This window comes from Podarcis raffonei, chromosome 17 (genome assembly GCF_027172205.1).
Source record: "Podarcis raffonei isolate rPodRaf1 chromosome 17, rPodRaf1.pri, whole genome shotgun sequence".
NCBI classification, from domain to species: domain Eukaryota; kingdom Metazoa; phylum Chordata; class Lepidosauria; order Squamata; family Lacertidae; genus Podarcis; species Podarcis raffonei.
Window position 1 is genome coordinate 8,532,314 of NC_070618.1, and position 51,656 is coordinate 8,583,969.

The following is a 51,656-nucleotide window of genomic DNA, read 5'->3' on the forward strand; positions in this document are numbered from 1 at the left end:
TCGTGGCCGACTCTGGGGTTGCGGCGCTCATCTCGCTCTATTGGCCGAGGGAGCCGGCGTACAGCTTCCGGGTCATGTGGCCAGCATGACTAAGCCGCTTCTGGCGAACCAGAGCAGCGCATGGAAACACCGTTTACCTTCCCGCCGGAGTGGTACCTATTTATCTACTTGCACTTTGTGCTTTCGAACTGCTAGGTTGGCAGGAGCTGGGACCGAGCAATGGGAGCTCACCCCGTCGTGGGGATTTGAACCGCCGACCTTCTGATCAGCAAGTCTTAGGCTCTTCTGTGGTTTAACTCACAGGGCCACCCGCGTAGAGTAAAAGTTGCTGTGATTTTCCAAATCAACACACAAAATGTTGTAGGGGGTAGGTAATAATAATAATAATAATAATAATAATAATAATAATAATTTTATTATAAAATGTATAATAAATTTATACATAAATTTATAAATGTATAAATTTATACATTTATAAAATGTATAAATTTTATTTATACCCAAGAGTGGGCTCAGGGCAGCTAACAACCAATATAAAAACAAATTGATTGAAATACAACTTAAAAAAACAAGATTAAAATACAACATTAAAACACACAAAATGTTGTAGGGGGTAGGTAATAATAATAATAATAATAATAATAATAATAATTATTATTATTATTATTATTATTATTATTATTATTATTACTATTATTATTATTATTATTATTATTATTATTAAATGTATAATAAATTTATACATAAATTTATAAATGTATAAATTTATACATTTATAAAATGTATAAATTTTATTTATACCCAAGAGTGGTCAAGTCTTCACCAAGGCTAACTATCCAGACTGGTCCTACATTGGCCAGAAAAAAACCAGGGAAGTCCCCAAATAGAAGTTCCATCACAGGAGAAAGGAAAAAAGAAAGAGGGGAAGGGAATCAAGTTGATTCCAAGCCAAAGGCCAGGTGGAACAACTCTGTCTTACAGAGAAATATAGGTAGAAATATAGATACATGAAAGAATGCAAATTTGTCACTGCATCTTTCTGTTTGTTCCCTTAAAGGAGGTAGGTTTCCAAGGGAGTGCTGAGTAATATATTTTTTTTCCGGAAAAGAGAATGCTAGGCCAAATAAGTTTGGAAACCTCTGGTCTACACAGATAAGAATAGCTCACCTCTTCACCTCAGTTTCAGAGTTCTATAATATTATGCATAGCCAGAACCGAGTCCATTCAACCACTACAAAGTCCACATTTATATCTCTAGTTGGAGAAGGGGACGGGATTAAGCACTTACTGATGTTTAAACCAATACACTGTGAATTTCGATAGAAATCTGAAGAAGAGCGTTTTGAAAGGTTTGTTGGTGACTTGACCCCCCTCAGAGCCAGCTGAAGTGAAGTAATGGTATGTTTAAAAAATTATTCCCATGAGTGAGTTGGATACATGCCATTGAAATTTCGCTGTCTGAGGCAGTATGGCTCTACCATTTGCTGGGAATCACAAGTGGGAACAGGTCTGTGGCACTCAGGTCTTTCTTACACGTTTTCCATGGGTGTCTGGTTGGCCACCATGAGAACAGCATGCTAACAGAATCTTTGTCCTGACCCAGCAGGGTTCTTATTAAATCAATGTGCTTGTATGTAACTAGGGCTTGGGACTGGGATTCAGGAAAGAGTTTCATTAAAATCAGTCACTGAAATCAGAAATAGAACCTGTGTTTCAAAATGAATATTTTTGGTTGCAAATATGTTGGGTTTTTTAAGTTCTGGAAGCCAGTACTGCCACATCCATTAACTATGGAAAACAAAAGTGAAGCCACAAGACGGTGAAAGCAAACCATGCCAATTAATTGCATGCTAATATGTGTAACAGGAAAGATGTTGTAAAATGGAATGTTAACATCACTAGTTCACAAAATGAGGATTTGTATACGCATTTCACCAAAATGAAGCAAACAGTATGGAAATTAGGAAATCCAGAATAACTGGGGGGTGAGATGGGACAGTACTTTCTCCATTATCCTTGAGTTACACTCATGGGAGCAAAAATATCCCATGGTGTTGTCTCACTGGATTGATTCGAGGACGTCAGAAATGATGAGCAACCACCATGCTTTCACTACAAATGGAGTTGTTGCAGTACTCTGTTGCCGTTTGCTGAGGTCCACCAACGGTCATCTTGTGCAGCACTTGCTCCCAGGAGCTCCTGAGGCTGTTGTGTAGTTGTCGTTGCAGGTCTCCAGGTCTGCCCCAAAACATCCTGGCCGCTGCAGCCACTGGGAGCATTGGTGGAAACTTCCGCCATTCCCTTCCTCAATGCATGGGAACAGCAAAAGGCAAAAGGTATGACCACAAACTCAGCTTGCTGGAAGCAAAATGTATGCTGGCCGCAACATCAAGCATAGTAAAGGACTTAGGGAAGAATCACTTTTGGTAACATCCAACAGAAACATTACCGTGATGTCCCAAACTGGTGGTAGTAGTGGTAGCAGGGGTGTAGGAAGGGGGGGTGCAGGGGGTGCGGTCCGCCGCAGGTGTCATCCATGAGTGGGTGACAAAATGACACACCGCGGGGGGGGGGGCTTACCGCGGGGCCTGGCCTGTAGCACGCCGAGCCATGCGTCTCTCCTGGGAGTGACACGTGGCTCGGGTCCCCGTGCTGCCTGAAATGGCAGCGTGGGGCTTGCGTCCGCTAGGCGGACTCCGTGGGCAGCTCGCCGCAGCACCCCCATGCGCAAATCGCCCCACCCCGCTGGGTGGATTGCCCCATCCCCACCGCTCTGGGTGCTGGAGCAGCTAGCTACGCCCCTGGGTGGTAGTAGTAATAATAATAATAATATTTTTTATTATTGTACCCTGCCCACCTGGCTGGGTTTTTCCAGTCACTCTGGGTGGCTTCCAACAGAATAATAATAATAATAATAATAATAATAATAATAATAATAATATGATAAAACATCTAACATTAAAAACTTTTCCACCCACAAAACAGATCCTCTCTAAATGCACTCCTTGTCATTCTCACAAAGGAGCAATGCAAATGTATACAGCATTACACTTTTGCACTAAACTGAGAGCAAGAAAAAACACATTTAGTTGAAAAGGGTGGGATGTGTTTGGGATAAGGATGATGCATGAAGATCAGCACATACAGCATGCAGAATGCGCTTTAAAATGCAGTGTGTGCACAGACTGAATAAATAGTGGAAGAAAACACACATTTAACAGAATTATTGTGTGCTGTTAATAGTTCAGCACCATTTCAGACCCTTCAAGTGTCCCTATTTTCCAGGGACAGTCCCAGATTTACAGAAGCGGTCTCAGTTTCTGATTTGATCCTGAAATGTACCGCTTTTCCTTAGGACATCCCTCTTTTCACTGGAGAAATGTTGGAAGGTTTGGAAATAGAACGTTGCTATTTTCATTGGAGAAATGCTGGAGGGGACGTCTCTTTTTTTTTCATCAGAGAAATGTTGGAGTGTATGCCAGTGGGCCCAAGATAGTGGCAGAAAGAAAGAGAGGAAGGCAATCACAGTTATTCTCCTAATTTATTTAAAATTAGGTCCTGTGAGGTAGAGAGAGGTAAGTACATTTGATGAATTAGCTCAGCGCTGGGTTGGCTTCGCTAGCTCCTTGACCCTTTCTGAGCAGTATGCCTTTTTAGCAGTCTCCTTCACAACAAAGGCTTCTGGGTTAAACTGGACAATTTGGGTCGCGGCCCTGAGGGGGGAAGGTAGTCGTCAGTCTAAACAGTGATCTGCGATACAAAATGGATCTGAAGTAATAACAGAACAATCCCACCCTGAAGTTATACCTGCTGGGCGGGGATAGGTAAAGGTAAAGGGACCCCTGACCATTAGGTCCAGACTCTGGGGTTGCGGCGCTCATCTTGCTTTATTGGCCGAGGGAGCAGGCGTACAGCTTCCGGGTCATGTGGCCAGCATGACTAAGCCGCTTCTGGCGAACCAGAGCAGCGCACGGAAACGCCGTTTACCTTACCGCCAGAGTGGTACCTATTTATCTACTTGCACTTTGACGTGCTTTCGAACTACTAGGTTGGCAGGAGCAGGGCTCCCTCTAGCTCTTTTAGCTTCTGCCTTAGCGGCTATCCCTGACTTTTGAGGGAGGTGGGGGTAGGGACAGAGCACAGCTCTGTCCCTTCCCCCACCTCCCGCAAAAGCCCCCAAGAGCCGCACTCCCTTTAAAGAGCCCTGCGGAGTGTGTGTGTGACTCTTGGGGGCTTTTCCTCGAGCCACAGACTTGGGGAGCCACACACACACTCCACGCGGCTCGTGAAAGGGAGTGCTGAGCAGAGCCTGGGATGCATACAGGCTCTGCTCAGCGCTCCCTTTAATTTTTTTTCCCTTGCACCCCCCCTCTAAAAACTAGGGGCACCTTATGGTCAGGTGCGCCTTATGGAGTGAAAAATACGGTAATTCAGGCAAGTTAAAATCTGGGCAGGTGGCAATTATCAGGTTAGAACTGAGAGTGGTTAATATTTGTCAGGACCAACTGTTTCCACTGATCATACAAGGACCCTGTGAGCAGGATGGGGGCCTCCTTCAGGCTTATTTTTATACAAAGGAAAGTCAATCTGCATCCTGCCCAAAGCACTGGCGGAACAGCTCCGTCTGGCAGGCCCTGCAGAAAGATGTCAAATCCCGCAGGACCCTGGTCTCTTGTGGGAGAGCGTTCCACCAGGCCGGAGCCACGGCCAAAAAGGCCCTGGCTCTGGTCGAGGCCAGTCTAATTTCCCTGGGGCCCGGGATCTTCAGGGTGTTGTTATTTGCAGACTGTTAAGGTCCTCCGTGGGACATACCAGAAGAGGCGATCCCATAGGTACAAGGGTCCTAGGCCGTATAGGGCTTTAAAGGTTAAAACCAGCACCTTAAACCTGATCCTGTACTCCACCGGGAGCCAGTGCAGATGGAAATGCACTGGGTGAATGTGATCCCACGGTGGGGACCCCATAAGGAGTCTTGCTGCGGCATTCTGCACCCGCTGGAGTTTCTGGGTGAAGCTATGCACCTCAAAAGAAGATGGTAACAGAGCCCTTCTTTCCTGACCCACCCCCCGCCTCAAATCTGAGAATCAACCAGACTCTGAGTGCAAGCAAAACATATTCATCGAGTCATCCCAGGAAGTCCCACCTTGCGACAGGCTGAGCAAGTTCACCAAGTCTAGGCGAAGCCACAGCATGTTTTGCCGCTGCTGAGACTGGCCACTCAGGGGGCCGGTCAGGGGCACTCCCCGGAGCCAGCGCTTTCGCTCTCGCAAGCTCTATTAACCTCGGACTTGCCACCGCATTCAAGGCAGCCCGGGTCACCTGTGGAACAAAGCAGGAGCGTTTGTTGCTGAACAGCACACAACTGATTATATTCAGTACAGTGGTACCTTGGTCCTCAAACACCTTGGTACTCAAACAACTTGGAACCCAAACACTGCAAACCCGGAAGTAAGTGTTCTGGTTTGCGAACTTTTTTGGGAAGCCGAACGTGCTCCGTTTTGCGAGTTACACTTCCGTTTTGAGTGTTACGCTGAGGTCTGTCTGTTTTTGCTATTTATTTTGCGTTTTTGTTTTGCGGCTCTTTTTGTTTTGCTTTTGTGACTTGGTGGAACCCAGTTCAGCTACCGATTGATTGATTGATTGATTGATTGTGTGACTGCAGTACATTGTTTATTGCTTTCATGTTATGGATCAATGGTCTCGTTAGACAGTAAAATTCATGTTTAATTGTTGTTCTAGGAGTTGTTTTTAAACGTCTGGAACGGATTAATCCGTTCTGCATTACTTTCTATGCGAAAATACGCCTTGGTTTTGGAACGCTTTGTTTTTGGAACGGACTTCTGGAACAGACTAAGTTTGAGAACCAAAGTACCACTGTATATTCCTAACAAAACTAGGAGAATATACAGGAGCTTCATCAAAGATTTAGGGTGTCTTTACTCCTCCCCGCCCCGCTCTCCCCATCTCCCAAAAGCAATCCTGAAAAACAAGGCAGGGGCTGAAGTTCAAATCCCAAAGAACCAAAGTAACAGAATTACGTGTCGGATCGGAGCCTCCTTGTATCTGCTGTCATAGCACAAGGTATCTCTCTTCTGTACCGGTTGGGAAATGCTTATGATTCTTGCGGATGCCGAAGCATGCATTGCAGACCTACTAACACGCGTTTCAGGCTACACAGAGCAAACAAAGCAGAAAACAGGAGTCTTTTAATTTTAGGACAGACGTTACAAACAAGAGCAAAGACAAAACACCTCTGTTACGGAAATTACGGGGGGGGGGCACATCTTTAAATTAAATACTGTATTACAAATATTATGCCTAAATGTATCCTTTCAACTTGACAGCTCAGGTAAGTTACCTAGCTTTAAAAATAACATAAAATCATCTCCTTTCCCAGTTTCCTCCATTCCAAAGCTATTTTCCCCTTGAAAAAGGACTCCAGGAAGTTCTCAGAGGTGACAATTGCTGGGCTCATTGTTAGCCAGGGGAAGCCAAATCTCATCACCTGACTTGCCTCAGGCTCCAGACATGCAAAGGAACTTCTATTGTACTTTTGGGTGGTGGGTACTTAAAACATATTTGTCTATGCTAATCTTATACCTGAGTCTTGCCGTGCCATGTCTGCTTATGCTAATCTTGTACCAAGGACTTGTCTGGACATGTTTGCCAAGGTTAACCCTTCCCCTTTTGTGACATGTCAGTGATGTAGCAATGATGTAGCAATGATGCTGTACGAACTGTATTCTGGGATATGGTGGGAAAGTTTTAAAAGTCTTTGTTGCCCCATCCTCGGGGTCCAAATTTGCTCTTTGAACCTATTGTGCAATAAACTTTGGTCTACAGCTATTTGCTCCGGTTGGCTGGAATCCTTCCTTTATTCTGCAGGGACCCGCGGGCTCTGCCCGACGAGCTGGGTAACTGAGCAGCCTCGCACCTAGATTTTTCTGTAACAACCTCAAACACATTATTTCATACACTGTAATGCACAAACAACCTCTCAGGTCAGGGACTTGCAGAACACGGTCAAATGTGCACCGGGAGAAGTGGAGCTGGAGTCTGATTTGGGAGAGGGGGTCAGTGATTTGCGGGGAACTGTACCAGCCAGGAGGCAAGAGTCAAGAGGCATGGGAAGCTTCAGAGCTGGAGGGTGGAGCACAGGATGGGCCAGAGGAAAAGGTAGGTCAGGCAAGTGAAGGGCCAGGTGCTTCCCCACCCTCTCCTGCACAACTGTCTCCCAGAACCAGGAGGGGACTGAAAAGGGAAGAGCAAAGGAAGTTGCCATGCAGGCACAGTCTCCAGCTGCGTGCTCACAGGTACATAAACTGGTAAAGGGTGAGTGCTGCCCTGTTGCTGCAACTGCTCTATAAAGTGCGGACCTGGGAATAGCTGCCTAGATGCTAGCTTGGGTGTGTAGGTTTCCAGAGTTATCTTTGACAATAAAATGTTAACTATCTTCTGGGTACCTTCCTTTAGTGGGGAGTACCCTTGACAACTCAGGACGATGCTCCATTGTTGTTATGCAGCTGTGCCTTTAAAGTGCAGGTTTTTAAAAAAATAATCACATATTGTCCATGTGGGGAGCCCAATTTGGATCAGGGCTTTTACCCTTTTAGCCCCACTATGACCCAATCCAGATATTCCTCTTCCTCTTTGCACATGTAATTTGCATTCGGGGAGTCTTTTGATTGCTTCATGACTAGCCTTTTATTTTTATTTGGGGGGGCCTGTTAAAGCCACATGGAGGCTGGGCCAACCAATCTGCCTTCTTAGCCTGTTTCTTCCCCACACAGGGCAAAAGAGAGAAGGGACGTCTGTCCACCCATCTGAAATAAGGGCTGGCATATTCAGCCTCATGACGTGCGAGGAAAGGGAGAGAAGCCATTTTGACAGTTGGCTTGTACCTCAGGGGCCTACTTTGCCCAGCAATGGGGCGGGGGGGGGTGGATGTGCAGAGGAAGTGTCAATGGGAGATGGCTTGTTCCCTGTCGTGGAAGAGGTAATAGCTGGCTGGGAACAGGTTTGTTCCCCAGAAACTGTCCCTTTTACGTACACACACAAAAAAACACATATTGAGAAAATGGCTTCTTCCACATTCTCTTCAGCTTCCTTGCCCTTTATGGGTGGAAACAGCTATAACTGAGAGCTGCTTCTGCCCACGTCCGCAAAATAGGGAAGAGCCTTGGCAGTCCGCTCTGTAGTATTTTTTATCCCATTTCACACATTAGGGTTTGGATTTGATATCCCACTTTATCACTACCTGAAGCAGTCTCAAAGCGGCTAACATTCTCCTTTCCCTTCCTCTCCCACAACAAACACTCTGTGAGGTGAGTGGGGCTGAGAGACTTCAGAGAAGTGTGACTGGCCCAAGGTCACCCAGCAGCTGCATGTGGAGGAGCGGAGATGCGAACCCAGCTCACCAGATTACAAGTCTACAGCTCTTAACCACTACACCACACTGGCTCTCTACTAAAAGGAATAGTCTATGTGTGGCTGCGTAATGTCACCCTGGCGTAAGAAATCTTACGTAACAGGAAGGCTGGCCACCCATTTTAGCTGAACAGAGTGGGAGTGCGTTGCATCAAGAAAGGAAGAGGAAAGAAGGATGAGTCGCAGAATGAAATGAGGTGTTTTTATGATGCTTGGGTACGTGCTGCTTACATAGAAAGGCCCTGAATCATTTCAGTTCTGCAATCAGCTTGCTGGATATGGAATAAAGGCCATACTATACCTGCATAGGAGCAAACCCCTAGGGGCCATGGGAGCTTTGGCACCTGCAATAAAACATCTGAAAGGGCCGGGCACCGCAAAGTTGATGGGCATTGCCATTCAAATGGTGTGCGTGCATCGTGTCATGTGATTGATTATGGGGGTGGGGCTTACCTGGGCCCCTGCAATATTTCAGCACTCAAGACTGCCACCATTTTCAGTCTCCTCCTTCATTCCTCTTGCATGGGCTGAGAGTTCAGCCAACATCAGCCTCCATATTTCTACCTTACCTAACAACAGAGGCTTCCCATTATCCTGGGCCACTTTGTATGGAACCTGTGTATGGAAACGCTTGTTGAAATTGTCATTGTTGATGGTGTTCTCTGGTTTAGCATCATCATTGATTACCTCTTTTGGAAAGGAGAAGGATGAGGGCAGGCTTCGCGGATGTGAGAGGCTCAAAATCCTTGGGGAAGCTTCCCAGCAAAGTGCTGCGCTACTGACAGGCCACTGCGGGGAACTGCGGGGCCTGCAAGCAAACACAAACAGGGGACCATTAGCAACTGCCTGGTGACTCCTCACTGCCCCCACAACCCACCCCCCACCAGCGTATAGCTAGGTGCGAGTTCTATAGCTACCTGACAGAACTGCAACTCATAGATGCGAGTGGCAAGCATAATATTTATATAATGTCTAAAGAGGTGTGTGTATTGAAAGTGCTCTTTTATATGCGACACCCAGGGCTTTTTCTAGCAGGAACTCACTGGAACTCAGTTCCGGCACCTCTCAGGTGGGCGCCATTGAACAAGGGAGGTATTCATGGTGAGTTCCAGCACCTATTTTTCTAGAAAAATAGCACTGGCTACACCTAATATAAAATCAGGGGTGTATTGGGGTGTTGGTACTTCGAGTGTGTGATCCTTTATGACAGGGATGTCCAACAGGTCGATCGCAATCTACTGGTAGATCCCCGGGAGGTTTTGGTAGATCACAGACAATTGCTGGTTCCCTTTCCTCAGTGGTGGTAAAATAGAATCAGGCCCTGCCCCCTTGCCCTGCCCTCCACAATCTCCCCAAAAGGGGTACATCACTGCCTGTTATTTATTCTGTGAGTAGATCGCAGTCTCTTAGGAGTTGGCCATCCCTGCTTTATGAGATGGTTTGTCCACCTTTGGTCCCTGCCCTGCAGTCAGCTGTCACCATGCGACAGTGGCCACACCCCAGGAACGACTTTGATTGGCTGGCTAAACCAGGTGAGGGAAGCTGATGGGTCTCACACCCTGGGTGAGTGAAGGGCTTCCCCTGTATGCAAAGACAGGCTCCGGTGGATGGAGCAGATGAGACCATAGAATAAGGTTTCTGCATGTGTAGAGGGAAGGGTGAGGAGGCAGATGGGGCTCGTCAACCTGGGAAGGTAGCCCATCTAGGAAAAATAAAACTGATCCTAAACCTTGCAGGATATCTTCGGGAGAAGAAAAAGCTAAGGAGTAAACCCTTCAAAAATCTAGAGTGGAGTCCCTAAGACGGTTGGATGACGCCTTGTACAACTCTTTCCATCAACTCCTACAGCCAAGCTGGTGCCAAATGTATTGCTCTGCTTTCTTCTGGATCACATCTGTGAAGCTGAGAGGTGGGTCTTGATATCTGGGCAGCTCAGGACCTCCATACACACTGCCCAGGCTTGCAACCCAGGGAGGTGCTAATGCAGTGCTTTGATTTCACTCTCGGAGGCACTGATAATGATCTCCTGAGACAGAGAGTTATAACAATAATAATAACAGACAGATATAACAGACGGATGATATTCTAGGGTGCATCAACAGAAGTATTGTACCCCGATCAAGAGGAGTAATAGTCCTACCCTATTCTGCCTTGGTCAGACCACACTGGAGGACTGTGTCCAATACTAGACACCACAATTAAAGAAGGAAATTGACAAGCCGGAACATGTGCAGAGGAGGGCAACCAAGATGATCAAGGGTCTGGAAACAAAGCCTTATGAGGAACGGCTGAGGGAGCTGGGTATGTTAAGCCTGGTAAAGAGGAGACTGAGAGGAGATATGACAGCCATCTTCAAATATCTAAAGGGCTGCCACATGGAGGATGGAGCAAGCTTCTTTTCTCCTGCTCTGGAAGCTAAGACCTGAACCAATGGCTTCAAGTTACAAGAAAGGAGATTCTGACTAAACATCAGGAAGAACTATAATAGCTGTTAAAGGGTGGAACGGTCTCTCTTGGAGGGTGGAGGGCTCTCCTTCCTCGGAGGTTAGATGTCCTGGATGCTTTAGTTAAGATTCCTGCGTTGACATGCAGAGGGGCCGGGAGGCCAGCTGGCAAGCCCAGCTCGGACGTCTCCTTCCATTGGCCCATGCTCCGATGTAAATCAGCGACCCGAACTTCAAAAGCCAGGGCACGCAATTAGCAGAGTGTACTGCGCACACAGAAGTAGGCGTGAACCTTATGTCATGCCACAGCGACAGATTTATTAAACATAAATCAGAACAAAGAAACATGTCGTCTCTCTCTCATGTCGTCTCAGAGAGAACAGCAAAAGCAAAAGCTATATACAAACGGAAGTTCCCAGCAAGCTGTGCTGGAATGTAAACAGACATGTGACATGCAACAATTCCAAATGCCTCTTCCTTGAGGTGGAAAGGAATTCTCAACTTCCATGCACATGATGCGGGATGCTAATTATTTCCCCCTAGAGTTAAATGAAAACTAATCAGAGGCAGCTACAGGAGAGCTATGAGATTCAGGTGAGGGTCAGATGCCTTGTCAATCCCAGCAGGGATATAAGAGGACGACCCGACCTGCCCAGGCCTCCGGGGTCCCTTCCAATTCTATGATTCTACGACTGCCAACCACAATATAAATGCACCACTACACAACATTGTCCCCTACCCCACAGGGCAGGATAACTTCATGCTCAGGTGTCACATGCGGCCAGAGTCACACGCCTTTACTTTCCCAGCCTTGCACCCTGCTTGGGCGTTTTTGCCTGACTGGAATGTGCCCATTAACTCTGCCCATGCTTTCTGCTTGCCTGGCTGAAGGAGGATAGAGAGAGCCTTGTGAGAGCATGAAGAAAGCCGCCCCGGGTGCAGAGCTAAAACCCGCATGCACCACTCCACCCTCTCTTGCCTTCAGCACATTGGCCCTGGAAGGCTGCCCAGAAGGGAGGGCGGCTTTTGGGCTGGAAAATGTTCCCCACCCCTGCCATGGGGTGACTGGAAGGACACACAGGCAAGAAAAATCATACAAGTCTCAACCGCATGTTAAAGTTTCTGGAAATGTTTTTGATTTACCATTGCTTCATCTGCCTCTGTGGCTTTTTCTGCCCCACTCTTCCAGCGAGCATTCACTGTGTAATGCTTGACAGAGCAGTGTTGCCTTCTGGTCCTTGTAAATATGGCTGCTTGCACACTATGCCTTTAAAGCAGATTTGAAACACATCCTGCCCACCCCAAGGCTTGCTGGAACTGCAACACTGTGAGGCATAAACTGCAGGGCCCAGAATTCTTGAGGGGAATCATGCACTCCCAATGTGCTTTAAAAGGTACAGTGCGCACACAGGCATTATGCTGAGTTCTACGTTCCTCTCTAGGATTGAAAATCCATTTGGTGTTCCTCCTCGAAACCCCGACTGTGTACTGTCATTGTGCAATGACTTAGGCCGTACATCAAACAACATATAATATATAAATCTGCTTATGATCTTCATCACTTAATGCTGCTATTTTGGACCATCCAAGCACCCCTATTTTCTAGGAACAGTCTAGGATTTACAGAAGCCATCCCAGTTTTTGATTTGATCCCAGAATGTCCCGCTTTCCCTTAGGATGGCCCCATTTTCATCAGAGAAGTGTTGGAGGGTATGGAGTTATGCGACTCCCGAGCCAAGGAGATAAGTAACTATACAACCTTTAGAAGTCATCTGAAAGCAGCTCCGTATAGGGAAGTTTTAATGTTTTATTATGTTTTTATATATGTTAGAAAATGCCCAGTCAGATGTGTGGGGTATAAATATAAATATAAATATAACAACAACTGATGGTACTGTATCCTAAACCACTGAGCCTCTTGGGCTTGCCGATCGGAAGGTTGGTGGTTCAAATCCACATGACGGTGTGAGCTCCCGTTGTTCGGTCCTGGCTCCTGCCAATGTAGCAGTTCGAAAGCACACCAGTGCAAGTAGATAAATAGGTACCACTGTGGCAGGAAGGTAAATGGCATTTCCGTTCACTCTGGCTTCCATCATAGTGTCCCGTTGCACCAGAAGTGGTTTAGTCATACTGGCCATATGACCCAGAAAGCTGTTTGCGGACAAATGCCAGCTCCCTTGGCCTGAAGTGAGATGAGCGCCGCACCCCATAGTCGGCTTTGACTGAACTTAACCACCCAGGGATCCTTTACCACCACAACCTCCTCCTCCTTTAGGACCTTCCTATTTTTATTGGAGAAACATTGGAGGATATGATATTTGGGGCCCTTGCAACTTGAATGCTCCTCCATACAAAATTCCTTACACACAGAAAACCAGATGCTAAAGAGAAGGGATGTAGCCACCCTGACATGCTTGTTTTCTATGTGCAGTTATTTCTCTCTCCATTATCAGCCATTCAGTCATGTGAGTGCCCTGCAAATCATACAGTCCAGGGACGGGTTACCCCCTTCACCAAAGCGTTGCCTTCTTTCTTCAAAGAGGAAGACCAAGAGGCCGAGATCTCTGTGTATGAAGAGAGTTTAGCAGCAGTTCTCTTCCCATCCCTAGGCCTCTTCTCTGATCTTTCCAATTTCCCCACTGCTTCTGCTAAGCTGCTTTCTTTTTCATGCCTCACCCTCAAGTTTTATAGCTGGTGGGAACAGGGGAGCAGACAACCGTCTCGTTCAACTGGCAGCAGATCAGCGAAAAAAGGTCCAAACACGTGAGGAGGGAGAACTATTGTGTACATGATGAACGACTGAAGCGTTTGTACAGAGAAATGATGGCAAAAAATTATGGCAGCCTGTGATTCTGACCAAAAAGCAAGCCGACAAAATGGATAGGGTCCAGATGTTATTGAGTTGCTTATCAAGTGAAGAAGTGAACATAATTAGGCTTCTGTATCACATGATACAAACAGTTAGTGGGTGCTGATAATCAGCTGCTGTTCCTGCAGCTAGAAATGCAGATCACAACTAATGTTCTGCTTGTGCGCATGTGCGATAGAAAATGAAATAAGTTTGGCAGTTTGACTGGTGTCAATGTCCTGAGGGGTCACTCCAATATAAATGTCATTCTTTCATGAGACCACCCCTCCTATCTTAATCATGGGCATTTTACTAGTTTCAAATGAAAAGTGCACCCCTCCAAAGTAACAGTTGCTTCTTGCTATTGTAAAGATGGCATTTGTTGTCGTTTAGTCGTGTCCAACTCTTCGTGACCCCCTGGACCAGAGCACGCCAGGCACTTCTATCTTCCACTGCTTCCCACAGTTTGGTCAAACTCATGCTGGGAGCTTCACAAACACTGTCCAACCATCTCATCCTCTGTCATCCCCTTCTTCTTGTGCCCTCAATCTTTCCCAACATCAGGGTCTTTTCCAGGGAGTCTTCTCTTCTCATGAGGTGGCCAAAGTATTGGAGCCTCAGCTTCAGGATCTGTCCTTCCAGTGAGCACTCAGGGCTGATTTCCTTAAGAATGGAGAGGTTTGAACTTCTTGCAGTCCATGGGACTCTCAATTCAAAATAATTCAAAAGCATCAATTCTTCGGCGATCAGCCTTCTTTATGGTCCAGCTTTCACTTCCATACATCACTACTGGGAAAACCATAGCTTTTACTATGCGGACCTTTGTTGGCAAGGTGATGTCTCTACTTTTTAAGATGCTCTCCTTTTTAAAGATGGCATAGAGATTCTGAAAGGGATTTGGGCCAGTTCAGGATTCAGTGTGTGTGTGTGTGTGTGTGTGCGCGCGCGCAAATGCGCTGAAGAGGGAACTGCAGGTTTCCATTTATAGATTTTCATATTTCCATCTGCTCAGATCCTTTTCCCCTTTCAGTTTTTCTCCATGACATCACCTCTTTCTATGCTTCTACTTCTCCCTCAATTTTTACTTGCAATTGTGGGAAAGTGCAGTTGAAAAATGGGAGAAGATTGCATACCCTCCAACTTTTCTCCGATGAAAATAGGGACACCCCATTCCATAATAATAATTTTATTATTTTATACCCTGCCCATCTGACTGGGTTGCCCCAAGAACTCTGGGCAACTTCCAACATATATAAAAACATAATAAAACATTTTTTAAACTTCCCTATACTTCAGCCTTCAGACGGCTCAGGGGATCAGAAAACTCCATACCCTCCAACATATCTCTGATGAAAATAGGAACGTCCAAAGGGAAAGCGAGACATTCCGGTATCAAATCAGAAACCAGGACGGCTTCTCTAAATCAGGGACTGCCCCTGGAGAACAGGGACACTTGGACGGTCTGAGATTGTCAAGACCATATGATCTAAAGCTCTACCTTCTCAGGCCCAGGGACCACCTTTAACTAAAACTCACTTTAAATTTTTTAACTGCACATGTCCATATGACTGGTTTCTCCATCATGACAGAGAAAATACTCCCCTTATAAGTTACTGGGTTCTGCTCAGTCTCTGCCCAGTTTCTGCCACCAGGGGTTTAGTAATTTGAAAGTAAGATATAATGTTGTTAATATTTTATTTCCTGAGGAATGTGACACCCAAAGCAGGCCATGGTCTCTGAGGATTTGTCTATAATTATGTTTGCATTATCCGTACTCTATATCTAGCGGGTTCCCACTGCTACCTTTTGAAGCTGCATTCATACAATGTCAGCCCCAATCCCTATTGATCCTGTCGCTTCTTGACAATCAACACAGTTGGCAGCACGAGTCTCTCACCTTTGTTTCAGGTACGTTTCTGCGCATCTTCTAGGTTCTGCTAGGTGTAATATCCGTTGGCTCGGGATTATAGAATATAATCCAGGAGGGCGGTGCCAGATCTCAGACGAACGGCCACAACTATACAAATGGATGGACCTTGGAAAAACCGCAAGGCGTCAGTGGAGGCGAGGCAGAGCTTGGCATTAATTCAAACAGCAAGTCAAAAGTGTGAGTTCCACCTTATTTTATTCATCCTGGTTCTACGTCGTGGTTTCTTTATTTTATTTCTTTATTATATTTATATCCCACTTCCCCTCCCCCCCCAAAGGAGCCCAGGGCTTATGATTAATATGAACAACTGCACCATCCAGGAAGAGAAGGGTTCTAGGCTAGCCTTCTCCATTCCATCATTGTGGATTTTTTAAAAAAATCATTTTGGGGTGGGAGTTGAAATGGTTATTTTAAGCCCCCCCAAAAAAGCCAACTTTTTAAAAAAAGTGTATTGATTTAAAAGAATATCTAAGTTTAATACAGATGTATTAAAGACACACAACCTCTTAAAAGGGAATCGTGGCAATTTATTAAAGGCTGCTTTTCTAGGGACCTCTGCTCAAATATAGTGCCAAACTGGCTGGCACTGTGTTAAGAAGCCACAAGGGACCCTGGACTTCTGTGTTCCCGAATTCTCCTTCCTCCTCTCATCGCATGCAGTGATTTCCTATCTCCACTTCTGGTTTGCAGCAACCCATTATTTGTCATTTCATCCAAACAGGTATTCTATGGTCTGTGCCTGCCTGCAAACTCCCCAAAGCCCTTACTATGCAACCTCTGGAGTGGAACAGGTTCCCCATCACTGTCCTATTCATTGAAAAAACATATAGCCATCTTGGCTAGAAATTTTCTTGGGAGGGGGGAAGTGAGATTATTAGGAAGCTGAATTCTGTGCCATCAGAGTATTCTGCACTACAGTCATACCTCGGGTTGATTGCGCATGAGCATGTTTGAGCATGTTTGAGTCGCGTTCCGCAGCAACCCAGAAGTAACGGAGCGCGTTACTTCCAGGTTTTGCTGCTTGCGCATGCGCAGACGCTCAAAATGATATCATGCGCATGCACAGAAGCGGCGGAAAGCGACGTGTGTGTGCGCAGACGTGCCGTCGCTAGTTACGTTTGCTTCTGGATGCGAACGGGGCTCCGGAACAGATCCCATTCATATCCAGAGGTACCACTGTATTTCTGTATCCCTCCGAAAGACCACACACACACACTGCCATTGATATGACAACACTTGTGCTATATGCACATATTCACTTGTAGCTGATATTTCTTGCCCCAAACAGGAATCTAGGGGGCAAGTCAGAGGCATGGAATATGCACTATATAGACTGTGCTTAAATCATTCCATGAATTGTTCCACTGTGCCTGAGGAACTGGCAGTCAAAAGTGCCCCAGTGCTGGGCCTGGAATTCAAATTAAAACATCCTGCAATTCCAGCACAAACAGCTGCTCACTTGGTGAGTCAGATCTCTTGGCAACCGAGAGTAATGGCGACATCCTTTTCACGATCTCTCCCTTCTGCCTGCCAGTTCTTGACGGAGAACCAAAATTAATCTGGAATGCCCTTATTATTACTTACGCCGTGAATAATAATACACGCCGGACTTTCTTCACTTCACCTAGAGAGACATCTTTGCAGCTCCGGAAGGTGATATTAATAGGAGACCAACACTTGGGGAAAGCAGTGGCCAATTTGGGGCAAGTCTTCATTACAAAATATATATTGGGAGGGTTCTATCACTGTTAGGATTTCCCCCAAAGAATCCTGGGAATTCTAAGGCACTGGCAAGAGGACATTGCCATGAAGACAGTATTAATAATAATAATAATAATAATAATAATAATAATAATAATAATATATTATTTATACTCCGCCCATCTGGCTAAGTTTCCCCAGCCACTCTGGGCGGCTTCCAATCGAGTGTTAAAAACAATACAGCATTAAATATTAAAAGCTTCACTAAGATGTCTTTTAAAGATAAGATAGCTGCTTATTTCCTTCACATCTGAAGGGAGGGATTTCCACAGGGCTGGCGCCACCACCGAGAAGGCCCTCTGTCTGGTTCCCTGTAACCTCACTTCTCTGATACACGTACGCAGGGGCGGAGGAAGGGGGTTGCGGTGGGTGCAGGCCACCCTGGGTGTCATCACTGGGGGGGTGACAAAATGTTGGGCGACACTCACCACATGGCCTGCAGCGTGCCTGAGCCATGCATCTTTCCTGGGAGAGAGGCGGTGGCTTGGGCGCATGCAGGCTCTGTGCTGCCCAAACAGTCCGCCCGCTGCCTCCCCCCACAGCTGTAGGGCGGCTGAGTGGGAGGAGGCAGGCAGACTCTGGAGGCCCTGCGGTGCGCCCCACCCTCGCCTCACCCCTATGGGCAGTTCGCCCCAGGTGCCTGAGCGGCTTCCTTCGCCACAGCAGGTACGGTCTTGGAGCACCATATCCAAGCTCAGAAGCAACACCAAAAACAGCAGCAGCACTTATTACTAGTGATGTGGTGTGGGTTGCCAGGGGCTGTGGCTTTCTGCTACCCATCTCCCCACTGTTGATATTTTCACCTCTCCCATTGCAAAAATCTCCTTATGTTTTCAGAAAGGAGGGAGCGGAAACTGCTCTTCACTTCTACCCCTGACTCTGTGGGTAGTTTGTGTGTTATCTATGTAGAGATTAGATGGCTGAGTGAGAGCTGTAACACTCATGCAAGCCAGTAGCTCTTTAGTTTTTAGTTTGCAGTAGCTATTAGAAATAAAAGAAGTTATGCTTTACAGCTTTCTTCCGTGTTGTTCATACTCTGCTGAGTTTGGTGCTCACAATGGGCAGTTGTGGGTCCAGGACACTTAGACCTGCTTTCCAGGATTGGAAGGTCTCTGGAAGCGCTCCAGTCGCCTAGCCCAGTCACGGAGGATCCAGATATTGAGCCCAGTTGTCAGCATTGGCTCAAAGGCATATTGACACCCACAGTGTATGGTCTGTCTCCCACACCATCTGCTATGCTGCACACCTAGTGTTATGTACTGAAGTTCTCACCCTGGGCCAGCAGGGGGATACTGTAGATAGTTATGCAAATAAGGGATCGAAAGTGACGTTCATTGATTGGATAGTTTTAGAAAATTGTTACAGTTACGTTGTACTGGAGCTCTATATAAGCAGGCTGGCTGAAAGCCTTCAGTTCAGTTCTGTTCTGGCCTGTGAATAAACAAGAGCTGTTTGAAGAATCACTGTGTCGTCTGATATGTTCACCCACAACTTAAGACCTAGAGTCCTGCTTGTCACAGTGGGTGCTGGAGAGGAGAGAAGGCCTCAGCGCAGGGAATAAGCGGGAGAAGATATAGCAGCCTCCTTGTCTCGCGGCATCACAGACGCATTTCAAAGTCTGCACCGTCCCAAATGGAAGCCATTAAATCGTGTGTGGGGAACCTTTGCTGCTCCAGACGGTGCTGAACTACAATTCCCATCATCCCTGGCCATTGACTATGTTTGCTGGGGCAGATGGGACTTGTAGTTCAGCTGTGGTCCCACGTTTCCCCACATCTGCCTTAAATGTATAGCTTTGTTTCTTTGCTGAGCAGTCTAACATGCCATATAGCAAGGTAAATAATAATAATAATAATAATAATAATAATAATAATAATTATTATTATTATTATTATTATTATTATTAAATTCATATCCCACCCTTCCACTGAGGGCCAGCTCCGAGGGCCTTCTGGTGATTCCCTCACTGTGAGATTACAGGGAACCAGGCAGAGGGCCTTCTCGGTAGTGGCACCTGCCCTGTGGAACACCCTCCCATCAGATGTCAGGGCAATAAGCAACTATCTTACTTTCGAAAGACATCTGAAGGCAGCTCTGTTTAGGGAAGCTTTTAATGTTTAATTCTGTATTGTGTTTTTAATATTCGGTTGGGAGCCACCAGAGTGGCTGAGGAAACCCAGCCAGATGGGCGGGGTATAAATAATAAATTATTATGATTATGATTATTATATATTATTCCTCCCAAACCTTTCTGCTTGGTTTCAAAAGAGGCTTGCCATAAACAGCATGGGAAGCTGCTGTTCAGGAAGCACAAATCCCAAGCTCCGCAGGGAATCAGAAGTACAATCCTTGACTTTGGCCTGAACCCACTCAGCTCCTGTATGCTTTTAAATGAGGGAAAGTAAGAATGACAAACCTGCGCGGGAGATTTGCATCTAGTTTCTTGGGTTTTGCCAGGCCTAAGACTCTTGAAGTTGGCCGACACATCAGAGCACGTGAGGAAAGGGGCCATATTGTATCTTGGTTTCCCCAGACTAACTTACTGTTGTGAATAAAAACAAAAGTGCCACTCAAACCATGGTTAGAAACTCCTGCACACAACCATAGGTTATCGCATTAAGCATTTATTCTTATATTACGCAAATCACTCACACACACGTATGCTGTTATAGTTGTTCTCACCCAAAATCATCTCTAAAGATCTGTGACTTTCTGGGAGCAAACTGATTAACGGTGATTTTACAACGGGAGGTCACTCATTTGATGGCTGTGGTTCCCCAATTTGGCTGGCTACCATTAATTTACACATATATCCCACACTTTCTGTCCACCTTACAAGATCTTTGAGACAGCTGAGAGCAGGAAATAAAAGCAATACTATTTTTTTAAAAAACTCACTTTTTAAAAAAAGTAAAGCCAAAAATTCTTTCAAGGGAAAAAGGCAGAAATAGAATTCAGGGCTCAACACCTTGTGCCCACAGCCAGAAGGTGCAAAAATGTCAACAATGATGGAGTCAGACAAACAGGAAATTCTAAGCCTGGTCACTGTCTCAGAGAAGACATGGCGTTGGGATACGGCTTTTCAAGTATCCCGGTCCTAAACCCTATATTCCTTGGGAGGTCACCAGTTCATGAGAATCACAACCAGGCAGGGGTACTGTTGTGCTTGGCTCCAAGTCATGGGTTTATCATAGCCATCTGGTTGGCCACTGTGAGAACAAGATGCTTTGACTGGGCCTAACAGGGCTGTTCTTATGTTCTCAGTGTACAGTGGTACCTCGGGTTAAGAACTTAATTCGTTCTGGAGGTCCGTTCTTAACCTGAAACTGTTCTTAACCTGAGGTACCACTTTAGCTAATGGGGCCTCCCGATGCCGCAACCGTGCGATTTCTGTTCTCATCCTGACGTAAAGTTCTTAACCCGAGGTACTATTTCTGGGTTAGCGGAGTCTGTAACCTGAAGCGTCTGCAACCTGAGGTACCACTGTACTTAAAGGTAAAGGTAAAGGGAACCCTGAGCATTAGGTCCAGTCGTGGCCGACTCTGGGGTTGCGGCGCTCATCTCGCTTTATTGGCCGAGGGAGCCGGCGTACAGCTTCCGGGTCATGTGGCCAGCATGACTAAGCCGCTTCTGGAGAACCAGAGCAGCACATGGAAACACCGTTTACCTTCCCACTGGAGTGGTACCTATTTATCTACTTGCACTTTGACATGCTTTCGAACTACTAGGTTGGCAGGAGCAGGGACCGAGCAACGGGAGCTCACCTCGTCGCGGGGATTCGAACCGCCGACCTTCTGATTGGCAAGTCCTAGGCTCTGTGGTTTAACCCACAGCGCCACCCACATCCCTACGCCACTGTATTTACTTTGGAGGAATCCAACCAAAGTGAGCTTGAAATGCACCAATAAGGGTAGAGTCACTCCAAAGCAAAATGCCGAAATGCTGAAACCATGGTGACCAGCACTTTCAAATATAGTCAAAAGGACCACTAAATATCTTTTCAAATAACCCGTGATCCATCTTCTGATGGTTTTCAAGCTACCCATAATACACCAGGCTTTATAACTGTTAAAAATTTGAAGGGCACAGTTTGAAGGTCTATGGGGCAGCATCCTTGCACTTTCAGTTCCATGAAGGAGAAAGGCGGGATATTGATGTCATAAATAAATAATATAAGTATAAATGCAGATTTATGTTTTAAATGTCACAGGAGGCAGGCTATTTTGCCTTTCAAATCAGCCCATATATTCGATTAATTTGCACCCTACTCCAAATCACCCAATCAGTTAATTTACCCCCCAATTCAATTCTCAACAGATCCTGGTCCAAATCAGTTTGATTCTCCTTCAGTTGCCTCCCCCCAAATTATCTCTAGATCATGTAATAATAATAATATTCTACCCAATAAACAAGATCACCTCCTCCAATCTAATTTTCTCCAAATTTCATTACCCATCCAGAATATACAGAAAGAAAAATATTCGGGACCTCTACTCCACAAGCCTGTCTTTGCTTTCAACCTCTAATGATGTAAAATATGGAGCTGATAATATGGGTCTTTAGTACAAGTCTGTCGTAAGATAATTGTGACAGCTATGGCTCCATCTGCACTATATATTTTAAGCACTATCACTTTCAACCCTCATGGCTTCCCCCAAAGACTCCTGGGAACTGGTTTCTTAAGAGTGCTGAGAGAAGTTAGGAGACCCATATTCTCCTCACATTCCCCTCACTTTGAAGAACAAGTCTTAATGCTCAATCCCTCTTCCCAGGGGACTCTGTGAGGCCAAACCACAGTTCCCAGAATTCTTTGAGGGAATAAAAGTGGTATGAAACCACTTTAAATGCATAATGCGGATGAGGCCTATGACAATGAGCACGTTAAGGTGCCAAATGCAAATAATTCTTATTGTGATTCACATCCTTTATGAAGCCACACAATCTTACCGGAAAAAGTTCCACACGTCTTTGATCTCCTTTGGTTTTGCAAGCTCTTCCAACCTGGAACTGAAAACTTGTACAGTTGCAAAACAAACAAGAAACACATAGGTGGATAAAACCACCGTGCATAAAGTGTAAGTTCCCTTCCAGGGCTAAGAAACCTTTCTTTTCTACATTCCCTTTCTGGGGCGCCACATGCCAATGGCGAGTGTGGCCAGAAACCAAAGTCAGTGTGGTGAACGATGTGACTCTTACCTTTGTACAATTGCCCACATTCTAACTAGGCAAAAACCAGGCATTTCCACACACAGAGACCTCCACCCAGGCAAGCAAGACCGCAAGCATATTAAAAAAAGTTAAAGGACCCCTGACAGTTAAGTCCAGTCGTGGACGACTCTGGGGTTGCGGTGCTCAACTCGCTTTACAGGCGAGGGAGCCAGCGTTTGTCTGCAGACAGTTTTTCTGGGTCATGTGGCCAGCATGACTAAGCTGCTTCTGGCGCAACAGAACACTGAAACCAGAGCAGTGCACGGAAATGCCGTTTACCTTCCCACCGGAGCAGTACCTATTCATCTACGTACTTGCACTTTTTGGTGTGCTTTCAAACTGCTGGGTTGACAGGAGCTGGGACTGAGCAACAGGAGCTCACCCCGTCGCGGGGATTCGAACCGCCGACCTTCTGATTGGCAAGCCCAAGAGGCTCAGTGGTTTAGACCACAGCGCCACCCGTGTCCCTTGCAAGCATATTTGTTGTTGTTGTTGTTTAGTCGTGTCCGACTCTTCGTGACCCCATGGACCAGAGCATGCCAGGCACCTCTGTCCTCCACTACCTCCCGCAGTTTGGTCAAACTCATGCTGGTAACCTCAAAAACACTATCCAACCATCTCGTTCTCTGTCGCCCCCTTCTCCTTGTGCCCTCCATCTTTCCCAGCATCAGTGTCTTCTCCAGGGAGTCTTCTCTTCTCATGAGGTGGCCAAAGTACTGGAGCCTCAGCTTCACGATCTGTCCTTCCAGTGAGCACTCAGGGCTGATTTCCTTAAGAATGGATGCGTTTGATCTTCTTGCAGTCCATGAGACTCTCAAGAGTCTTCTCCAGCACCATAATTCAAAAGCATCAATTCTTCGGCGATCAGCCTTCTTTATGGTCCAGCTCTCACTTCCATACATCACTACTGGGAAAACCATGGCTTTAACTATACGGACCTTTGTTGGCAAGGTGACGTCTCTACTTCTCAAGATGCTGTCTAGGCCTGTCATTGCCCTTCTCCCAAGAAGCAGGCGTCTTTTAATTTCGTGGCTGCTGTCACCATCTGCAGTGATCATGGAGCCCAAGAAAGTAAAATCTCTCACTGCCTCCATTTCTTCCCCTTCTATTTGCCAGGAGGTGATGGGACCAGTGGCCATGATCTTCGTTTTTTGATGTTGAGCCTCAGACCATATTTTGCGCTCTCCTCTTTCACCCTCATTAAAAGGTTCTTTAATTCCTCCTCACTTTCTGCCATCAAGGTTGTGTCATCTGCATATCTGAGGTTGTTGATATTTCTTCCGGCAATCTTAATTCCAGCTTGGGATTCATCCAGCCCAGCCTTTCGCATGATGTATTCTGCATATAAATTAAATAAGCAGGGAGACAAAATACAGCCTTGTCGTACTCCTTTCCCAATTTTGAACCAATCAGTTGTTCCATATCCAGTTCTAACTGTAGCTTCTTGTCCCACATAGAGATTTCTCAGGAGACAGATGAGGTGATCAGGCACTCCCATTTCTTTAAGAACTTGCCATAATTTGCTGTGGTCGACGCAGTCAAAGGTTTTTGCAAAGTCAATGAAGCAGAAGTAGATGTCTTTCTGGAACTCTCTAGCTTTCTCCATAATCCAGCGCATGTTTGCAATTTGGTCTCTGGTTCCTCTGCCTCTTCTAAATCCAGTTTGCACTTCTGGGAGTTCTCGATCCACATACTGCTTGAGCCTTCCTTGTAGAATTTTAAGCATAACCTTGCTAGCGTGTGAAAAGAGTGCAATTGTGCGGTAGTTGGAGCATTCTTTGGCACTGCCCTTCTTTGGGATTGGGATGTAGACTGATCTTCTCCAATCTTCTGGCCACTGCTGAGTTTTCCAAATTTGCTGGCATATTGAGTGTAGCACCTTAACAGCATCATCTTTTAAAATTTTAAATAGTTCAGCTGGAATACCATCACTTCCACTGGCGTTGTTATTTGCAGTGCTTTCTAAGGCCCATTTGACTTCACTCTCCAGGATGTCTGGCTCAAGGTCAGCAACTACACTACCTGGGGTATACGAGACATCCATATCTTTCTGGTATAATTCCTCTGTGTATTCTTGCCACCTCTTCTTGATGTCTTTTGCTTCTGTTAGGTCCTTACCACTTTTGTCCTTTATTATGGTAATCTTTGTACGAAATGTTCCTTTCATATCTCCAATTTTCTTGAACAGATCTCTGGTTCTTCCCATTCTGTTGTTTTCCTCTATTTGTTTGCATTGCTCGTTTAAGAAGGCCTTCTTGTCTCTCCTTGCTATTCTTTGGAAATCTGCATTCAATTTCCTGTATCTTTCACTATCTCCCTCGCATTTTGCTTGCCTTCTCTCCCCCGCTATTTGTAAGGCCTCATTGGACAGCCACTTTGCTTTCTTGCATTTCCTTTTCATTGGGATGGTTTTCGTTGCTGCCTCCTGTACAATGTTACGAGCCTCCATCCATAGTTCTTCAGGCACTCTGTCCACCAAATCTAAATCCTTAAACCTGTTCCTCACTTCCACTGTGTATTCATAAGGGATTTGACTTAGGTTGTATCTTGCCGGCCCTGTGGTTTTTCCTACTTTCTTCAGTTTAAGCTTGAATTTTGCTATAAGAAGCTGATGATCTGAGCCACAGTCAGCTCCAGGTCTTGTTTTTGCTGACTGTATAGAGCTTCTCCATCTTTGGCTGCAGAGAATATAATCAATCTGATTTCGATGCTGCCCATCTGCTGATGTCCATGTGTAGAGTCGTCTCTTGTGTTGTTGGAAAAGCGTGTTTGTGATGACCAGCTTGTTCTCTTGACAGAACTCTATTAGCCTTTGCCCTGCTTCATTTTGCTCTCCAAGGCCAAACTTGCCAGTTGTTCCTTTTATCTCTTGCCTCCCTACTATAGCATTCCAATCCCCTATAATGAGAAGAATATCTTTCTTTGGTGTCACTTCTATAAGGTGTTGTAAGTCTTCATAGAATTGGTCAATTTCAGTTTCTTCAGCACCAGTGGTTGGTGCATAAACTTGGATTACTGTGATGTTAAAAGGTCTGCCTTGGATTCGTATCGAGATCATTCTATCATTTTTGAGATTGCATCCCAGTACAGCTTTCGCCACTCTTTTGTTGACTATGAGAGCCACTCCATTTCTTTTACGGGTTTCTTGCCCACAGTAGTAGATGTGATGGTCATCCGAACTGAATTCGCCCATTCCCGTCCATTTTAGTTCACTGATGCCCAGGATGTCAATATTTATTCTTGCCATCTCATTTTTTACCACCTCCAACTTACCCAGGTTCATGGTTCTTACATTCCAGGTTCCTATGCAATATTTTTCTTTACAGCATTGGACTTTCCTTTCTCTTCCAGGCATATCCGCAACTGAGCGTCCTTTCGGCTTTGGCCCAGCCGCTTCATCAGCTCTGGATCTACTTGTACTTGCCCTCCGCTCTTCCCCAGTAGCATGTTGGACGCCTTCCGACCTGAGGGGCTCATCTTCCAGCGTCATAACTTTTATATGCCTGTTGCCTTTGTCCATGGAGTTTTCTTGGCAAGGATACTGGAGTGGCTTGCTGGTTCCTCCTCCAGGTGGATCACGTTTGGTCAAAACTCTCCACTATGACCTGTTCATCTTGTGTGCCCTGCTCGGCGTAGTTCATAGCTTCTCTGAGTTCTTCAAGCCCCTTCGCCATCACTGCCTTGCAAGCATATTATACCAGTGCAAATGTTTGGGATCAGAACACCAGACAGTCTATGCAAAATGTTCTTATTAGAATTCCAGTCAAAGAGCTTATTCTGTTTTATTTTTATTATTTGCATTTCCAGAAGCAGGCTGGAGTCTTGAGGGTTCCTGTATTCCTACTTCCCTGTTCCTACTGCTCTGCCTTGAGAATGCTTACAGAAAACTGACAAGAAGATGACAGGTTATTATGTTCATTTGATGCAAATAAAAACCAAAAACCAAAAAAAAACCTGATAATGGACTTTGCTAATTACATTTGAACTCCAAAGTCATTCCGTCATGTACAAAACATGCTCCTAGGCAAAGGCTTCCTTGAGAGACACCTTTGCACCTGAGGCGATAGGCCTTTTCTTCAAGCCAGGACAAGCCAAGGCACTTTTTATAAGCAAACAGCCTCCTAACCAAGCAGGGCTTATGATGTTTTCTTGACAGACAGGGGCAGGAGAGTAAATACCAAGAGAGGAAGAGAGAATGAGAGAGCTCTGCGTTCCCTCCCTTTTCAGCAGTTTGTTAAAAAGGCAGGGAAGTTAAGTACAGCGCAGTCAGGGACCAGACCTAGTGTGGGTGGGGCGTTCTCCATCCCACAGTCTTGCTGAGAGTAGCTGTTGACCTGGCAAGGTGGTGAGATCAAGGATCTAGGATTTCCTTGTAATTGAGACTGTCTATCAATCACAGGGGACGCGGGTGGCGCTGTGGGTAAAAGCCTCAGCGCCTAGGGCTTGCCGATCGAAAGGTCGGCGGTTCGAATCCCCGCGGCGGGGTGCGCTCCCGTTGCTCGGTCCCAGTGCCTGCCAACCTAGCAGTTCGAAAGCACCCCCAGGTGCAAGTAAATAAATAGGGAGCGCTTACTGGCGGGAAGGTAAACGGCGTTTCCGTGTGCTGCGCTGGCTCGCCAGATGCAGCTTTGTCACGCTGGCCACGTGACCCAGAAGTGTCTCCGGACAGTGCTGGCCCCTGGCCTCTTAAGTGAGATGGGCGCACAACCCCAGAGTCTGTCAAGACTGGCCCGTACGGGCAGGGGTACCTTGACCTTGACTTGATCAATCACAGAGGCTGATACTGCACATCTGTAGCACACAAGGCAAAAGTACAGGCAGCCCCAACCAGAGACTAAGGCCCAGTTATGGATGAGTTTTGTGGTTCTATCTCCGACAGATCCCAGCAAATTTGTTTTTTTAAAATACCCTTCCTACAGCCAACTTTCTCCAAAGGATTTGCAGGTGACCAGGCTCCTATTTTGCTGGCTGCCCTCTAGCCAGGTATTTGGCTGTACTTAGCCCAGTCAGTACAAGTACTAGTAGATTCAGAGCTGATGAAGCGGCTGGGCCAAAGCTGAAAGGTCGCTCAGTTGCCGATATGCCTGGAAGCGAAAGGAAAGTCCAATGCTGTAAAGAAAAATATTGCATAGGAACCTGGAATGTAAGAACCATGAACCTGGGTAAGTTGGAGGTGGTCAAAAATGAGATGGCAAGAATAAATATTGACATCCTGGGCATCAGTGAACTAAAATGGACAGGAATGGGCGAATTCAGTTCAGATGACCGTCATATCTACTACTGTGGGCAAGAATCCCGTAAAAGAAATGGAGTGGCCCTCATAGTCAACAAAAGAGTGGCGAAAGCTGTACTGGGATGCAATCTCAAAAATGATAGAATGATCTCGATACAAATCCAAGGCAAACCTTTTAACATCACAGTAATCCAAGTTTATGCACCAACCACTGGTGCTGAAGAAACTGAAATTGATCCTGAAGCTGAGGCTCCAATACTTTGGCCACCTCATGAGAAGAGAAGAATCCCTGGAAAAGACCCTGATGTTGGGAAAGATGGAGGGCACAAGGAGAAGGGGACGACAGAGGGCGAGGTGGTTGGACAGTGTTCTCGAAGCTACCAGCATGAGTTTCACCAAACCCCGGGGGGCAGTGGAAGACAGAAGTGCCTGGCGTGCTCTGGTCCAGGGGGTCACAAAGAGGCGGACACGACTAAACAACAACAACAAAAGCCCAGTCAGGCAGAAACTGTGTGGCGATCCCAGCTCAGATTGTTGACGTGCTAGAAATGACAGACTGGCGTAATCTAGAACCACGAAACAGGCCAAGGTAGCTCCAAAACTCTGTATGTAAACAGATACCTTTTTCCTGTTCCTTCCTGATTTGCTTCCAGGTTTGCTTCCATCATTGCTGTACAATCCAACACCTAGAAGTTGAAAGATATAAAACAGTTTTTGTGACTGGGCTCAGGTGCACAGGCGGTCCTAGAATGTTACTAAGGAGTATAGAATCACAGAATTGTAGGGTTGTGGGTTCGAGGAGGCCCAACACCCTGCAAGGTGGGGCTCAAACGCACAACCCTCAGACGAACAGTCTCAAACTGTTCCGACCATAGCTGTCAACTTTTTCCTTTTTTAAGGGAAATTCCTTTATTCCGAATAGGATTCCTCGCAAGAAAAGGGAAAAGTTGACAGCTATGGTTCCGACTGAGCTATCAGCCTGACATACATAATAGAGAAAGTAAAGCTGCAATATGCCTACTAAACCGGGAGTGAGCACCACTGAATTAATCTGCAGACGTTCTTGTTTTCTTATGCGGGACAGTGTAAATGGGGAGGGGTGAGTTTAGTACATTATAAAAGAACCAAACATACTGCCAAATAATTACTTTGACAGGAGAATTCCGACACACCCTTTTCTTGTTTGATACAGGAAGCCCTCCCGGGTTTATTTGCTATTTGTCATATGCATTCTTCCCCAGGACTACACCTCAATGAAAATCTAGTCTCATAGCCAGTATCAGCACCTGCCTTTGTCCCTCCTCCCACATCCATGGACAATCAGTTGCTACAGGAGAGATAAACACAGATTAGCACAGAATAATAGGTAGAGAGACTCTACAGTCCCCTTCAGTTTCCTCTGCCTGTGTCCAGGTGAGCTTTCAGAACTCTGAACAGTCAAAGCCTGGCTTACGTAGAATCACAGAATTGTAGAGTTGGGACCGCAAGGGGCATCTAGTCCAACCCCCAGCAGGGCCAGATTTAGGTTTGACGAGGCCCTAAGCTACTGAAGGCAATGGGGCCCTTTATATGTCCAGCTGTCCTTTGTCAACAACAATTTGTCCCTGTTTTTTGTGTTGAATATATGCTATATGGTAATTTATGGACCTAATAGGTATCTATTTGCACATAAGAAAATATGTATTTTATCAAAGTAATTGTTGAACTGAAATAAATTAAGAAGAAGTATATTAATAGTGAAATACAATTAAGAAGAAGTATATTAATAGTGAAATACAATTAAGAAGAAGTACATTAATAGTGAAATAATTATTAAGCTCTAACTTAAAATGTCTCTCTCCTCTATGCAGGGACCAGCTCTTGACAGATCGAACAATAAATATGTTACTTTGATAATGGTACAGTTGTTAGAGCAGGGGTTCCCAAACTTGGGTCGCTGGCTATTTTTTTGGACTACAACTCCCATCACCCCTAGCTAGGACCAGTAGGCAGAGATGATGGGAAATGTAGTCTAGAAACAGCTGGAGACCCAAGTTTGGGAAACTCTGGATTAGAACATCCAAATAGGACTGGGAAGACCCCCTCAGCCATGAAAAGAGTTGAGTGACTGTGTAGGCTACTCAGCCTACTCTTCCCTTCAGATTGTGCTGAGAATAAAAAGGGAAAAGAGAACCACTTACTGTGCTTTCAGCTCTATGGAGGAGAGATGGGATACAAATGTAAATAAATGCTTTAAAACTCTTTAAGGTGCCACAAGTTTTGTGGCTGGTGCAACAGTGGATCGGGAGGGCTCAACTTGAAAAACAATATATTCCTAATAACAGGCATCGAATAAGATTTTGTTGGGAAAGAAAAAAAGTGAAGTCATTATTCATATACTTTGCCCAACATCATTAATATGTAGAAGTTACAGGTGGGGTTATAATGCGTGAGTTCTGCTCTCTTCTCATTTTTGTTTTCTAGTGTTGCTGAAATATCTTGCAGGCCGGATATTGTAAAATGCATGTCCCAAGCAACAATTAAAATCACACTCAACTCAGAGCTTGTAGGGCAGCGGCTGAAGAAGGAACAAAAAGGGTTTTCTTGTGTGAGTTTCTTGTGGCTGATTAGCTGCTTTCTCTGTGCAAAGGTCAGAGGGGGCAGGGCTTCTGTTGAGGTAGGGGATTAGCTGTGGGAGGAGCTTGTCAGAGCTTGTAGGGCAGCGGCTGAAGAAGGAACAAAAAGGGTTTTCTTGTGTGAGTTTCTTGTGGCTGATTAGCTGCTTTCTCTGTGCAAAGGTCAGAGGGGGCAGGGCTTCTGTTGAGGTAGGGGATTAGCTGTGGGAGGAGCTTGTCAGAGCTTGTAGGGCAGCGGCTGAAGAAGGAACAAAAAGGGTTTTCTTGTGTGAGTTTCTTGTGGCTGATTAGCTGCTTTCTCTGTGCAAAGGTCAGAGGGGGCAGGGCTTCTGTTGAGGTAGGGGATTAGCTGTGGGAGGAGCTTGTCAGAGCTTGTAGGGCAGCGGCGCGCGCCTAGCGGCGCGCGCAGTTTGATCCATCTTTTAGATTTAGGGGAGCTAGTCTCAAACGTTTGTTGGGGGAGATATAGGTTTATTTGGGGGGATTTATTTGTCCTGTCTTCACGCTTTTTATGATGGAGGACCGCTGTAGTCACCCCCAACGACACCTTCTCAAGATGGAGGGTGAGGGAACAGCTGCAGTCGCCTGTGGTTCCTGCGCAATGTTTGCCATCTTCCCAAAGGTTGCAGGCAGCTTTACCTGCAGCAATTGCATGTTGATTGCCCTCTTAGAAGACAAAGTCCAGCAACTGGAGGAACGTGTAGCTACGCTCCAAAGAATTAGAGAGCTGGAGCTCTTCTTGGAAGCAACAGAGCACACCGTCTCACCAAGGAGGAGACAGGGGACTCCCCTGAGAAGGAGGCTAGTTCACCAACACAGGAGCCAGATATATGGAGAAACGTGACTCAAAGAAGTAGGAGGCCCAGGGTTCGCTCTGATTGTTTAGAAATACGCAATCGCTTTGAGGTCCTTTCCCCTAGCATGGAAGACGAAGAGCAGACTCCATTTGAGGATCTCTCCCTCATTACAGTCGATCAGGTATATGAAGACGAGCAGCAAAGGCAGTCTTCAGGGAATGTGCAGGCGACCTTGGAACGGACAGCTCACGGAAGAACCCCGACCAGACCTAAGAGGAGGCGTGTAGTGGTGATAGGGGATTCCCTACTGAGGGGAACAGAAGCAGTGATCTGTGGGCCTGACAAGATGTCTCGGGAAGTGTGCTGTCTCCCCAGGGCTAAGATCCAAGATGTAACTGAACGACTGCAAGGAATCATAAAACCCACTGACAAATACCCCTTCCTCTTGGTTCATGTGGGAACCAATGACACTGCAAGCAATAGCCTCCAGAAGATCAAAAGAGATTACGAGGCTCTGGGCAGGAAATTGAAGCAATTAAATGCACAAATTGTCATCTCATCTGTCCTCCCAGTTGAACGACGTGGCCCAGGGAGAGAGGGAAAAATAGTGGAAGTGAACAACTGGCTTCGCAAATGGTGTAAACAGGAACGGTTTGGATTCTTAGATCACGGAATGCAGTTTCTTGAAGATGGACTTCTGGCAAGCGATGGGCTGCACCTCACAACGGTTGGTAGGAATGTTTTTGCAAAAAATCTCAGAAACCTCATCAGGAGGGCTTTAAACTGACTAATGTGGGGGAGGGAGACAGTGCTCCTGAAGGTAGGAGTCTATCAATTGATGAAGATGATCATCCAAATGTCATAGACCGAATGGAGCAAACAGCACGCAGACCTAGTGGTGGGAGGAAAAAATCCTTAAATAAGAGACACGGGGGAATGATTAATGGACTTCAATGTCTGTACACTAATGCGCAAAGTATGGGAAATAAACAAGATGAGCTTGAGCTCTTGGTACAGCAAACTAAATATGACATAATAGGCATCACTGAAACCTGGTGGGATAAGTCCCACGATTGGAATGTAATAATGGAGGGATACAATCTATTTCAGAGAAACAGACCAGACAAGAAAGGAGGAGGAGTGGCGTTATATGTCAGGGATGTGTATACCTGTGAAGAGATCCAAGATTTAGAACCTCAAAGCCAAAGTGAGAGCATTTGGGTCAAAATTAAGGGAGAGAAGAATAACAGTGACCTCATTGTGGGAGTTTACTATAGATCCTCAAGCCAAACGGAGGACATAGATGATGCCTTCCTGGAACAGATGGCCAAGCATGCAAAAGGAAGGGAGATAGTAGTAATGGGGGACTTCAATTACCCGGATATTTGTTGGATGTCAAACTCAGCCAAGAGCATAAGGTCAAACAGATTCCTCACTGGCCTTGCAGACAACTTCATTGTCCAGAAAGTGGGAGAAGCTACAAGAGGAACAGCCATTTTAGATCTGGTCCTAACCAATGTTGATGACCTGGTTAGTGGGGTAGAAGTGGAAGGATCATTAGGCGCGAGTGATCATGCTCTTCTGAAGTTTACTATACAGCGGAAAGGAGCAGCCAAGCATACTAGGACTCAATTTCTCGACTTTAAGAAAGCCGACTTCATAAAACTTAGGGAAGTGCTGGGTGATATCCCATGGACAGTAATACTAAAAGGAAAGGGAGTTCATGATGGCTGGGAGTTTGTTAAGAGGGAGATAGTAAAAGCACAACTTCAGGCAATACCAATGAGACGGAAACATGGAAGGTGCCTAAAGAAGCCAGGGTGGCTATCTAAAGAACTTTTAACTGAGTTAAGATTAAAAAAGGATGTGTACAAAAAATGGAAAAGGGGGGAAACCACCAAAGAGGAATTCAAACAAATAGCCAGCACGTGTAGACACAAAGTCAGAAAAGCTAAAGCACAGAATGAACTCAGGCTTGCTAGAGAGGTTAAAAGCAACAAAAAAGGCTTTTATGGGTATGTTCGTAGCAAAAGGAAGAACAAAGAAACAGTGGGGTCACTCAGAGGAGAAGATGGTGAAATGCAAACAGGGGACACAGAAAGGGCTGAACTCCTCAATGCCTTCTTTGCCTCAGTCTTCTCCGATAAAGAAAACAATGCCCGACCTGAAGAATTTGGAGCAAATGATTCAGCAGAGGAAACACAGCCCAGAATAACTAAGGAGATAGTACAAGAATACTTGGCTAGTCTAGATGTATTCAAGTCTCCAGGGCCAGATGAACTGCATCCAAGAGTATTAAAAGAACTGGCAGATGTGATTTCAGAACCACTGGCAGTCATCTTTGAGAATTCCTGGAGAACAGGCGAAGTCCCGGCAGACTGGAGGAGGGCAAATGTTGTCCCTATTTTCAAAAAGGGGAAAAGAGAGGACCCAAATAATTACCGCCCAGTCAGTCTGACATCAATACCAGGGAAGATTCTGGAGCAGATCATTAAGCAAACAGTCTGTGAGCACCTGGAAAGGAATGCTGTGATCACCAATAGTCAGCATGGATTTCTGAAAAATAAGTCATGTCAGACTAACCTGATCTCGTTTTTTGACAGAATTACAAGCCTGGTAGATGAAGGGAACGCAGTGGATGTAGCCTACCTTGATTTCAGCAAGGCATTTGACAAGGTGCCCCATGATATTCTTGTAAAGAAGCTGGTAAAATGCGGTCTTGACTATGCTACCACTCAGTGGATTTGTAACTGGCTGACTGACCGAACCCAAAGGGTGCTCATCAATGGTTCCTCTTCATCCTGGAGAAGAGTGACTAGTGGGGTGCCACAGGGTTCTGTCTTGGGCCCGGTCTTATTCAACATCTTTATCAACGACTTGGATGATGGACTCAAGGGCATCCTGATCAAATTTGCAGATGACACCAAACTGGGAGGGGTGGCTAACACCCCAGAGGACAGGAACACACTTCAAAACGACCTTGACAGATTAGAGAACTGGGCCAAAACAAACAAGATGAATTTTAACAGGGAGAAATGTAAAGTATTGCACTTGGGCAAAAAAAATGAGAGGCACAAATACAAGATGGGTGACACCTGGCTTGAGAGCACTACATGTGAAAAGGATCTAGGAGTCTTGGTTGACCACAAACTTGACATGAGCCAACAGTGTGACGCGGCAGCTAAAAAAGCCAATGCAATTCTGGGCTGCATCAATAGGAGTATAGCATCTAGATCAAGGGAAGTAATAGTGCCACTGTATTCTGCTCTGGTCAGACCTCACCTGGAGTACTGTGTCCAGTTCTGGGCACCACAGTTCAAGAAGGACATTGACAAACTGAAACGTGTCCAGAGGAGGGCAACCAAAATGGTCAAAGGCCTGGAAACGATGCCTTATGAGGAACGGCTAAGGGAGCTGGGCATGTTTAGCCTGGAGAAGAGGAGGTTAAGGGGTGATATGATAGCCATGTTCAAATATATAAAAGGATGTCACATAGAGGAGGGAGAAAGGTTGTTTTCTGCTGCTCCAGAGAAGCGGACACGGAGCAATGGATCCAAACTACAAGAAAGAAGATTCCACCTAAACATTAGGAAGAACTTCCTGACAGTAAGAGCTGTTCGACAGTGGAATTTGCTGCCAAGGAGTGTGGTGGAGTCTCCTTCTTTGGAGGTCTTTAAGCAGAGGCTTGACAACCATATGTCAGGAGTGCTCTGATGGTGTTTCCTGCTTGGCAGGGGGTTGGACTCGATGGCCCTTGTGGTCTCTTCCAACTCTATGATTCTATGATTCTATGATTCTATGATTCTATGAAAGCTCGTCTAAGAAGCTGCAGTCAAGGAAAAAGTGAGCGATGGTTACAGAACTTGGAGCAAGTAACCACAGAGGCCCTGGAATTTCTCTCTTACCTTTCACCTGATTGAAAACCAGGGAGAGAAACTGCAAAGGAAGCAAAAAGAACAGGTGGGTTTTAATGTCTGCAACCTGTGCACTCAAACCTCAAATTACCAGCAATTACATACAGAACAAATGCTCCCTGTGCACTGACTTTTAACTAACAAGGAGTTTTTCCACCTAATTAAAGGTTACTTTGTTCCAGCAAAGCAATGGCTTTGGCATTTTGTGTATTGCGACTGCTGGCAACCCTGCATCTCCCTTGAATATCAGGGTATCGGAATGAGAACCAGGGTACACTGTCAGAATGCAATTCTACCTTTTGAATTCACACACTGCCTCAGATACACCTACACCAGCTGAAATCAGGAGGTTTTTAATGTTTGATGCTTTATTGTGTTTTTAATATTCTGTTGGGGGCTGCCCAGAGTGGCTGGGGAAACCCAGTCAGATAGGGAGCATATAAACAAAATAATAATAATAATAATAATAATAATAATAATAATAATAATAATTTTATTACTTATACCCCGCTCATCTGGCTGGGTTTCTCCAACCACTCTGGGCGACTTACAGCATATATATTATTACTATTTATTATTTATTTATTGAATTTATATACCACCCTATACTCAGACCTCTCAGGGCGGCTCACAGAACAAAATCAGAACACAAAACCACAAAATATATAATCAAAATGAAAACAACAACCCAATAACCCATAATAAATATAATAAAACATCACACATTAAAAACTTCACAATACAGGGTTGTTCTCAGGTGTCTTTTAAAAGTTATGCAGTTCTTCATCTCCTTGACATCTGAAGGGAGGGCGTTCCACAGGGAAGGTGCCACTACCGAGAAGGCCCTCTGCCTGGTTCCATGTAACTTCACACTTCGTAGTGAGGGAACCGCCAGAAGACCATCGAAGGTAGACCTCAGTGTCTGGGCTAAGTGATGGGGGTGGAGGTACCCTTCAGGTATACTGGGATGAGGCTATTGTTTTTATTTTAGAAATTCTATACAATGAGAATTGACAACTTTCATGGGACAGGATTTGGATTGCCTGACTTGCACCTTACTTTGAATTATTATTATTATTATTATTATTATTATTATTATTATTATTACTTCTGCACAAGTATTACAAGGACATTGTCCTCTTTTGTATATGGCCACTACCCTGGCTCTCTCTCAGTGGCATCCTGGGCAGATATGGAAAGAAAGCGGAAAGTATCTCATTCCCTCCTCTACAAACACCAGCCTTCTAGCGCCAAGCTGTCCCACTTTCCCCCTAAAACTGCAGGTTTACAGAAGCCAGGTTTGCTGGACACCAGGTGGCCTTCTGCGGGGAAGACCACTTTTCAATAGGGGTCGTCTCTTTCATTCCCATATTGTTTCCGTTGTACTCTTCTTCTTTCCTTCCGATAAAACGGAATTTTTTCCAAAAAGAGAAGGGAGCTTTCTGCTCCTGCTCGGAGCGATTGGCTGAGAAAGTTGCTTCCCGTCGGAAAAGGAGTGCGCTCTGCACATACTCAGAAATCACACCCCCTTTAAGCCGTTTCCCCCCCCCCAAACAACAACGTTGCACTCTTAAAAGAGGATATGCACTCTGCATATGCGCAGAGGCAAACTCCTCCAGGTGCCGGAATTTTCTCCCGGAAGGAACTGTGGCTCTGCAGAGTCTTCTTTTCACGCACCTTCCTCTGCCTGCACCATCCTGCACTGAAGGCGCATCTTCTAGATCTCCCCGCTGCAAAAAAAGAGAGAGAGAGAGAAGACACGCACGCGCTCTGCCGGCGCGCCCCTGTTTGTTTCGGTTGCCCGGGTAACCAGCGACTCACGCGCTTCTAGCCCTCGCTCCCTCCGGGCCTTCTGCAATGGCCGCCATGCGCTCAGCCAGCCGCCAGAGGGCGCTCCGACTGCTATAAGTTCTCTGGTTGCCTTACACATAGAATCAGAAAAAGAGTTGGAAAGGGACCCTGACCATAGCTGTCAACTTACAGATTTGAAAATAAGGGACCAGCAGCCTCGAAAATAAGGGAGTTTGGCTTGCCTGATACAGAAATCCGGCACTGATGGAGCCAGGCTGCTTTGGCTGCGACTGACTGTGTTTTGCAGGGGGTTGGACTATTTGATCCTAAGGGTCTACGACTCCCACCAAAGAAGAGGGGCAGACAAAACTGATGAACGAAGTCGAGATGGCAAAGCTTCCAGGCAGAATTAGAAACCAGGAAGAGGACCTCTTTAATAAAGAATGGGGAAAGTTTATAATTTAGTTGAAAAGCTATTGTAAAGAGTTACATACATTGGTAGGGTTGACAGAAAACTTACAGTAAAAATTTGAACTATGGATGGACAAATGATTTATAAAAATAGAGTTATGAAAGGGATGCAGAGGGGGAAATCACTACATTAAGATGCTGCACTGGTTGGAGGGGATGCTAAGCAGCACGTCGGGGCTGCCGTCGTCCTGGCGCTAAAGTGATGCTTCAGGTTAAGAACAGTTTCAGGTTAAGCACGGACCTCCGGAACGAATTAAGTACTTAACCAGAGGTACCACTGTATAGCTTTTGGGCTTTTTAAAATAAGAGATTTTTCTCCACCCCGTGGAGGCTTTCGATTCAGTTTCAATGACCCCTACGCCTTCGATTTTGCTCCCAAGTTCTGGGAGGGAACAATTGGTATAATCCACAAAGGCAGCCTTTCCCAACTTGAGTGCCCACCAGCGTTGTCTCCGTCACGTGTCTCGTTAAAATAAATGCAAGCTGCTCAAGAACAGAAAAGGTGCTGGTGGGCTGCGCCCAAGGAGGCAGGAACCGGTTCAAATGAGTCAGGAGAGACGGGTGAATCAGCTGGCTAAGTAACGTTGCCATCTTTGTCCTGCAATGGTATCTTTATAAAGCCCTTCACATTTCCTATTTCATCTGCAATTGTGTGCTGCTGCTATTACATGGCTTTGTGTTGAATATTATAAAGGGGTTGATGAATGTTTTCTGATCCTTCCTGAAAGTGGTGGGGGCACACTGGATGCTGAGTAAATGAGAGTGTATAAATAGGCCCCATATGCACTATACATTTAAAGCACTTTCATACCACTTAAACTGCCACGGCTTCCCCTCCAAAGAGTTCTGGGAAGTACTGTGGGCTAAGTTGGCTGAGAGTTGCTAGGAGGCCCTGTTCCTCGCAAAGAGTTACAATTCCCAGTTTCCTAGGAAGAGAGATTGACTGCTAAACTGCTCCGGAAACTGTAGCTCTCTGAGGGGAATGGGAGTCTCCTAACAAACTCTCAGCACCCTTAACAACCCACACTGCCCAGGATTTTGTGGGGGAAGCCACAACAGTTTAAAGTGATAGGATATAGTACAGATGGGGTCATAGGGGACGAGAAATGATATTGGAGACAAGAACAATAAATGGTCTTTTGGTACCTTGAATGCTATGGAATTTATTGCGGCATAAGCTGTTGTGGAATGGAGTCTAGAACATCAGATGAATGAAATGTAATCCTAAATTGACAGGCATGTATACACACACATAGTTGTGAAGGGGTTGGGCAAAAAATAAGCAGGTCAGAGGGAAACAAAATGCAAAAAAAAGAGGTAGTGGTAATTACATAAAAATATATAATTGCAGTGGGGATTAATATGCTGACACAGCACTGATAAGATGATTAACACATTAAGTGATACAAATCTGTCATCTCCATTCCATCAAAAGCTGATGAAACTTGACAGCAAACGCAGGTGATGAATGTTGACAGGATTGGAGTCAACAAGGAGGCAGAGAGAGACAAGAGGGAGGTATCAGCATGTTCAGGGTAACCTTGAAGTTTGCAGGAGCAGCAAACGTATTTTAATAAAACAAAAAAACACCTAAGGGTAGCGGTTAACCAAAAATACTGATTTAGGGTAGTTGCAGAATGTGCAGTAACAGCTGGGAAAGGGAGAAATGGTGTGTGCATGTAGGAATGCTCTTGAGGAAATGGCCTGGAACCCTAAATAGGAGCACCTTGTAGGAGGGAGAGTATACTGTAACATTTTATTTGACAGTTCAACAACACCATCTAACTCAGGTGGCTGGGTGCCTATCAGTTTGGAAGCAAAATGGGGCTACCCAAAAATAAGGCAATGGCTTCTACATACTGCAGGGGACACCTTAGGCAAGTGGATGTACCTTTTAGTGAGTTCAAAGAATACAACACTGATCACCACCACTAAAAAAACCAACAACCAAAAACCACCCTGTCTTACAGAGGCCTGTGAGCTCACAAACTTTTGATGGCAGTTATGTTTACAGAAGGGACGCGGGTGGCGCTGTGGGTTAAACCACAGAGCCTAGGACTTGCCAATCAGAAGGTTGGCGGTTCGAATCCCCGCGACAGGGCGAGCGCCCGTGGCTCAGTCCATGCTCCTGCCAACCTAGCAGTTTGAAAGCACGTCAAAGTGCAAGTAGATAAATAGGTACCGCTCCGGTGGGAAGGTAAACGGCGTTTCCGTGCGCTGCTCTTGTTCGCCAGAAGCGGCTTAGTCATGCTGGCCACATGACCCGGAAGCTGTACGCCGGTTTCCTCGGCCAATAAAGCGAGATGAGCGCCGCAACCCCAGTCGGTCACGACTGGACCTAATTGTCAGGGGCCCCTTTACCTTTACCTATGTTTACAGAGAAATGTGGCACTGAAGAATCTGGACCATTGTTTTCTGCTTGTGATTGAATAAGAACAACCCTGTTGGTTACCAGTAAAAGTAACGTAATGATCATATATTGCACTCCATGGATGGGCAGACTTCAGGTTTGTGGGATTTCCCCCCTCAACTAGAACTCAGAGATCCGCCAACTGGTGCAAAAGTCGTATCAATAATTTCCTCTCCCCCTAATTTTTGAGGGCACACCTCTCTCTATCATCTTAGTGGGGAAGGGGAACCACAGGTAATCAGAAGGGGCATGGCAAACACCACGACAATGTTAATTAAGCCAAGACAGCAAAGTAGAATAAAAATATTCTGTCTTTATATAACGGAAGTGCTTCAGCATACAACTGGAGGGGAGACATTGCTAGAAAACATCTGTACAATTTCTACTGTTAACAAAAACATTGAAAGGCATCTATACCAATAGGGATATATGTACACACAGTATTTCCTTCAGTGTAATAAGAGGTACAGTATTTAAGTAGTTTTCCTTATCTTGTCATTGTCAATACAGGTTGGTCTGCATTAACATCACCTGAGAAATTAAACAGGGGGACGGGGAGGGAGAATGAATTTTGTTTTACTAATGCTGGCACCTGATAACAGTGTTTTGGACCTATGAGGGGGAAGCTACCATTTTCAGGGTGAAATTGTATGCGATGGCAGCAGATCCAAACAAAAGTTCATTGAGCCCTGATTAGTAAATAAGTGGCATGATGTCCCCTGCCCAATGCAGCCCAGAATAAATTGAGAGGTCAAGCAAGCTTGGCTGGCAATTCTGCTTCCTCCATTCTCATCCCCTTGAGCTCTCAACAGAGGATAGGGTATCCCTTTGCCAGTGTCTTTGCTCTCTCCCTGAAATGGCTCTTCCTGTCCTCTTGCCACAGAGCTGGCAAAGAAGTAGAAATCCTTGTAAAACGTCCTCCCCTGAGTCTCAATCAAAAAGCAAGAATGCCATCCCTTCTGTTTATCAGTGCAGAGAAAAATGGCCAGTTAGCTAATTAACTGACTCACCAGCTCCACTCAGATCAACTGGCCAAAAGGGCCACACTAAAGTATGCAGACTACAAGAAAAGCCCAACAATTCATTATGTCTTTGTCTAGATTTCCCCAGTACTACTAGTTAACAAAAGCAGGAAAATACTAAGGGTTAAGGACAGTGGTTCTGTTCAGATATTGTTTTTCCCTGGGATTATTCTGCAGAGAGGCCATGAAGGGGTTGTGGGATCTCCCTCTCTCTCTCACTCCCTTCATCATGGCAAAGAAAACAGGTGAGTGAACTGGGAAGTCTCATGGTTCTCTGAATGAACAATTTTATGTCAAAACCCTCTATAAAAAGAGGCTATAATACACTCAATCTACATATCAGAAAGAAGAAAATGAATAGGGGGAGTCTTGCAGAATCAAAAGAATAGGAAAATCTCTTACACTGATTTTTAAAAAATCCTTCTGATTAAGAAAGTGAGCCTAAGAGAAAACATACATGAAGTTCTTCAGAAACATGAAACCCAGTGCCTCCCTGTGTCAGGGTACACACAACTAGTTCTTTGGATTGTAGATCTACGTTCTGAGCAAAATCACCTTCCTATGTAAATTTGTGCTGCTTTTCCATAAGTCAGCCTCTCATTCAGTATAAACCACCACACAACAGAGCCTTAACTGATGGCAACAGCAGTTGTCTATACAGTATTTGGCGTCTTAACTTGGGAGTGTTCAATAATCCCATTTTCTTTCCACCTGTTTAAAACAGGGTGGTTTTTCAAAGACACACATACTCTACTTTTACAACTTAAACCACAAGGTTCCTCACGACTTTGAAATCATCTTCATTGCAATTCCATACCCAAGGAATCACCACCACCACCATCAGCATCATAAGATCTGAATTTAAAATAGCTCTATTTATGACTGCAAGCTGGCAAGACAGGAATACTCTAGGTCCTAACATGGTACCCTATTCCAGTTTCCATCACACAACTTCTGACACCAGCTGTGCAATCAGTTCCCGTGTGTCTTTCAAGCTGGAAGAGATCTCGAAGCCATCTTCTGCTACGTGAGTACCGATCAGGAACATCTTTCTCTCATCTCCAATTTCAGATAATGCCAAAGCATCATGAATGTCTGTGATACAGTATGCACCTTCAATATCCTGTCCAAGAGAAATGGAAAAGGTTATACCTTAATCTACCTATCCGTGTTTTCTTCAAAGTAACACCTGCTACATGGAGAACTGCAGAACAAAGAGCACATTGTGACTCCATTAGAAAATGGCACATTTGGAATGTTGGCAATATCAACCATTTTAGACCCTGCAATTGGCAAGTGAGACATTGTTAGTGGTGCTCCCACTACCCAGCTAGCCGTGACCCATGACAGGGCCTTTTCAGTGGTGGTTCCCTGTTTGTAGAATGCTCTCTCTGACAAGGTGTGCCTATCTCCCTCATTATTAACTTTTACAAATAATTTGAAAATATGCTGAGGCATACCCAGGCATTTGATGGCTGAAAGACACTAATGCTAGCAACCCTGAGATGACTGGATGAGAGAATGTTTTAAACTGATTTTAGAGTGCTATTTTTTATTGTAACTGCTTTCAGAATTTTTTTAAAACATTTTTTTTAAAATGGATGTGGTTTGCCACCTTGAACTTCAGGAGGAAAGGCAGGATTTAAATTGATTACAACAAAAACAAGCTATCCTAAAAAGGCAAAGGGACCCCTGACCATTAGGTCCAGTCGTGGCCGATTCTGGGGTTGCGGCGCTCATCTCGCTTTATTGGCCGAGGGAGCCGGCATACAGCTTCTGGGTCATGTGGCCAGCAGGACTAAGCCACTTCTGGTGAACCAGAGCAGTGCACAGAAACGCCGTTTACCTTCCTGCCAGAGCGGTACGTATTTATCTACTTGCACTTTCACATGCTTTTGAACTGCTAGGTTGGCAGGAGCAGGGACCGAGCAATGGGAGCTCATCCCGTCGTGGGGATTCGAACTGCTGACCTTCTGATCAGCAAGTCCTAGGCTCTGTGATTTAACCCACAGCGCCACCTATCCTAGTTAGGTATTAAAGCAAGGAGGACAAACCACCAACAAAATAAAAGAGGAAGCAGGGATAGAAAGAAAGGTGAAGCTTGCTGAACAAGAGAGTCTCAGTCTCTGTGTGCAAGACACCAAAGTGAAACTCTGTTATTATCAGAAATTGAGATGCACAACTCACAATGGATCATCTTAGAAATTGTCCCCCAGGGGAGCCGTGTACATTCTACAATGACACACTTTCAAAAGACAAAACTACAAATTATACTCCAAGTTCTAGAGTTCACATTTACCTGCTTATTGGCTAGAATCATAAGAGGTAAGGTGGAGTTACTCTGGACCAACTGATGCAGAAGCTTCTTTGCAACAGGCAAGCGTTCATGATCTGCTGAGTCCACAACATAGATTAGTAGCAGGATTCTTGGCAAGTACTTCTTCCAATAGTCCCGTAAAGACTCACTGCCTCCAACTGCAAGTCAACAGAGCAGGAAGACAATGAATCAGCAAACTTGCAAACTGAAGCCCCCAATTGTTCATCAAAACCTTGTCTGTATTCCTTGAACATCTGCTTTCAAATGGTTTTTTTTTTTGAACTCAGGAATTAATAAAAAACTTAAGGGAGAACGCAGACATGGCAGACAAATTCCCTGAACAGTTTCCCACCACTACCCATCATCTCTTACAATACATATAGCTGCAGGAAAATACTGAATGCAGTATGCATACACTCAAAACATTAGGCCATGGCTGTTGTTTATCAAACCACGCTTTCTTTGATAAGCCTGATCTCCTGCCTAGCAGCTTTAAGTATGGTTAATTTACTGCCAGATAACCACCATATGAAGTCAGGGGTTGCTGTTAGCGTTTGAATTTTGATTTGTCTTCACTAGGCTTGGCATTGTTTGTGAACCCAGCATTCTTCCTTAATTATGATTTGTTTGACCACCCCATTCCAGATGCTTATTAAGCTACAAAGGCATGAGACTAAAAAACAAAACAAGCTTTCATTATTTGTTTGATTGGCTGGGGGGCAACTTGTGGTTAGCTCATGATCTGATAAACAAAGCATGTCTTAGTGTCATGTGCAAACCAGGGCACTCAATTGATTTGGGACTTCTTTTTAGTGGATAGTTTTGGGGTCTTGTATCTCATATTAGTCTTTAGACAGATCATATCCATTCCCTTTGTCATTCACTTATTAACCATTCAGTTACTATACCAAACAGACATTTTCTGATAAGTTCTTCATTCTTGTATTCCTGACCCAGCACCTATCTTTATAAACATAAAACATTTACACTCTGCTCTTCCGCAGCAAAAACACCACTCAGGCTGGCTTACAATGTTTAAAATTTCATAAACACCTAAATAGTATTGTAAGATAAAATTTTTTTTAAAAAAGCATAAAATAGTGGAGAAAAACACCCAGCAACAAAATAGTGATTTAACGGTGATAAAGGTCTGGGATTTGTTTTTATAAAGTGCTATTTTTGCTAACTACTTCCCTGGGGAGAGAGTTCCACAAACAAATGCCATAAATGTGAAAAAATAAATACTTCTGTTTCTGTCCTGTTTCATTTTGCCGAGCACAATCTTTTAATAACTAGTGGACAGGCTGTCCAACCAAAATGTAGAAACTGACTAGGGGGTCAACAGACGACAGTGTTTCATGTTACCATTGCAAGCCTCAAAGGCAAAACCACAACCAAGGGAGACATAATCATTGATAGTGTTTTATGTATATTTGCCATGCAAAAAAGAGCTGAGATGAAAGGGTCAAGGTTATTTACTATATCAATTCCAGATGCACTTAATCGTCAGAGTGTTTTTTGGGCCAAAAGAGGATACGATTTGCATGGAGACACTCTGAGATTCAATATCTAACATTCTAACATGACCAAAAGGATCTCAGGGGGCAGCACTGTAAAGGCTCTTCCTCAAGATCTTAGAAAGCTGTTACAAGGAGGAGTAGTCTCCTTAAGCAAAATGTTATAATAAAGGATGCAAAAAAATGTTTCTCATTAGATACCTATGCTTACTTTCTAGGAATTCCATCTTCATTTCTTCTGTGCTGACACACACTGCATTGAAGCCTTCCGTGGGAGCTGTGCTGCGCTTCACTTGGTTAGTTGCTAGTGAGTGCAGCACACTGGTTTTTCCAGCTCCATCCAAACCCAGAACCAGGATTTGCTTACTTGGTGGGACATCCTACAAGGCAAAACAACCAACAGATCATGCCAGACATACATACCGGCCAGATGGACATACGCACTGTATGTTTCCTGGGGGGGGGTGGCCATCAAGGGTGGGGTTGTGTGTGGCAGAAAAGAGGGGGAAATGAGAAGGAAATTTCACATTAGGCAACAGTAAAATGCCTTCTGGCTCCATAACTGTCAATAACAACAGATAGCAACAGAGCTTCCTTAACCGCCCTGATTTCTTCAACCAAACTGCCTAACAGTAAGATTTTACTTTCATAAAAAAGAGAAACTGTCAAAGTTAATAAGGGAAAGTCACTACAGTACAGTGGTACCTTGGGTTACATACGCTTCAGGTTACATGCGCTTCAGGTTACGGACTCTAACCCAGAAATAGTACCTAGGGTTAAGAACTTTGCTTCAGGATGAGAACAGAAATCGTGCTCTTAGCTAAAGTAGTGCTTCAGCTTAAGAACAGTTTCAGGTTAAGAACGGACCTCCGGAATGAATTAAGTACTTAACCCGAGGTACCACTGTATATGATTTAGTAAAATATAGCTGTGGAGGGAAAATATCTGGAAGGGCAGTAAGGTGGAATGGAAACTTTTTGAGGGGGGGTTTTATTTAAAAAATTGTAACACAACAGCAGTGGTAACCTGACCCCCCCAAGTTACTAAACTAAAAATCTTCTGTGACTTCATTTCATTGGGGCAGATCTTTAATCTGGTGGTAAGAAGATTAGTTGACAGAGGAAGAAAAGGGAAGGAGGGAAGACGCAATCTGCAAAGAACAAAACCCAACCGCTGAACATGAATCATCACCAAGTCAGCTCTGCCTGCCTTAACTGATTCCTGCCAAGGTGGAATAGCCACCCTCAGGGGGGTTTCTATTCTAATCTCTTTCCTCTCTACGACATTAATAGGATTCCACCTTGCTGGTTTTAGTGTAATCCAACCCTGGCCTCAAAGCATCGCTGAAGTCCGCAGAGCACAATGTTTATGCCTCAGTATCAGAGTGAACATGAAGAGAACTATAAAAGCTACCAAATGTTTCCAGAAATTGAAGTTAGCCCCTTATTTTATGCTAGGTTCTTCCCCTCTTCCCCCCAAACCAATCAACAGGTATTTTTTTACCACCTCACCTGCCCTCAGTCCCTCTAAAAGCAAACTGATGCAGTGTGTGCCAAAAGCTATATAACTGGAATAGCAATGCAGGGAATCAGGTGGGAGGCTGATTGAGGAAATACAGAGGTTTGCAAAAGTTGCTGTTTTACAAACAAAACAACCTTAGGTAGACAAAAGGCCCAGATAGTCATTGAAGACTGAGCATGCTCAGTAGTCATGGAATGCTGAGTGTCAGAAAAATAAGCAGAAAACTGGAGTGGGAATTGAATGTTCTGCTTCAGCTATTTTCTGCTCATAGCATTCTGGAAAAGGGCTTGGCTGGCATGCTGAAAAGGAGCGATTCAGGAAGGGAGGAGCATGCACTGCAACATTTTGTTGCAGGTCTCACCTGTGTAGCTATGCTAAGACATTTGTCTAACTTTGATAGCCAGAAAACAACAAACTTTCTTTCTGTTTACAAAAGCTCCCAAGTTTGGTCACTGCAAATGTGGTTTTTTGTGGCCCAGGCCAGCGACTGCTGACAAACTGAATTTATAAAATGAGCTGCTGTGCTTCCACAATACCCCTCTTTATGACCTCATTTCATCTGATACCACTGGATCTTTGCTTGGGTTGAATTTGCATGTAGGAAACTGCAGAAAAACTCCACGGGGGAGAGGCATGACAATCTCTACATGGGATTTGCACATTTGTGTAGTCATTTTGTTATTTTTTACAAAAGCTCTCAGGCAGATACAGAAACATAGGTCTTTTTTTTTATTAGCAGAAGTTGCAAGAGAGCCAACCTGGTGTAGTCGTTAAGAGCGCAGGACTAGGACCTAGGAGACCAGGGTTCAAATCATAGGGTGACCTTGGGCCTGTCACTGTCTTTCAACCTAACCTACCCCATAGGGTTGCTGGGAGAATAAAGGTGAGAAGGGCAGAACGATGCAAAATTTAAGCTCCTTGGATAAAAAGTGGGATATAAACGTAGCTGGATCAGATTCACATTCATTCAGAAGCATATCTCACTGAATTAAAGAAGGTTTGTGACAACCTGTGCATTCAACTTCAGCAGATAAAGCGATCTTCGGTTCCTGCAACTTTTGCCACTCCTCCAGACACGCTGCCTAGCATTTCCTCTTTCCCAGCTAGGTGAAGCAGACAATGTAGCGGAATTAAACCCTCCAATGTACAATATTAGCAGCAAAAGCAGCAGCAGATCTTCCCAAACTAGGACCTGACACTGCTCTTCCCCGCGCAAAAAACAGTAGTTTTATGGTGGGGACGGGGAGCGACAACCCTGAAAGGAAATTTGTGGGTGTGCGTGAAACCTCCCAAGTGTCTAGACTGCATTCCGTGCAACGATGGCAAATGTAATTCTCGCACACGGGAGGCGACCCACCCGCGTCTGGCTTGCACCTCTTCCGAAATGTAGGATGGAGAGTCTCACGCGACAGAAACCTAAGCAGAAGTCTATATAGAGTAATGCTGCCTTTCCCCTTCTGTGCGCTGGGATTTATTTCGCCCAGACGAGCCTGAAACGCGCCCGGGCAGGGCCAGACACGCGTTCTAACTTCCGTGCTAGCTGCACGTGAGAACCGGGCCTAAAAAAATTCCAAGATAATATCGGGGAAACGCAATGGGTTAGCTATATATATATATATATATGCTTACCTGGCTCTCGGGGGCCCTTGCGCAGCCCAGGGCGGCCCTTTCTTGAGAGCTGAGTAAGGGCTGCTGCTGTTGCTGTTGCTCCTCGGGCCCCTGAGCAGCTTCTGAGGGGAAATAGCTCCTCCACACCGCGTAGGCGACCCCGCCGGCAACAGCAACCGCCGTCCCCACCAGAGCGACCTGCCGCAGGCTGCCCGCCATAGTCAGCAGCAGGAGGAGGAAGGAGGCGGCTCAGGGCGCCGCCCCTGCCGTGAGGCGGGAGGCATCGTCGCCCGGGCCAAGGAAGGGAGCGAAGGGGCGCCGGCCGGCGGAGGGCGCGCACCCGCCGCGCGCGTTCTCGCGCTCCCCCAGAGGCCGCTAGGCCGGCCTTTCCCCCTGCTCCGTCCCGAGTCGGAGTCCCTCTCTCTTTCCGACCCGTTCGGCATTGCTCCCCTCTCACCACAGTGGCGTCCTCTCTAGCAGGAGGGCCAAGTTGAATAAAATATTTGGGGGGTGGGGGGCAGGGGAGATTTACGTATGAGGTAAATAAGCTATAGCTTAGGGCTCCACTCTTTTGGAGGCCCCCAAGAAATTTAAAGGAGAAAAAACTGGATGTACATTTCCAAAATATAAGATAAAAAACAAAATAAAACCTACATACAGCAAGTGTTTTGTGTTGTGTAGGGTCTTATTTGTTCTGTGCAAATGGCTTTAGATATCTACTAGGTCCATAAATTACCATTTGTTGTTTGTTGTTTAGTCTTGTCTGACTCTTTCTGACCCCATGGACCATATTCAACACAAAAAAAGTGGCAATTTGTTGTTGACAAAGGACAGCTGGACATATAAAGGGCCCCGTTACCTTCAGTAGCTTAGGGCCTCATCAGACCTAAATCTGGCCCTGGGGGGGGGGTATGTAAGCCCCACTGTGCATAAGCGATCGCATGCCACCCACCCACCCCATTTGAATGGGAATCTCCCTCAATATTGAGGGGTGGGGAGCTGCACTCCTCAAATATTTTATAGCAGTTGGTGCCTAGTTTAGTCCGTCAGAGCATAGGAGCCAACTCCTAGATGCCGAGGACCCGTTGCTCCCCCCATCCAATAAAATATTTGAGGGGGCCTCCCCCTCCAAAGTTTATGGGCAATGCCATTCAAATAGTGTGCATGTGCCATGTCATGTGATCAGTTGTGTGGGGTGGCGCTTAAGTAAAGGTAACCCTGCCCGTAGGGGCCAGTCTTGACAGACTCTAGGGTTGTGCGCTCATCTCACTCTAGAGGCCGGGAGCCAGTGCTGTCGGCAGACACTTCCGGGTCACGTGGCCAGCGTGACAAGCTGCATCTGGCGAGCCAGAACCGCACATGGAAATGCCGTTTACCTTCCCGCTAGTAAGCGGTCCCTATTTATCTACTTGCACCCGGGGGTGCTTTTGAACTGCTAGGTTGGCAGGCGCTGGGACCGAGCGATGGGAGCGCACCCTGCCGCGGGGATTTGAACCACCGACCATGCAATCGGCAAGTCCTAGGCGCTGAGGTTTTACCCACAGCGCTACCTGCGTCCCCATGGGGCGGAGCTTATCTCCCCCCAAAAAATATTTTATTCAAGTGGGCACCCCTGCGCCAGAGGGAAGGCTCACTTCCTTCCAAGATAATATGGGCTAGCCCACCCATGAGGCAAGGTGAGGTGACTGCCTCAGGTGGCAGGATCTACAGGGGCAGCGGAACCCGATGTCACAGAATCATAGCGTTGGAAGGGACCCTGAGGCTCTAGGCCAGCGTTTCCCAAACTTAGGTCTCCAGCTATTTAGGGGCTACAACTCCCATCATATCTAGCTAGTAGGATCAGTGGTCAGGGATGATGGGATTAGTTGTCCAAAAAACAGCAGGAGACCCTAATTTGGGAAACCCTGATGTAGCCAAACGCTCTGCAATGCAGGAATATGCAGCTGTCCCCTTACGAAGATCAAACCTGCAACCTTGGTGTTATCGGCTAACCAAGTGAGCTATCCAGCTAAAATTCTTGCACCTGTCATGGAATCCAAGGGAGGCATACAGGGGTGCCAATTTGAATAACATATTGGGAAAAGTTCTTCTTGATGTTCACCTGGACTCTTGTAACTTGACTCCACTGGTTCAGGACCTACCCTCCGGAGTAGGAGAAAACAGGCTTGCTCCATTTCCCATGTGACCCCTTTCCAGGCTAAACATGCCAAACTCCATCAAAAGTCTTGTTTTCCAGACCCTTGATCATCTTGGTCACCCTCCTCTGCACACATTCCAGCCTGTCAATATCCTTCTGAAATTGTGGCACCCAGAACTAGACACAATACCCCCAAGAGTTGTCAGACTAATGTAGAATAAGAGCAGGACAATTACTTTTATTGAGCAGGACACTATACTCCTGTTGATGCAGCTAAGGATAGCATTAGCTTGTTTTGCTGCTGTATCACACTACGGTGGCCTACTAGGATCCTGAGATCCTTTTCACATATACTAATGGCAATCCAGGTAAACCCCATCTTATATCTGTGCAGCTGGCTATTTCTGCCCAAGTGTAGAACCTTACATTTGTCCCTATTGAAATTCACTGTTAGTTTTGCATGAAAAGGAACACAAAAGTGGTGGCATAGAAATTGATAAAAAAATTCACAGAAGGCAAAGATACACACTGAGGGTGACAGAGTTAGGACATACTTCTTTAAAGTATTGTTCCTGTGCGAAGATGGATATGGTAAAGACTGGAGTTAAAAGAGGTTTGTTCCTCGCGTTCTTTGAATTTTGGTGTCAAATATTCTTGCGACATCCAACAAGTTTCCATCTCAATTTAACACTGACAGTATGAGAAGTAGTATGTGGCAGAATTTATTATTTGACAATTGAGAAAATTAGATTATGACATTTATATGTGATCCTAAAACTGGAGTTTTCTGGATAGCTTACAGTGGGGGAAGATGCAAATAATTATAAAAAAGAGTATTACTAGCACACATGTTTGGAGGCGCTTATAAACCCAAACCTAAAAATTTAACAGTTAAAATTATGGGTGTCAAAATATAAAATGGAGCATATGTGAAAATTCAGTTCAATTGTACCTTCCACATATCCAATATTAACTATTAGGCACCAGAGATGTTTGCACCATTTAAGTATCAGGGTCACTAAAGCAGTCCAGAAAGCTAAACTAAGAGAAATGTGCTATATTGCTAAACAAAGGTTAGCAAAAGTCTAGCGACAATAAATTACTTGCAGATCCTACAGATGGAGACCTTGAGCATGACATTACGATGCACTGAGACAGTAAGCAAACTGTTCGCTTTGTCTGCAGATTAATGGATACAACAACCCTTGGTCTCCAAGAGAAAAATCTTAGTTGTTATTATTTATTAAAAGTATTTATGCATTGCTTTTCTGCCCACAAGGGTCTCCAAGGCAACATAGAGCAAGTACAAACAATACATATCAAAAACACCAATTAAAAGCAGCAGAGGACTATCATTAAAACAAAACCACAAAACTATAAATGCATCAAAAAGCCAGGCAGAACAAAACAAGTTTTTACAGCCCACCTTAAAAAATAGGCAAGACTGGGCCAAGCTGACCTCCCAGGGGAGGAATTCCACAATGCTACAGAAAAGACCCCACCCAAGGTATCCACCAAACTAGCATCTCTCCAATGGTGGTACATAGAATCATAGAGTTGGAAGAAACCACAAGGGCCATCGAGTCCAACCCCCTGCCAAGCAGGAAACACCATCAGAGCACTCCTGACATATGGTTGTCAAGCCTCTGCTTAAAGACCTCCAAAGAAGGAGACTCCACCACACT

The 51,656-nt window shown here is 45.3% G+C and overlaps 2 protein-coding genes across 3 annotated transcripts; both read right to left on the bottom strand.

The window, feature by feature from the left end:
- Positions 1-3,522: 3,522 nt before the first annotated feature.
- On the bottom strand, positions 3,523-36,979 carry THEGL (theg spermatid protein like). Of its 2 annotated transcripts, XM_053370892.1 has the most exons (10): positions 36,855-36,905; positions 35,169-35,199; positions 28,473-28,537; positions 22,358-22,417; positions 19,827-19,952; positions 15,617-15,754; positions 9,115-9,235; positions 6,039-6,170; positions 5,144-5,319; positions 3,523-3,713 (listed from the first exon to the last, which is right to left on the bottom strand). In XM_053370892.1, exons 3-10 carry the CDS (start codon positions 28,517-28,519, stop codon positions 3,599-3,601), a joined length of 915 nt encoding a protein of 304 aa, XP_053226867.1. In that variant the 5' UTR covers positions 28,520-28,537; positions 35,169-35,199; positions 36,855-36,905; the 3' UTR covers positions 3,523-3,598. The 2 variants fall into 2 exon arrangements, with proteins under 2 accessions (XP_053226867.1, XP_053226866.1); XM_053370891.1 differs by lacking the exon at positions 28,473-28,537 and having other exon boundaries at positions 36,855-36,979.
- A 3,163-nt stretch (positions 36,980-40,142) lies between these two features.
- Positions 40,143-48,193, bottom strand: ARL9 (ADP ribosylation factor like GTPase 9). Its single transcript, XM_053370826.1, has 4 exons — positions 47,856-48,193; positions 44,917-45,085; positions 43,171-43,346; positions 40,143-41,994 (listed from the first exon to the last, which is right to left on the bottom strand). Exons 1-4 carry the CDS (start codon positions 48,051-48,053, stop codon positions 41,815-41,817), a joined length of 723 nt encoding a protein of 240 aa, XP_053226801.1. The 5' UTR covers positions 48,054-48,193; the 3' UTR covers positions 40,143-41,814.
- Between the last annotated feature and the right edge of the window lie 3,463 nt (positions 48,194-51,656).

Bases quoted from the DNA above. Each gene is read 5' to 3' on its own strand.
- THEGL (XM_053370891.1), bottom strand. From the start codon at position 36,891: ATGCGCCTTCAGTGCAGGATGGTGCAGGCAGAGGAAG. The intron at 15,755-19,826 runs GTTTGTCATTCT...GGTTTTTCCAAG, and splicing joins GATGCAAATCTCCCGCGCAG to GTCCATCCATTTGTATAGTT. The intron at 5,320-6,038 runs GTAATTCTGTTA...TTTGTTCCACAG, and splicing joins AGGAGGCTCCGATCCGACAC to GTGACCCGGGCTGCCTTGAA.
- ARL9 (XM_053370826.1), bottom strand. From the start codon at position 48,053: ATGGCGGGCAGCCTGCGGCAGGTCGCTCTGGTGGGGACGGCGGTTGCT. The intron at 45,086-47,855 runs GTAAGCATATAT...TTTGCCTTGTAG, and splicing joins CAAGGGCCCCCGAGAGCCAG to GATGTCCCACCAAGTAAGCA. The intron at 43,347-44,916 runs GTAAGCATAGGT...GTTGACTTGCAG, and splicing joins GAAGATGGAATTCCTAGAAA to TTGGAGGCAGTGAGTCTTTA.